Below are 72,089 nucleotides of genomic sequence, written 5' to 3'. Positions count from 1 at the left end.
AGAAAATATGCCATATAATGTAAAACTCATCTCTGTTGTGATGGGTCTTGATACATTGTACACATGTATCCCTTCCCATAGTTCCTTCAATCCATCTACCAATGGTTGTAAGTAGAGATCCATATTCTTCACTTGTTTTCTACCAAGGACTATGAGAGACAACATAATATGTTTTTTCTTCACGAAAAACCATGGGGGGATATTGTTATTGATCATTACTATATTCCAAACAAAATATTTGATGCTTAGGAGATAATATGGGTTGATGCCATCAATGGCTACGCTGAGTCATTGATATGAGTTGAATCAACTCCTAGATTTAACCAAGATCTTTTGCTTTCATTATGTGATTAAAATTTCATTTAAAAGAGCCTAAAGTAAAATATATGCATGTTGTAAAGAAGAGGGAACATGAAAAGAATCAACAACATAATACACAAGATGTTGATAACGGAGTTCGTTTAGGAGGGACTACGTCTCTGGGCCCTGGTGTCAAGATGGTGTAGGCTGCTGCATTAAGTGCTGGAAAGAGTGATGATGTACATGCATGTGTTTTCTCTATCATACAAGGAATATGCCCTCACACAGGAGTGGCTCTAAGAGATGTTCCACTGCAGGAACTCTCATTCAAAAAGGACTCCTATCAGCATGACATAATTTCATGTATGTTAATAGTGAGCATCCCACGAACAAGGCATCAAAGGGATCTCAATTCAAACATACATGGCGACACATGATTATCCCGTCAACATGATGAAAAAGTGATCTCAATCAAAACATGACAATAATTACATCTCACATCAAGAAGAAAAAATAAGATCCCACATCAAACATCAAACATGGATCTATACAACACATTGCATCTTAAGCAAAGAGATAAAGAAGTACATGATCACATTGGATATACCTCACATCTAGGAGTTATCTAAAGAAGAGGATGATAAGCTGTTGGATCTGGTTGTACCATCAATCTCGCGACATCGAATCTCATGGAAATCACTGCTCACACATTGAATGCTGACACCTGCACTCCACTTTGAAAAGTGGCCGAAAAATGAAATGATCAAATGGAAAATTTGAATGCACCATCAGATTCGTGGCGTCGAATATTGTAAAATCAACTGTCAAATTTTTGAAGTTTGACAAAGTGAAAATATGGGGCTATAGGAATCTTTTAGATCCCCCTATATTCCTCAAATATTCCCTCCTTCGAGTCATCTGAAGGTCTACTAAGATCAAAATTCTATTTGTGCCATCAGGTTCATGTCGCTGAGAGGTGTAGTATAGACATAAAATTTGTCCAATTTGGACACTGGCACAATTTTTCCCTCCTGAAAATTTGGCTCAATCATGGTTCCACTTGCTCTTTTCAAGGATCATGGTTCCACCCACAAAAACTAATTAAAAAATGTTGTCTCAATCTCTGTGCTACATTCTACCTCCATCCCCTGGGTGCACTACGAAAATGGGTTTATATAAAATTTTGGTGGATATTACAATGAAGTGTCCACGACGTGTTGGTTAAGGTGGAGGTAATAAGGTGGATAGGTCAGAGGATCAAATCCTGCCCATGCCATATATACATAACAATTTTTTTTCTTATTACAAAACGATGCATATTTTTTTGGTGACCTTTGAAGTGGTTGGTGCACATTTGGTTGTAATGTTTGGTTACGTTGTTAACTGGCGGAGTGTGAGGGTGCTCGGGAGGCAGGCTAGCCACATCAGCTGGGCGGGTTCAAGCCTCACTACCCGTAGTTAAACACATGGAAAATGGCGGTTGGGTGTGCACCGGGTCCATCGGAGGTGGCCCACCCACAACCCTTTAACGTAATGATATATATAGAGTTCAGTGGATGGTTGGAGGGTTCGGCGGGGTCATGAGTGCTGACCCATTTAATATTAATTTTGTTTATGTGGGTTGGGGCCAGTGGGGGCCATGGCCCGTTGGCCCAATTTTTAATACAAAATTTGTTATATATAATATGATATGATTTTGGGGTTCGACAGGGGTGGCGGGGATCATGGCCTACCACTCAAATTAATAACTTTTTTGGATTTTTGTGTAACAATAGATTTTTTTTATTATTTTGTCTAATATAGGGGATATTAGACAAGTTAATGACCCAAAAAATTCACCCGCTTTCAAGAGCTAGGTTTCACGCCTTGGGGTCGGTCAAATTGTAGGACACTTAAACCTGGTTAACTGCCCAACTTTAACCAAAACTTTGACTGGCTCGTTCTCGCTCATACGAGCTCAGATTTGAGTGTCGTTCACAACATTAAAATCAGGGCGATGAGCACTTCAATCTGATGCTAGTTTGGGAACAATTTGACAACTTTGAATTTTGACCCCTTCTGAGTCCTCTGGGACTTCCGCATGTGTCTGGAGCCACCTGGATCAGTAGTAGACTTCATACTTCATCCTTGAATTTTCCAGGCCATGTATCCTCTATATACTTCATGGATATTGAATCTGTTAAGATTCATGTAACTCATGACACACTTTTGTGTGAGTCATGCCATCCTTGCATCATAGCTAATTCTTTGCAACAAAAGGGTCTTTTAATCCTTGGGATTATAGGCACGTGCCTCAATATCTTATGGGAGGACCATGCGATTTACCTTTTTTTTTTAATTACGGTACCTATCATGCCCACATTTTGAACACATCTCTTTGTCTGCATATTCTCCTCTATATAGAATACAATCATTCAGACATGCATGATATGATATGTACTTAACACCCAATATTTTCAACAACTACTTTGCCTCTTTCCAACTACCCGACAAGACATTATCACTTAGAAGAAACTTATCTTTGAATATCCTAGTTGGTGGAGAATATAATTGTACAATGTCAATATTTAACATTCATAAAATCGACCATTCTTCAAATTTGATTATGTGACAAAATATAAGGAACTTGATCAGTCATGCAAATCAATTACCTCAATATTTCCGAGAAACATGCATTCGATATGCCAAAATTTTCTTTCACGTTGTACAACAACATCATTGTCCCCAATTGAGTAGACTTTGACTCACTGCCAGGTCCAATGAGAGGGGTGGTGGAAACATATTTCAGGCTTTCGAATAAGGTATTAGTGATAGGAGAATCATCCCCTAGCTTATCATTTTGGTATGCATCTAACATTGCCTCCATGTAAGTCATATTCCGTAACTAATAATCCATACCAACCTCCATTTAATTGCCTCCATTTCCAACTTGTGATGAAGAACTACTATTGCTATAGTCATTCCTAATTGGTGAATCTTGACATACTGAGAATTGACTAGGTGGTTGATTCAACCATTCTTTGTATGGTTCATCTTTGATTCTTGCTCTTAATGCAACCTTCTATTGAGTTGACATTATGGTGGGGTACTTTGGAATATGGTAGGTGGATCACTCATCATCACTAGAATCATAATTTCAAAAAATAATGAACGTCATTAGTACAATATCAATGATATTAGTAAGCACATAAATGAAATTGGTTTATTGAAATTACATTATACCAAATAATTATTACCATCGTTGATCCAATATTGTGGCTAAAAGATGTATGTTCCAATTAGCAGGGTGAAGAGGTTGTCAATTTCATCTACCAACTTCTTGCAATATGCTGCTCCTGATAAGAGCTTCCAAAATTTTTGAAAATATGGAGCAATATTTTTTGTGTCTAAACTCGATTCTGAATCAGGTTTATGCAAATTTGGACGCATTTTTATTCAAATTGACATGTATTAAAAACAAAAATTCAATTAGATAATCAAAATATAAATAAAATTTGAATTTACTGGAGATGGAAAGGGAGAAACTTGTGAAGGACTTTGATTAGCAATATGAAACGGGTTAGAATTTTAAAAATTGGCCATTTGATATTATTGAGATTTTGTCCATGCATTTGAGAAAAATCAAAAGTAAAAATTTGTGTGCATATCTAAAATTAATCTCGATAACCATATAACCAGAATCTGAATTTCAATATAATTTTCAAACTATTTTTCAAGAATAAAGAGACTTAAGTGGAAAATGTATACTATGAACTATTGTAATTCATGTGGATGCATTCTAAATAATAATTTGAGATTAATATACCATTTTATGTGAAATTAAAATTTCAGATAGGTTTTAAAACAAATCGGTGCTCTTATTAGATAAGGCACACCGATGCATTTCATTCATTAACAACACTAGGGCGTTCAAATAATACTTGCACTGGTTTCTAGCATTCTGAAACAATTACATTATCATATCGGTGCTTTTCTACAAAAACAAACCAATGCATTTAAAAGAAACAACACTGCTACACACCTTTTTCCTGATTAAAAAAAAATAAAAATGAATTCAACCAACTCGGTGCTCTTATAACAATTAGAGAATTCATGATTTTAAATAGAAATTGTACTGTTGCGTTAAAAAAATCAATTGCACCATTTCAGGATTTCAAAAAAAATTGTATCATGTTGGTGCATTGAAAAAAATTTCTACCCCAAGAATGTTGGTGTGAATTTTTTATAAACACACCAATGCGCTTGACTATTGAGCACACCAATTTGTGGAGAAATTGAAAAAAAAAAAGCATGATTTTTTTCCTTTTTAAAATTAAAAAAATAGCGGCAATTGATTTTTCGAAATCTATTTTCATAAAGTCTTTTAAATAGTAAAACGTTACTCACCATTTCATTGTTTTACCAAAATTTTTTGGCAAGAGAGACTTACTAGCAGCATTGTGCAATGACATAATACTTTGGAGCTACAAAACTATTTAGAATATTAGAAGCTGAAAGTTATGGTGATTTAATAAAAAAATGCATAGTAAATTTTAAATTTTATTGTTTATTATATTAATAATTTTTTTTACAATTTCGGTTAGAGTTTAAATAAAAGAGTGATCATTTGCAAGAGATACATACTTAGAGCATTGTGGAGATGAAAATTATTTTGGATCTTCCTAAAGAACATAAGTTGTAAGGTATGGTGATTCACTCAAAACCCTCGATGGCAAAAATATTCAATTTTACTATTAAAATATTTTACAATTTCTGTTAGATTTATTCAAAAACCCTTTATAATAAAAATTTTACTATAGACTTTACTAATAATTTTTTTTTACGATCTGCTTTCTTATTTAAATTTAATTAAAATTCAGACATAAAATAAATAAATCAATACTTACCTTAAACCTTTACTTATGTGCAAAATTTCACCTTAGGGTTTAACTTCCTCTACCACTTCACAATTAGGGTTTTTCAATTTAGGGATTTTAGATTTAATGGGTTTGCGTAGTTACTAAATATAGTGCATTTGGCATGTAAAGTAGGGGAATCAATTATTGAATTACATCCAAACTCTATCGATTGTCTCCATTTTTTTAAAAAGTGACTATATGTTCTGTGGTATAATATAACACACCGATGATCCCTTTGTAATACAACACAACAACATATTAGAACAATCTCTATTATGTCTGGTATGTTAATCATTGCTCCTCGTGTAATATAACACATTGACACCCCTCTTCCAAACAACACTTTTAAATCATACTAGTCTGTTTATCCTTATAAATCATATCGTAATAAGTTAAAATTAGTTTTAAAAATTAATTTTCCATGGAGGTGCTGAACAATTAAATGCCTAGTGCGTTTAATGTTCTAAACAACCAGTTAATAAAGTTTTTTTGGCTGAAAATATTATTTGATTTATTTATAAAATATATTTAATGACTTATATATTGAATTCTATAGGTTTTATATTAATAAAAAATGTCTCAGAATGTCTCAAGTTATAAAAATACCAATCGACACAATGATATTACATCAAAAAAATCAGAGAAGACAAGTTCTTTGTAAATTCTTTACAAAATTAATATGTTTAAGCTATATGTAACTTTAACTAATATGTATTGGTTGGTGTGTGTCATGCAGAGCCACAAAATGAATCAGGTCGACAAGATTATTTTTAATCTAAGTGCATAAGAGCATGAAAACATGATAGAAAAATTGCAGAATGATGAATCACGTGAATGAAAAAATACTATTCAAAATGAGTTTTTTTGTTTGTTTGATTTTTCATTAATTATATACTTAAGAATATTATATAACATGTTTCAAATAATATATTAATTCATATATGTTTAATGTTCTACAGGGAGCAACATTGAAGGAAAATATCAATGTCCTTCTAATAAAAGAAAATTTATAGAACATGTAAATGGCAATGAATTGGTCCTTAGCTCATCTTGAGTGGTGGTGGAGGTTAATGAAAGGGGGGAATTTTTTTACAAAACTATGAGGGATCTAATGGAACAAACGTATAGACATACTTTTCACTTAAAATACAAAAAACAATCCATTGATTCTAAGATCAAAATTATATCTAAACTACAGGAAGCATTTCTAGAGCAATGGTTAATGAGACATGCCAGACTTGCAATAGAAAAAACATACAATAAAAAAAAGGATCATTCAAAAGGTAATATTCTTAATTGTATAAAATGATTTTCTAGAATTATATGTATATATTACTATAAACCATTAGTTTCCTAATATTTATTTTATTATATTTAGTTTTCATATATCATTAAAAAAATCGTTTATTAATTTTTCAGGAAGATTACGAAAATCCCAAATGATCATCACACTGATATGCGAAACATGCCAGTAGGACTGTACAAAAACATGTATGAGGAGATGGTCAAAGAAATGGACATAATTTCATCACAAGAGGAGCCATCTCAACAATACTGTGCTTCAAATTTATGTAATCATGATTGGATTTGTACATATAAAATAATAATTTAACATTAAATATTAATTTTCAAGTATTTTTCTTGCAGAAAATAAAACAAGATGGAACTCATTCAACACGTAAAACAGGATGACAAGGAAGAAAATGGTTGATTTCAAAGTTTGTGAGTAATTGTTAATATTTGCTTATAATAACTCGAGTTTTAATTTTTGTATATTTTATGTTGTTTTACAACAACCATGCTTGAATGTCTTCAAATAGGTGCTAACATATAAATAAGAGCCATTGGAAGAATTGATTGACATTGGGTTAAATAAGGGCCATGAGTATATGTTGACATATCAAAAATTAATTGTGGAATTTGTAAGTATCTATGTTGCTTTACTTCTTTGAGTTTATAATTAATAAAACAAAAAAATCATTTATATTAAATCTATGATTTATAATGGGGTTTAAAACATGTAGGAAACAAAGTATGGAACTATGTCAGTAGAAGACTTATTGCAACAAGGCATGGGACTTGGTTTTGAAACCATGTGCATCGTTTATGAGTCACTTCTTGCTATGGTACATTGCTATTTGATTTACATTGATGTATATTATTTGTTTCAATTTTCATTATTTTCACCAATGTAAATACACTCATTAAGCCTCCTTTTTTTATGTTTGCAGATGGAAGTACAATATCAAGAAGATGAAAACAATTGATGCAATAAACAAAACATTCCTCCAAATAACCTATGTCATGGAAGTAGCTCGAGCAGTGACAACATTGCCAGTGAAGAATGATGATAAATTTGGATATCAATGCAACTTGTTGTATTTTTTGAAATAACTGTCTATCAAAATGAGACATTTTTTTTTAATGTAATGGACATAGTGTCCCTATTGAAATACACAGGTTTATCAATAACAATCCCATTATGTATGATAAAGTGCCTAAAATTGATATATAACAAAATGCATTTTAATTTATTCTATTTTGTTATCCAATGTCATTGTGAAATGTTATACCACTGATTAAATAAATGGAGGATTAAATATTATAATGAAGGGATGAGAAATATGATAATATAACAAATTAATCCAAAAACCATATACAAATTCACTAATCAAATTTTAATTTATTTGAATACTGTTATAAGATATATGTCGATTTTCCGATGAATAACAGATTTAAAAATTACAATAATTGCAATGTCACAGGTTGATATTTCCAAAAAAAAGATCTCATTCAAAAAACCGGTGCTTCTATAACATAAAAAAGCACCAATGTGTTGTGTTATATAAAAGCACTGTGATGAAATCAATTTTCATGCCTGGTGCCTTTTAATAAAATGGGAGCATCGATGTGTTTATTACTTCAAGCATCGATCCTGTTTGAGATTAATGCCCCAGTGCTTTGTAATTCTTACTACACTAGTTATTTCATATTACTAACTCCCTTGTCCTACAAAATATTATTTCCATCCTGGTGCTTTCTGAAAACTAACAACATTGATCTTTTTCTTTAACTAATGCACTAGGGTCTTTGTACTAACAATACATATCAGCACTGCAAGTTTAAAAAAGCACCGATGCAATAATTATTTTTTGAGTGCCCTAGTGTCAATCCTTAGAAACATGCCCAAGGGATTTTTTATCTCTTAGCATTGGTGCGGTATAAATTATGCATCAATATTATTTGCATTCAATGCCTCAATGATTTTAGTTATGTATGCTTCCCGATTGTTTTATGTATATAGTGCACTAGTGCTACCTGTTCCATTAAGCACATTGAAAAAAAATTCACTAGAACCTCTAACTACCAATTTTTTTTAGTTGTGAAGAATTTCTGTTAAAACCTCCACTATCCCAAATGGATGTTTTAGCAGATGTTTTTTTGACAATTTTTTCCAATTTTATAATCCTAAAAAGCCCTGTTATAAACTCTGTTGTAATGTATTTTCCTTGTAGTGTCTTTGACATAAGACATCCAAGATGGAGTACGTCCATTCAAATGAATGTACAAAAATTCCTTATCCTCCACATTCATGCGAATGGAAATTAGTTGATCCTTCAACTTTATGACCTTGGTAAGGTAGCTTAATACCATATATGTGGTACTCATGTGAATGAATGAAAAATTCTTCCTTAGGATAATTTATTGAAAAATACTAGTGCTTTGAAATACACATACCAAATTACCAAACATATCGTTACTAGTTTTCTTCTTTTCAATGTAGGGGATGAAGTGACCCTTCATTAAATGAAGAGTGATTCACCTCACCTTAGCCTTATTCTTGTAGGATGGGGGGAAACTATCATATTCTCACCATGTTTCCAAATCTTGGCTTTCTCCACAATGAATTTCCAACCTTAGCTGCCAAGGTTTGAAATTGAAAGGACCATCCATTTTGTCACACTCTCTAATATTGAGAGTTAACACCATACATATATTAATCACCCTCAAAGTAAAAATCAATAACACATAAGTAGTACAATCCTTCAAGGGTTCAAGCACTTCTCCCAAGTGATCTATGGTTCCTCACCCAAAACTTTATAAATATATCAAGTACCACTCTTAGGTACAATCCAAATAGCTATCCAACTCCCTCTTTTGCAAGAAAGAAATTTTATTGAACACATCTATAATACCATATAGGAACTTAAAGAAATTGTTTTTTATTGAAAATTTAAAAAATTAACCTCACAAGGATGTTTTCCAAATCTATTCCTTGTAAAATTTAGCCTTAAGACTAATATGAAATATTAATTTAAACCAGGAAACAAGAAATAAAATACTCTCACTTCAACCTTGAGACACTAGGCAACCCAAGCGAAATATACCAAAAATATGCCACCAATTTCCAGCCCTTAGGGAACATTACACGAACCATAAATTATATTTGGAATCATTTTAATTACTAAATATTTACAATAGTAAATCTTATCTACTATCTTCAAAATATATGTTATATCAATTAACCATTGTAGCCCTTTTTTTATGTCAAATTAACATGGACAATAAGAAATGGAGATTACCAAGCGAGATGGAATGGAAGATAAACTCAAATATTCATTCACACAATTTTGGATAGCTTAAATCTTCAGGCAGAAATGAAGTTAATGCACATATTACCAACATATCACAAGCTAGTACAATTTTTCAAGCTCTCCAAAATGTAGCTAGGTAAAACAACATAAACCTTAGTCATTACTAGAGATATCCAAAAAGAAAGCATCAACACAAGTAAGTCCTCCTTGGCTTGAATAATTCTCTTCTATGACTGCAAAGAGTTTCCTTATCTTCTCATCCTTAGCAAGCATACATGTAGCAATATTCCTTGATTTTACCAAATCCTATTCTTCTTTTCCCCCTTAGGATGAAATAGTAACCCTATATTTTTCTTTGAATTATCCAATAACCTTAGGAATCCAAGAAAAATAGAAAGAATACAAAATACAATAAATGAACGTACAAGGAGAGAGAGGTGAAATCCACTCCTCATAGAGCTCTTACAAGTTAATGATGAAGAATGAATGGAAATTAGTCTCCTTCCTCTCTTTATATGAGATGTAAATGGGGCCAATAATTACAAGTGGACCTAATAAATTATAAGAAACCCACTCTACATAACTATGTCCACACATTTGAAGCACTACATCAAAAATGATAGTTTTTAAGCTCCATGGTGACATTTTGACAAGTAAGGATCTAAGGCATGAGCTCCCAATAAAATGTGTATGGTGTTCCTCTCCCATATGCCTCCAATTCTCTATCACTCCTCTCATGTCATGTGAAAAATCTAAGTCCACTTTAACTACATTATCACATACTCAACCTATGCTATCATTAGTAAAGTACAAGCCTCCATGCAAGTAATCCATGTTTTCCCATGCCATCTAGGGCTCAACACCCTCCTCCAAAATACCTTACATTCCTCTTTGAAAGTAATATATCCTCCATGCAAGAAAGAAATGTTTATGTGGCTCATATGAAGAATATTTCTATTCTATCTAAAGTTCTCATTAAAAGGTCTAATAATTCATGAGAAATCCACCTCCACATCTACATGCACATCACATAACAATCAGGGTAATCAATACACCATGCACCCCTCATCACTTGAAACACCCCCAAGCATGGCGTAAATTTTTTTAGAGTAACCCAAAAAGGAAAGAGTTAGTAGGGGAATGTTTGACATCTTCTCATCAAATATAACATATTGTCAACATCTCATTTCCTATTTGATTGGCTCAAAAAAATATAGAGGATTTTTATTTTTCAAAAGAACCTACCTTGATGCATGAATAATTATTGGGATCCAAAATTTTCCACTTCTCATTTGGAATATGATCCCAAGGCACTCATCCAAAAATTATAATATGTTTAGTGAACAACTTTTGTTCACCCCATCTCTTAACAGGAGGATTGTAACAACCCTTCATGCAAGACCTTGTGTATGCAAATATCATTGTGTAATTTTTTTTTTACTTGTGTAAATTTATGTAAAGTTGAATTGATGGATTGATGAAAGGGGACATGGAGCTATAGCTTTGGGGGAAAGTGATCTAGGTAGCTTTGGAGAATCTAATAAATTCAAGTCTTCACATTTCATCAAAACTAGGACTAGATTGAAGAGGTCGTCGTCCTAATTCCAATGACATAGATAACACATCAATCCAACTTCGTATGTGAATTTTATTGCTAGTAAAAGTTTCAAGTCAAAGTAGGATTTTTGTTGCCATAAAAATTTGGAGGCTCACTAAATTTGGTAGCTCAGAAAAAATTAGTATCAAAAAACCACAAAACAATTTAGCATTAAACATTCGATGGAAATGACTAAATTATTGACTAGTTAATTTTGATGGTGACCCCTAATGAAATCTAGAGGCTGTTGAATATTATTTTAAATGAAAACAAAAAAAAATTAAAACAAGTCGGGGCCAGCAAGTTTGACTTGGGACCCCACCCAATGACCAAACCACATGTCATGTATTAACAAGGGTCAATGAGAGTTGGATCTGCATCGGTTGTCGGTTGACCCTCCCAACAGACAACCCTAACTTAAATAAAGCACCAATTTTTTTTTATGGGGGAGACCCATGGGTTTGACCCAAGGACCTTCGCCCTCCCACTTTAATGAGTCTCCAATGAGCCATCATGGAAGGATTTATTAACTCTACCTACCATAAGCACATAAATCCATACTAATTACATTTCGAGGACAAAGGGTTGAGTGGTGAGTTGAGAACCAATCGAAGAAGGTGAAGTGAAACTATGCAGGTGCAACAAAACTGTTGGACACCTAATCCTCTAAGGGTTGGTGTGGAATCTTAACAATAAAAGGGAGTCCAAGATACGACTTGGAATATGAAACCAAAGGTCATTATAATTTTATAAATATGTATTGTTTTGAATAATATATGCATTCAAATATGATCTTTCATATCTCTTGTATTCACCATTATTGTGTTTAACATGGTATCAAAGCAGGCGAATTCTGACCTTGCTCCAATTTTAGTTGCTTGTTTTGTGGCCTCTATGCATGTGAGTTATTCCTTCCTTATTTGTCAGGCTGAATACCCGCACTAGAGCATTTCTAAATTTGTGATATTCTACACCTTTACCACTCTGACAAGCCACATCGATTCTGAAATACTCATTTGGAACGTTTTAGTTTTGAACACAAAATGTTATTCTAGGCAAGCACTTCTGCAAACCAAAAATTGGAACCTTGCATTTTTTAGTGTACACAAATGCTTTCTCCTCTGCCTAACGCTCCCGTTCCAAATATTCTCGCCATTGTTTTTTCTATCGCTTTCATTTAGCCTCAAACATTAAATTGAGTAGCCCCATTCTCTGGCTATAGTGGATTAGGAATTTTCCACATTAGAAGGAAGGATATAAATTATGCATTGAATTTCATCGCTCACTCCAACAAATTTGTAACTTAACTCAACCCATTGATAATGGAAACTCCTACCAATTTTTCTTAGCATCCTTTCATCCTTGCCATATTGGCAAGTGCTATAGTTGAGCCTGTCACAGTTGATCTCCATTTCTTAGCATTCTACCACTCTTCCCTGGCTTGGTAAACAAAGGAAAAATGCCTAGAAGGGGTGTTGTCCCTATATTTGTCATTTCAATTTCCTTAGGAAGTGGTAACACATTGGTAAAATAACATTTCCTCTCATCTCTTTATGTGTGTGTGAATTCCAAACATTGAAAATTCCACTCCTAGTCATCTCTCTCCACTTCAAATTAGAACATGGCCTCCTCTTTAAGATGGAATATCCATATTCAGGAGAGAGTTTTTCAGTTAAAGAAATCGAGCTGATTCCAACTATAGGCGGACGTGAGTTCCATTGCTCTGATGAGTTTTAGGTGGAGTGTATGGAGAGATTTCTGATGACTAGGTGAGGAGATGGTGAGTCAAACGACCTTATTTTTATCAGGCTCACTCTTTTATCTTAGTTCTCATGCACCTTGCCTGAACTGTGAGAGTCCATGATTTGAAGGTTTCAAAGGTATGCAACACAAATCCTTCTGTGTCATTCTACTTTGGTGATTTTCATGCACTTGTTGGTATTATTCCATGAATTCAGGCTCTACTGATATGTCCAGATAATCCATGTCACCTTCAACATAGGTGTTATAGACATTTTTGGGCACTGCAACCCCAATCAATTATGTCCATAAACTGAGGGTTCCTAAGTCCCTAAAAGTGTTGTTCCAACCCCTAAACAAACAAGGTCAACTGATTACATCATCTCCCAGAAGTTCTCCATGAAAAACTATTTAGAACTGGTCAAAACTGGACCATCTCACCTGCTCCATGGTCAAAGTGCACTGCATCCCACATAAATGCACACAGGAGGTGTGATGCATACTGAAAAGCCCTTCTATGGGGTGCGATGGGTGAGAGTCGACAAATGGCAGAGTCAATTTGCAAGGTGGAGGATCATGGAATCTTCTAGAAACTTCTCCTGTGACACTTGCCTCTCTGCATTCGCCCAGGGATGAGTAAGAGATCATCAATCTCCAAGTAGAATCAAGAACTATCAGAGAGAGGACACTAATCAAATCTCAGAAGCTGACTCACCCCCCTTGCAAACATCTATATATGGATCCCTCATCCCAGAGATCCGGAGGCTGGAATTTTGTATCTTGTAAGGAAGTGTTGCTGGTTACTTGGTGTAACATCATAGTGTTGGGTGATCTAAGATTTTCATGAAGTGAAGAAGGGCTTTCTTGCTGAGAGGATGATGCTGGGTCAGAACAATTGGTTGTAATCCTCTTTGCTATTCTTGATATTAATAAAGATATTCAATTTTTCCTCCACATTCTTGTATGATTGATGATATATGCATTTGTGTGGTCAATATATATCTGGTCCTATATTGTTTATGATAGTAGATCTCTCTTCTTGGATAGTGTTATGCTGCTTTGATTCCACAGGTGCTCTTTGAAGCTGGGTAGATGAGGAAGCGAGTGGCAAAGATCTATCAGAAGGGAGAGGAATCAAGCTAGGAACCAAGCGCAAGATAGAGGTTGGTCTCCTTTGTTCCCCTCTTATCTACTTCTCATAAAGGAAAACGAAAGTAGTTTTAGTTTGTTTGTTTCTAAGATAGCTACCAGTCTTAGTGGGACTAGCAGCTCTGCATAGACACTAGATTTCCTGATAAAAAAAATGGCGACTCCACTGGGGAGTGAATAGATTGTTTGTTTGTCTATATTTGTTTGCTTTATAAACTTACAGACGGAGCTTGAAGTTAGGCCAGCAAGCCTTTGAACTACATTTGCTATGCAAGTGCAAAGTAGATCAATGCTGCTTCAGTCTATCTGTGGGTTTTTTTTATGAACTGAACAATCGATTTACAAACTCTCTAATTGCCCTTGTGGTGGCTCTAGTAACCTCCTTAAATCTACCCCTGTGATTTATTTACTGATTAGCACTTGCTCGGCCTAAATCTCTGAACTGTGCTACAAAATGTGATCAAGAATTGGATCAAAAGTATCGCACTGTACCATCGCACCCTCTCTTCAAGGATATCAGTATGCATCACACTTCCCATGTGTTGTAGGTGGGATGCATGCTGGAATCCCTGTGTAACAGGTGCGCTGATCAGAAAAGGCTAATTTTTCTTCCAGACTTTGGTTTTTCTTCACTTTCTTCAGCTCTATTTAGGAGTTTTGCTGTCTGTAGTCAGTATACCTCTATTGAAAACCCCCTTCCTTGCCATTATTCCGCCTCCATTGTGCAAAGAACTGTAAATGTTTTTATGTATTATGAGCCATTTTCAATTCTCTTTTACAAAGAAGTAGCATAATTGAACTGTCGTTTCTTGATTTGGAAGTGTTGCAAGTGTCGTTTTCAGTCATAGAAGAGAATCCGATTGTTCTTGATAGTCAATTACACTGTTACTCTTGTATTTGATTTGAATTAGTAGTTTTTCAAGTGTCGAAAGCAAGTTTTAAATTCCAAATCACAAAGTGTCGTCATTGTCTTCATTTTGTCTTGAAAACAAGCTTGTTAGTAATGTCACTTTGAAAAATAATTCAGATTTGCACTTAGATTTCTTTTTATCATTCACACATTAAGAAGGATGAAAACAAATACATGCATGTGCATTTGCATTTAAACTATTTGTTGGTTTGATTTAGGACAGTGCATATAGTGTGTGCTCTTTGCTCTATGTTGAAAGAATATCATCTCTCTTTCTTTAGTAGCTAGGATTTTCATTGCAAAAAGAAGATTAAATGATTGTTTATCATCTTAGATTGCATTTTAGGAATTGTATATCTACATCACGCGGTGAACCTGAAAGGAAAATTTCTTAAGCAAGATCAACTGTAAAATAAATTTAATGAATCTAAAAACGCTTTGGAACCTAATGCACAACATTTAGAAGTCTAGGCTAGAGACGTATTCTGGCGTCGTAAAGCATGGTAACTGTTGTTTTCATTACTGGTTGGGTGATTCCTCCACTTTGAGACGATAAGTGCTAGTACGGACTTGTGCTCCCACATATCATCGAGTATTTATTGGGAGACCACAATAGGCTATATCCTTTATCCATAGGAAGACGTGTCTGCTGCCCTATCGATCGCAATGTACTAAACACAACATTCGGTAAGATTGACTGCCGTACCGTAAAAAGTATTCTGCAGTTTTGCGATTGGTTTGGTAATCCCTCTGTCTAGATTTCCAGAGTAGTCTCTTTCATTCCTTTTCAGACTCCTTAAAGGAAAAGGTCCATCTGAGAACTTGTCACTTCAAGCTCATTAAAAATCGAAGGTGACTAGAGTCATCTTTTGTTTTTCTCGACTCTTAAAAATTGAAAAAACAAGTTGTGTCAATGCGTCTAAAATTTATTTTAATCGGAATAAACATCACCTTTCCTACGTTGGTCTTAGGTTGAGAAAAATGGAGTCCGCCAACCAAGGATTTCCCCTTGGAGGAAATCCTAGTCCTTTCTCCTCTTGGGGAGATGTTGGTGCACCCCATATGGTCACATTGTTTCTTCCAGGATTGACAATCGGCCTACCCGTATGGATTTTCTTGACCTCTGTCATTCAGGACACCGTCATTCCTAAGCAATCAAGCAAGAAACTAGACGATACCAAAGCTACCCCCCAACCTTCTACTTCGTTTGGTTCTCCCTCTCCTCCTTCCTCTTCGCTCGATGGAGCTGGTAAAGCCAAAAGTCAAGTAACTAAGAAAAAGAAGGAGAAGAAGAAGAAAGAGAAGAAGAAGGAGCCAAAGATGGTAGGGGGCAACCAAGCATCATCTAGTGAAAATCCACACACTGCACTGTCAAAGCCTAAATATCCATGTGTCATTAGCAAAGGAGATCACTATCATCGAGATTGTCCCTGCATTCCTTGGATCTTAAGGGACTGGCCTCCTCGTTTGCACAATCTGGTGTCAACAACCTCTGATGATCATGTTGAAAGCACACCGTCAACTAGTGAAAGCGAAATGTCGGGACAGAAAAGGAAAAGTAAATTCCCCTGTAAACTGTGTGAAGGCAATCACGCCATCCACCATTGTCCCTTCCTAGATGAGGCTAAAATAGTTTTGGACAACCGTCCGGTTTCACTGTTACGACTTCTTCCTGGATATAAGAAACTCTTGCCAAGTCCATCACTAGTTGAAAATCCAACCGACACACCATTGTGGTTGGTAGAAGCATCTATCATTAAAGATAAACCATCTGAATCCACACCAGACGAAAGTCAAAAGGTTGAGGCGGTAGTTGACCTGGTCTTGCCTTCAGAAGGTCCATCTTCAGATGATACAGTCACCAGAGAGAACAAGAACAACACCGTTCAAATTCTCTTGGTAAACACAAACTTCAACAAACATGGGGGCAATCTACCTGTTCCTTTACCGCAGGAAGGAAGTTCGTCAGAGTCATATCCGGCCGTCTATTCGGTCCCACCTCCAAGCAACCTAATTGTTTCCTGTGATTGGAATCTACTAGGTAGACCCCATTTACCGGCTAGTGTACCATTTCGAATCATTGCTCAAATGTATATAATGGTTATGGTTGATACCATCATAGATGAAGGGGCATCTGTGAGTATCATTTACTCAACTGCTTGGAAAGCACTTAGTTTGCCATCACTTTTGCCTGAAATGAGAAATATAACAGGCTTTGACAAAGGAACCAGTCGACCGTTAGGGATCCTTCCCAATGTGCCGATAACATTGAGAAGGAAAACCATTAACATGAATGTAATGGTAGTCAAAGACCCCTGGATTATAATCTACTCCTTGGACGCAACTATATTTATTGCATGGGAGCCATTGTCTCCTCACTCTTTAGAGTAATGTGTTTTCCACATGAAGGAAGAGTGGTCAAGCTTGTAGACCAGCTTTCATTCCCCGATTTACACATAGAAAATAGTCAAATACCATCCATGAATGGTATTTTCACACAAGGAATGTCTCATCAATCCCCAGTCTGTCCACCTGATGAGCGCGAGTGATTCGAAGGACATGACTGAAACCCAGGGGGCATGCACCCTGGTCTGTTTCGACAGGAAAACCTTGGGTATAGGGTAGGTTTCTGCGAAGGATATATGAATGGTTTATGAGATTAGTCTAGAATAAGATTCCTTCGTCAAAGTTATGTGAGTGGAGCCAGTTGCGCCACTCACCTTTGTTTATTTCGGTAGACATCACCGATGAAGTGTTTTGTTTGCAATGCGGATAGAACAATCTTTGGTAACCTGGAAATTTTTCGTTATACCTGGGGGCATGCAAACCTTTTGGCATGCAAGCGAAGAGCGACCATTTATTTTTTTTAAATTTGTAGGTCCTCTAACCCTTTAAACTTGTAGGATTGGTCATTTCCTAACTTGCATAAAGAAAGGATGCAGGGAAAAGCTTTGAAAAAATGGCATCTTAGATGAGACATCCTTATTATACGACTGGATCAAGTGGTTTTTATGTGGAGTTCAAGCTCATTAAAAATTAAACATAAGCAGTGAGCAAATGTTTCCCCCAGAGTTTAAGCTCATTCATTAAAAAATGAACCAATTTCCGGTAAATAACCATCGTGAATGCATTATCATCAGCCTTTGAACCCATGGTCGTGTTCTCATCATGACCTCCACTCTGTATTGGCGGATCATTCAACTCCATTCGATTGTTTACCCTTTTCGAGGAACATCTACGAAGAGTGATCATGTTAGCCATCCTTTTGATGCTGCCGTGATTGGAAAATTCCAAACCTTACGTGGAATTAGCTGCTACCCGAATTTATCACTCGTTCCTCGAAAAATAAGTCTCCTTTAAGCTCTTTTCATCTGACTCGTAAAATATGAAAAAATTTCTGAGCAATTGGCCTCTCCAGCTCGTTAAAGTGACCGGAAGTGATATCCCTCCTTTAGATTTTAATCTTTTTGGACCTGAGGGATTATTACACAAAAAGATCGAGCGCTTGTTTTGTTCAGCTCGTTAAAATTACCGAAAATTCATCCCTTTTGTATTATTTTATACTTTTCAGACTTAAGGGATTATATGATGAAAAAGGATTGTTGGACTTTTCTTTACGTCTCTTTCAGACTCTCTAAAATTGAAAAGGACCGAGTTATCTTTGTCGTTAAACTCGTTAAAACCGAATAGCAACAAACTTTTCCATACAGACAAGAACAAGTTTCACTATCGCTAGGCTCGTTAAAACATAGCGATGGGTTTGCCCGAAGGGAAAATTATAGAACAAGCATATGTTATCCTCCTCAAGCTTGACAAAGATAAAGAGATATTGGTTAGCAATGACTGGGGAAAAATTGGGAAGAAAACTCGAAGAAACTTTATTGGTAGCAAGTTGCTCTAGAACATGACACTTTCACTTCGCATCCGAGTCGGGTTGGGTTGTTCTGTTCACTGGTCATATCACCATTGGTCCATCACGCCATCCATATTTGAGGTTAACGCTACCAATCCATCATGTCAGTGTCATTAATATGTTCAAGAGAAGTCACTCAGAGAATTCACCTATGTCTCATCCACTGCAATACATTCACACTCCATTCTTTCATGACCGCCACCCTGAACCTTATATCATCAGATCATTTTCACCTCCATTAAAATAATTTTCTCCATTCTGAGTCATAGATGTGGGATTCACTAAGGCCCTCCTATGACGGTTCGCTTCTTGTTGACACCAGCTCATTATCCAGGAAGTCGATCTAGGAACAACCCTTTCAGTACTTTCAAGCTTGCATGCCTCAATGGCAAGTTTCTCACTTCCGGCGACAGGTTTACATCAATGGCCTTCAACCGAAAGATTTTGCGTGGTGTTCGACGCCAAGTCCCTTATTCACACCACGTGAATTGTACTGTAGTACCTTGAGGGTCATCATCATTATCGGTGATTCCTCTCGCACCTGTTAACAACTTACATCATTGGCTGGTAATCAAGCAATGACTTTCCATGTTCGACTCCAGAACATCTCTCACATGGATCGACTTGTACTTTGAGTGAAGATCGAATGATATTGAAGACCCTGGATCTAGTTTCATCCATCTGGGCTATGATATATGTTTAGAAAATAAAGACATCAAATGTACATCATTGCTACACAGGTAATCATCCAATATAAGGGATGATGGCTCTACCAGAATCATCAGTCTGCACAGAGATGATTATCTGTCTTATGTACATGAAAATGAATTTATAAAGCTGAGCATGGGAATGCTCGCCTCAGCTAGATCATGAAAATATTATGAAGATAATGTATTGTATTGTATCTTATTACAGGTCGCCTTCCAGCTCGAAAAAAAACTTCGGATCCTCATGATAAAGCATTTCACTCGACATCAAAAGATTAATGACCTCATGCTTTAGGGGGAAACTGTTATAGACATTTTTGGGCATTGCAACCCCAATCAATTATGTCCATAAACCGAGGGCTCCTAAGTCCCTAAAAGTGTTGTTCCAACCCCTAAAAGAACAAGGTCAACTGATTACATCATCTCCTAGAAGTTCTCCATGAAAAACTACTCAAAATTGGTCAAAACTGGACCATCTCACCTGCTCCATGGTCAAAGTGCGCTGCATCCCACCTAAATGCACATGGGAGGTGTGATGGATATTGAAAATCCCTTCTATGGGGTGCAATGGGTGAGAGTGGACAAATGGTAGAGTCAATTTGCGAGGTGGAGGATCATGGAATCTTCTAGAAACTTCTCCTGTGACACTTGCCTCTCTGCATTCGCCCAGGGATGAGTAAGAGATCATCAATCTCCAAGTGGAATCAAGAACTATCAGAGAGATGAGACTAATCAAATCTCAGAAGATGACTCACCCCCCTTGCAAACATGTATATATGGATCCCTCATCCCAGAGATCCGGAGGCTGGAATTTTGTATCTTGTAAGGAAGTGTTGCTGGTTTCTTGGTGTAACATCATAGTGTTGGGTGATCTAAGCTTTTCATGAGGTGAAGAAGGGCTTTCTTGCTAAGAGGATGATGCTATGTCAGAACAATTGGTTGTAATCCTCTTTGCTATTCTTGATATTAATAAAGATATTCAAGTTTTCCTCCACATTCTTGTATGATTGATGATATATGCATTTGTGTGGTCAATATATATCTGGTCCTATATTGTTTATGATAGTAGATCTCTCTTCTTGGATAGTGTTATGTTGCTTTGATTCCATAGGTGCTCTTTGAAGCTGGGTAGACGAGGAAGCGAGTGGCAAAGATCTATCAGAAGGGATAGGAATCAAGCTAGGAACCAAGCGCAAGATAGAGGTTGGTCTCCTTTGTTCCCCTCTTATCTACTTATCATAAAGGAAAATGAAAGTAGTTTTAGTTAGTTTGTTTCTAAGATAGCTACCAGTCTTAGTGGGACTAGTAGCTATGCATAGACACTAGATTTCCCGATAACAATAGGCGGAGACACCCGACTCACCATAGAGGTGGTAGGGACCCACGCAATTGAGGACAAGTTTTTTTCTCTTGCAGAGGGACAACAACAATGGTAGTATTGTAATGTCCACCAAGAAACACAAAAGGGGCAAGTGTAGAATTTTAAATATAACCAAGCGAAAGGAAAGAGGATTGGACTATGTTTACTATTTGCAAGTCAAAATTGAAGATGAAGGGGTTCGCCTTTTTGTGAGGATTGGACTATGCTTTTTCTATTTCCAGGTCAAAGTTGAAGATTAAGGGGTTTTCCATTTTGTAAGATCATTTACTGTTTATGTTCATAAATAAATGTTTCTTTTGCTCAACTTGAATTGTTTGGAAGATGGAATATATAACCTTAAAAGAAATATTGATATCTCCTGATGGCTTGTCAAATTCAAACGTGAATTAGGATCTGTAGCCCTTTGTACACCCCATTGATGAAAACATTATTCATCTTTAGGAACGAGTCATTCGGTCAAGCAAGATTTTGGTGGGGGAATCGAAACAATTCATTGTGATTTTCTTTTATTAGCTAACTGTTATACATTTCTTTCAACAACATGAAGCGGTGTAGTGAATTCAAAACCATGATTATTCATGAAGTTTAGCCTTTGAATAGTTGGAAACCATATGGTGTTGACTTGAGGTTCAATAAAATACTAATTTGGTGGTCCTCATATTAAGAGAGATTGGTGTGGATGCATTGAGTCACAATATTGTTGAATATTGTTGAACAATGCATTGAAATAGTGTGAGTTGTAGTGCGTTAAAAACATGCATTGATTATGCATTTTGTGTGGCTATGTTTGGTGTGTACACTAACTACTCCGAGTTTATTTGTCTGTCCCAAAATCCTATCTCCCAACACCTTGCTACGATTCCACCAAACTGTGTTGTTTGTTCTTCAATGTGGTGCATTGAAGCAACTATATGTGGACTATGTATGCGCGTTAGTGTTAGCTGTGTATGGTTAGTGCCTCCGGTGAATTAGCGCTCTTTGATTATTTGCGTTAACTTGAAAATGACCAAATTTGATGATATATTAGAGCTACTAAACAACCTAATATTTTCATTGTTGATGGGAAGGTAAACATCAACAAAGACACTCTCAGTGACATTCAGAACTGCCTACATAATGCACAGGGAAAGATTGATTTTTTGCAACTAGAATCTCAGTTCGAGTGAGATGAGATTCAACAGATTTGTCATTCTAAAATTTTTTCTATTCAAAACAATTATTTTGTCAAGGTTAAAACAAACACCCATCAATAGTCGGCAAATGATGCAATCAATAAGGTTGAAGTTGACTCACATTCAGTGCCTAGTGCAAGAGAATATTTGCATGTAAATGTAGAAGTTCAATGTGCACTTCCCAGACCCATCATCAGACCTTTGGAAGAGCTTGTCAACAAAAAGCACACTACTGGTATTGGATATGACAAGGATGTGTCCTTTAATATTCCATATTACTCAGAGTCCATCTAGTTTTAGAGTGTTGGATTTCTTTATGACAGTTCATCTTCATCTGTTCTAGATTTTGGTCCTCTTCCACAAAAACCACAATATATTGTTAAATGCTAACATTGTGACCGAGTTGGCCACATGAAAGATCATTGTTTTGATCTTCATCCATGTGAGAACTATCATAAAACCACTCACTTTCAAACATAGGCTTCAAAAACAAGCCTCCTGTAAGAACAAAGATTCATCTTGGATGGATTGATTCTTGGAAACGGGCTTCAACAACCAAGATGATATTTCAGTCATATGTTAGAAATTGTCCTAGAGTATCGAAAAATCTTCCAATTGAGTTTTATCCATCTTCTCACCTTGTATCTGATGGGTGGGGGGGGGAATAATGGTCATCTATATGTTTCAAAGCCACATCAAGTGAGCCTGAGCCACAACCTTCCATTCCAGATTCAAAGTTGTAGCCATAGATAGAGATGCCCCTGAGCATGCCTTTAGTTGGTGGTTAGCCTTAAACCATCTATGCAGGGTTGAGACCTCATTTTTCATGTTGAACTTCTCCCTCTTCAAAGGATTGTGGACACTTCCTCTAGCAGAAGACTTGAACTTCTTGCTAGATTTGGAAGAGTTCCAAGAAATGCACTAAGCATTCTAGAGTTGGTGGTCATCCTTAAACCACCAAAGGTTGTCGACCTCCCTTTTTCTAGGTTGATGGTATCCTTCTCCAAATCATTAGGGACACTTATTATAACAAAATATTTTAGCTTCTTGTCATATTTGGAAGAGTTCTGGGAACTGCACTAAGTATTCCAGTGTTGGTGGTCATCCTTAAACCACCCCCTTATGCCAACATTTAAGAGAGCACATTCAACCTAGTGTTGCCATGCATTTTTGCCCATTTTGTCTTACAACTCTCTTCTTGGACTCATACATACCCCTTTAGATTAGGGGGGGGGCGAATGTTGGACATCTAATCCTCTAAGGGTTGGTGTGGAAGCTGAACAGTCAAAGGGAGTCCAAGAGACCACTTGTAATATGAAACCAAGGGTCACTAGACTTGTGTAAATATGTATCATTGTTAATAATATATGAATTCAAGGCTGATATTTCATATCTCCTGTCTTCACCATTGTTGTGTTTAACAGGAACCATGACGCATCGATCAAAACCATGAACTGGTGGGATTGTGTCCAATGGAAACTTGGGCTAGAGAACCTTTTTTGACATTGGGAGGAATATTTTAGATTCCTTGGAGGCACATATTTGACAATGTCAAAATGGGGTCAAGTTTATACTCATATAAACTAATTTTTCGTAAGGATCATGATGGCGTATTCCATTTTGGCATTTAAGTAGCCAATTTTTAGGCCTTTTCCAAATTGAGAGGTATAATGATGCCTTTTGTCCACTTGGTTATTTTTATTTTGGTGAAAGAATAGATGTATGGTGTAGGTTTTGGTGATATTTTTATGCTGCAATAGGACAACAAGATATGAATCTTTGTAGGAAACTCATCATTTTAGTCGTTGCATGAAAATTAAGATGGTGCAGTGCTGAAAGAAGGCCATGTTGACACTTCATCAAAAAGTAGTCATGTTTATAGCCATTGGTCTCTGATTTTTGAGACCATTATGATGACAATAAGGAGTATGATTTGAATACGACCAAAAAATTTAGGAGGACCTATTTCCACTTATGTGAGAGTGTCCATTTTATGCCACTTTTGTGAGAAATCATTTCTTTGTCTTGTTAAAGGATAAGTATTTGTGAGTGATACTTGTTTGTATGAGAACATCTATTTTCCAATTGATATGAGAGATCCATCCTTGTGTTGATGAATATCTTCCATGTAATCATTATCTTTTTTTGAGACATGTGAAGCAACCTCCCCACTATTGACCTAGGGCCTAGAGATGTAGTCCACACTGGATGGACTCTGTTATCACGTGTTGTGTTATTATTTATTCTTGGTTATTTGTTTATTTTTTATGTTGATGGACTGGTGAAGTATTTTTTAAAGAATGTATTGCTCACATTTCACATGAAAATATAAGTGTTAGTAAAAGGTCTTGTGAATGAATATTTTTTTTAAGAAAGTAATCACAAAAAGTTTTGGATCAAGTGGTATTAGAGTAGTCTAACCATTTTTCCATGGATTGTGAATGTCATCATGGGAAAAGGATTGAAGCAATAAATACTTCAAGAGTTGGAATAAATTAACCATTTCATTCAAGTAGAGAATGCAAATACTGAGAAGGATTCTACAAGATGCAAAGGAATAGAAGAAGAAATTGAGGTTGATGTTATAACAGGTTGTGGAGGAACAAATGGGAGAATATTCCACTGCAAAAGGAGAGTTGGAAAAATAATATGACCAAGAATCACCGACATGATAGAAGTTAAAATAAACTCCTTCTCATGATTCTATTTATATTGGAAGCATTGATATACCTATTTTAGGAAATGACATGAAACTCCTCACCATGAAGCACAAAATAAAGATAACATGACAAGAAACATAGAAAACACAACACACAATAGAAATAACATGTAACAAACAACATATGAAAATAATTCACATACAAAAAACCAATAGAACGTAACAAAAAATATACCAAGAAACACAAAATACAAAGAGAAAACTCATGGGGAGAGAATTTTGGAATGCATGTGGAAAGGATGGTGAGCGAAATTAGAGAAACCTAGAACACGACTCTACAAAAAATGAGTTGTTGGAAGACTAGTAAAAAATATTGAATTAGACTAGACTTCCCTTGAGTTAGTGCTCTGAGATTTGGGGTGTCACTCCTTTTGTTGTAATGAGAAGGCTTCGATTGTGTGCCTAATATTGAATGGCCAGTGGTAGGATTAATGGAGGATTGAACCACTTATTTATTGGTAAATAAGTTGATAAACCAATCGGGTGCTTGTTGTATGGCCAATAAATCAATTGATACGGTAAGCTTAATCACTGTGGTGCTTGTTGGAAGATATGATAAACCACTCAGGCAGTCGACCCCAACTGGGCCTTGAGTGAAGCCCTGTCATCGATATTAGAGTGTAAGAGAGTCATTGTAGTGCGTACTCCTAGAGAGTAGTTGATAAACCAACTAGACAATGGAATCCATCTCCCGAGTGTTTGAAAACGCCTTGGTGTGAATTTTCCATTGAGTAAATATCCCCTCTTACTCTGGATACAAATCGAGGGTGGTCAATTACACGAAATATTGCAATGTAGCTAGCCTATGGTTAGGTGGAGAGTTGAAGTCCATCCTTCAATTTATAATCATTCAATATATTTATATAAGTTGTCCATATTTAATTACAAGATGTGATAACCTTTTTCTGGTAATGGATGTTACTATGTGTTGAGATATGTTGTCATTGATGGAAACAAGGTGATGGAAACAAAGTGTTCAGCGATGGCAGGTGGTAGCAGGAGGAACAAGTGTTAAGGAAATACTTCAAGGAGTAGTTTCCATGAACACAAGTGTTATAGACATTTTTGGGCACTGCAACCCCAATCATAAATTTCCATAAACCAAGGGCTCCTAAGTCCCTAAAGGTGTTGTTACAACCCCTAAAAGAACAAGGTCAACAGATTACAACATCTCCCAGAAGTTCTCCATGAAAAACTAGTCAGAACCGGTCAAAACTGGACCATTTCACCTGCTCCATGGTCAAAGTGCGTTGCATCCCACCTGCCTACACACAGTAGGTGCGATGCATGTTGAATAGCCCTTCTATGGGGTGCAATGGGCGAGAGTGGACAAATGGCAGGGTCAATCCGCAAGGTGGAGGATCATGGAATCTTCCAGAAACTTCTCCTGTGACACTTGCCTCTCTGCATTCGCCCAGGGATGAGTAAGAGATCATCATTCTCCAAGTGGAATCAAGAACTATCAGAGAGAGGACACTAATCAAATCTTAAAAGCTGACTCACCATCATGTAAGGAAGTGCTGTTGGTTTCTTGGTGCAATATCATAGTGTTGGGTGATCTAAGCTTTTCATGAGGTGAAGAAGGGATTTCTTGCTGAGAGGATGATGCTAGGTCAGAACAATTGGTTGTAATCCTCTTTGCTCTTTCATGATTATCAATAAAGCTATTCAAGTTTTCCTCCACATTCTTGTATGATTGATGTTATATGCATTTGTGTGGTCAATGTATATCTGGTCCTATATTGTTTATGATAACAGATCTATGTTCTTGGATAGTGTTATGCTGCTTTGATTCTACATGTGCTCTTTGAAGCTAGGTAGACGAGGAAGCGAGTGGAGAAGACCTATCAGAAGGGAGAGGAATTGAGCAAGGAACAAAGCGCAAGACAGAGGTTGGTCTCCTTATTCCCCTCTTATCTATTTATCATAAAGGAAAATGAAAGTAGTTTTAGTCTGTTTGTTTCTAAGGTAGCTACCAGCCTTAGTGGGACTATCAGCTCTGCATAGACACTAGTTTTCCCGATAACAAAATGGCGACTCCGCTGGGGAGAGAATAGGTTGTTTGTTTATCTACATTTGTTTACTTTATAAACTTACAGACAGAGCCTGAAGTCAAGCCAACTAGCCTTCAAACTACATTTGCTATGCAAGTGCAAAGTAGATCAATGCTGCTTCAGTCTATCTCCGGGTTTTTTTTATGAATTAAAAAATTGATTTACAAGCTCTCTAATTGCCCTTGAGGTGGCTCTAGTAACCTCCTTAGATCTACCCCTGTGATTCATTTACTGATTACCACTTGCTCGGCCTAAATCCCTGAACTGAGCTGCAAAATTTGACCCGGAACCCAATTAAAGTCTCATCCCTAGTCCATCGCACTATCACTTCTTTGAAACCTGAATGCATCACACTTCCCGAGTGTAGTAGGTGCGTTGAATTTCAGTTTCCCTGTGCTACAGGTGTGCTGATTAGACCTCTTCTAATCTTAGATTTTGGTTTCTGTGTTCACTCTTTTCAGCTCTATTCAAGAGTTTTGCTGCCTGTAGTCAGTACACATCTATTGAAACCCCCTTCCTTGCCATTATTCTGCCTCCATTATGCAAAAAAATGTAAATGTTTTTATGTATTTTGAGCCATTTTTAGTTCTCTTTTACAAAGAAGTAGCGTAATTGAACTGTCGTTTCTTGATTTGAAAGTGTCACAAATGTCGTTTTCACTCATACAAGAGAATCTGATTATTCTTGATAGTCAATTACACTGTTACTCTTGTATTTGATTTGAATTAGTAGTTTTTTCAAGTGTCGAAAGCAAGTTCTCAATTCCAAATAACAAAGTGTTGTCATTGTCTTCATTTTGTTTTGAAAAGAAGCTTGTTAGTAATTGTCGCTTTGAAAAAATAATTGAGATTTGCACTTAGCTTTCTTTTTATCATTCACACATTAAGAAGGTTGAAAAAAATACATGCACATGCATTTGAATTTAGACTGTTTGTTGGTTTGATTTAGGACAGTGCATATAGTGTGTGTTCTCTGCTCTATGTTGAAAGAAAATCATCTCTCTTTCCTTAGTAGCTAAGATTTTCATTGCAAAAAGAAGATTAAACGATTGTTTATCATCTTAGATTGCATTTTAGGAATTGTACATCTACATCACGCGGTGAACCTGAAAGGCAAATTTCTTAAGCAAGATCAACTATAAAATAAATTTAACGAATCTAAAAACGCTTTGGAACCTATCGCACAACATCTAGAAGTCTAGGCTAGAGACATGTTCCGGCGTCATAAAGCCTGGTAACTGTTGTTTTCACTATTGGTTGGGTGATTCCTCCACTTTGAGACGACAAGTGCCAGTACAGACTTGTGCTCCCACGTACCGTCGAGTATATTTTGGGAGACCACAATAGGCTATATCCTTTATCCATAGGAAGCCGTGTTTGCCACCCTATCGATCGCAATGCACTGAACACAGCATTCGGGAAGATTGACTGCCATACCGTAAAAATTATTCTACAGTTTTGCGATTGGTTTGGCAATCCCTCTGTCTAGATTTCCAGAGTAGTATCTTTCATTCCTTTTTAGACTCCTTAAAGGAAAAGATCCATCTGAGCACTTGTCACTTCAAACTCATTAAAAATCGAAGGCGACTAGAGTCATCTTTTGTTTTTCCTCGACTCTTAAAAATTGAAAAAACAAGTTGTGTCAAAGCATCTAAATTTTATTTTAATTGAAATAAACATCACCTTTCCTACATTTGTCTTAGGTTGAGAAAGATGGAGTCCACCAACCAAGGAGTTCCCCTTGGAGGAAATCCTAGTCCCTTCTCCTCTTGGGGAGATGTTGGTGCACCCCATATGGCCACATTGTCTCTTCCAGGATTGACAATTGGCTTGACCATATGGCTCTTCTCAACTTCTGTCATTCAGAACACCATGATTCTTGAACAATCAAGTCAGCAACTAAACGATATCAGAGTTACCCCCCAACCCTCTACTTTGTCCAATTCTTCCTCTCCTCCTTCCTCTTCGCTTGATGAAGCTAGTAAAGCCAAAAATCAAGTAACCAAGAAGAAAAAGGAGAAGAAGAAGAAAGAGAAAAAGAAGAAGGAGCCAAAGGCGAAAAGGCAACCAAGAATCGTCCAGTAAAAATCCACACACTGCACCATCCAGACCTAAATCGCCATGTGTCATTTGCAAAGGAGACCACTATCATCGAGATTGTCCTTGCATCCCTCGGATCTTAAGGGACTGGTCTCCTCGTTTGCACAATCCAGTGTCATCAACCTCTGACGATCATGTTGAGCATACACCGTCAACTAGTGAAAGTGAAGCCCCTGGACAAAAAGGAAAATATAAATTTTCTTATAAATTGTGTGAAGGCGATCACGCCGTCCACCGTTGTCCCTTCTTAGATGAAGCTAAAATAGTTTTGGATGTCCGTCTGGTTTCACCGTTATGGCTTCCTCTTGGATATAAGAAACTCTTGCCGAGTCCATCACTAGTTGAAAATCTGGCTGACACGCCCTTGTGTTCGACCGAAGCATATATCATTGAAGACAAACCATATGAATCCACACCAGATGAAAGTCAAAAGGTCGAGGCGGCATTTGACCCGGTCTTGCCTTCAGAGGATCCATCTTCAGATGATACATTCACCGAAGAAAACAAGAACGACACCATTCAAATTCTCTTCGTAAGCACAGACTCCGCTGAACATGGGGGAAGTCTACCCATTCCTTTACCGCAGGAAGGAAGTTCGTCAGAGTCATATCTGGCCGTTTATTCAGTCCCACCTCCAAGCAACCTGGTTGTTTCCTTTGATTGGAATCTACTAGGCAGACCCCGTTTACCGGCTAGTGTACCATTTAGAATCATTGCTCAAATATATAGAATGGTCATTTCCGGTACCATCATAGATGAAGGGGCTTCTGTGAGTATCCTTTCCTCAACTGCTTGGAAAGTGCTTGGTTCACCCTCGCTTTTGCCAAAGATGAGAAATCTAACAGGCTTTGACAAAGGAACCAGTCGACCGTTAGGGATCCTTCCCAATGTGCCGATAACATTGAGAGGGAAAATCGTTCACATGAACGTAATGGTAGTCCAAGGACCCCCGGATTATAATCTACTCCTTGGACGAGACTATATTTATTGCATGGGAGCCATTGTCTCCTCAATCTTTAGAGTAATGTGTTTTTTGCATCAAGGAAGATTGGTCAAGCTCGTAGACTAGCTTTCATTCCCCGGTTCACACATAGCAAATAGTCATATACCAACCCTGAATGGTCTTTTCACACAAGGAATGTCTCATCAATCCCCAGTCCATCCTCCTGATGAGCGCGAGTGATTCAGAGGATATGACTGAAACCCAGGGGGCATGCACCCTGGCCTTTTTCGACAAGAAAACCTTGGGTATAGGGTAGGTTTCCGCTGAGGATATATGACCGGCTAACACACCCGTCCGTTTTGGAAAATGGGATTAGACCGGAATAAGATACCTCCGTTAAGGTAGGCCTTTCTCGATAAAACAAATGTTTTGTCTGCAAATTGAGGGGTAACCTGGTAAAGGTAGGCCTTTATTGATAAAACAAATGTTTTGTTTGCAAATTGAGGGGTAACCTGGAAACTCTACTTCGCTATACCAGGGGCCATGCAAACCTTTTGGTGTGCAAGTGAAGAGCGACCATTTATTTTATAAATTTATAGGTCCTCTAACCCTTTAAACTCATAGGATTGGTTGTTTCCTAACTTGCATAAAGAAAGGATGCGGGGCAAAGCTTTGAAAAGATGCCTTTTATATATGAGACATCCTTATTATACGACTGGATTATTTACCAGTTTTAATGCAGAATTCAAGCTTGTTAAAAAATAAACATAAGCAATGAGAAAATGTTCCTCCAGAGTTTAAGCTCATTAAAAAATGAACCAATTTCCGGTAAATAACCATCCTGAATGTATTATCATCAGCCTTTGAAGCCTTGGTCGTGTTCTCATCATCACCTCCACTATGTATTGGCCGATCATTCACCTACACTTGATTGTTTGCCCTTTTTGAGGAACAGCTGCGAAGAGTGATCCTGTTAGCCATCCTTGTGACACTGCCGTGGTTGGAAAATTCCAAACCTTACCTGGAATCAGCTGCTACCCAAATTTATCACTCATTCCTCAAAAAATGAGTCTCCTTTAAGCTCTTTTCAATTGACTCGTAAAATATGAAAAGATTGTTGAGCAATTGGCCTCTCCAGCTCGTTAAAGTGACCAGAAGTGCTATCCCTCCTTTAAATTTTAATCTTTTTGGACCTGAGGGATTATTACAAAAAAAGATCGAGTGCTTGTTTTGTTCGGCTCGTTAAAATTACCGAAAATTCATCCCTTTTGTATTATTTTATGCTTTTTTGGACTCAAGGGATTATATGACGAAAAAGGATTATTGGAGTTTTCTTTACATCCCTTTTCAGACTCTCTAAAATTGAAAAGGACCGAGTTATCTTTGTCGTTAAACTCATTAAAACCAAATAGCGACGAACTTGTCCATAATAGGCAAGAACGAGTTTCAATATCACTAGGCTCGTTAAAACATAGCGATGGGTTTGCCCGAAGGGAAAATATAGAACAAGCGTATGTTATCCTCCTCAAGCTTGACAAAAATAAAGAGGTATTGGTCAGCAATGACTGGGGGAAAAATTGGGAAGAAAACTTGAAGAAACTTTGTTGGTAGCAAGTCGCTCTTGAACATGACACTTTCGCTCCGCATCTGAGTCGGGTTGGGTTGTTCCATTCACTGGTCACATCGCCATGGTTCCATCACACCATCCATATTTGGGGTTAATGCTACCAATCCATCATGTCAGTGTCACCGATATGTTCAAGAGAATTCGCTTAGAGAATTCACCTGTGTCTCATCCGCTGCAATACATTCATGCTCCATTCATTCATGACCACCACCCTGAACTTTATATCACCAGATCATTTTCACCTCCATTAAAATCATTTGCTCCATTCCATGTCATTGATGTGGGATTCACTAAGGCCCTCCTATGACAGATCGCTTCTTTTCGACATTAGCTCATTATCCAAGAATTCGATCTAGGAACAACCCTTTCAGTACTTTGAAGCTTGCATGCCTCAATGGCAAGTTTCTCACTTCCAGCGACAGGTTTACATCAATGGCCTTCGACCGAAAGATTTTGCATGGTGTTTGACACCAAGTCCCTTATTCACACCACATGCATTGTACTGTAGTACCTTGAGGGTCATCGTCATTATCGGTGATTCCTCTCGCGCCTGTTAACAACTTACATCACTGGCTGGTAATCAGGCGATGTCTTTCCATGTTCGACTCCAAAACATCTCTCACATGGATTGACTTGTACTTTGATGTGAAGATCGAATGAGATTGAAGACCCCAGATCTAGTTTCATCCATCCGGGCTGCGATATATATTCAGGAAAATAAAGACATCAAATGTATATCATTGCTGCACAGATAATCATCCAATCTAAGGGATGATGGCTCTACCAGAATCATCAGTCTACACTCATACGATTGTCTGTCTCATATACATGAAAATGAATTCATAAAGCTGAGCATGGGAATGCCCGCCTTAGCTAGATCATGGAAATATTATGAAGATAATGTATTGTATTGTATCTTATTACAGGTCACCTTCCAGCTCGAAAAAACATCAGATCCTCATGATAAAGCATTTCACCCGACATCAAAAGATTAACAACCTCATGCTTTAGGGGGAAACTGTTATAGACATTTTTGGGCACTGCAACCCCAATCATAAATGTCCATAAACCAAGGGCTCCTAAGTCCCTAAATGTGTTTTTCCAAACCCTAAAAGAACAAGGTCAACTGATTACAGCATCTCCCAGAAGTTCTCCATGAAAAACTACTCAGAACCGGTCAAAACTGGACCATTTCACCTGCTCCATGGTCAAAGTGCGTTGCATCCCACCTGCCTACACACAGTAGGTGCGATGCATGTTGAAAATCCCTTCTATGGGGTGCGATGGGTGAGAGTGGACAAATGGAAGGGTCAATCCGCAAGGTGGAGGATCATGGAATCTTCCAGAAACTTCTCCTATGACACTTGCCTCTCTGCATTCACCCAGGGATGAGTAAGAGATCATCAATGTCCAAGTGGAATCAAGAACTATCAGAGAGAGGACACTAATCAAATCTCAAAAGCTGACTCACCCCCCTTGCAAACATCTATATATGGATCCCTCATCCCAAAGATCCAGAGGCTGGAATTTTGTATCTTGTAAGGAAGTGTTGTTGGTTTCTTGGTGCAATATCATAGTGTTGGGTGATCTAAGCTTTTCATGAGGTGAAGAAGGGATTTCTTGCTGAGAGGATGATGCTGGGTGAGAATAATTGGTTGTAATCCTCTTTGCTCTTTCTTGATTATCAATAAAGTTATTCAAGTTTTCCTCCATATTCTTGTATGTTTGATGTTATATGCATTTGTGTGGTCAATATATATCTGGTCCTATATTGTTTATGATAATAGATCTATGTTCTTGGATAGTGTTATGCTGCTTTGATTCTATAGGTGCTCTTTGAATCTGGGTAGACGAGGAAGCAAGTGGCGAAGACCTATCAGAAGGGAGAGGAATCGAGCAAGGAACCAAGCGTAAGACAGAGGTTGGTCTCCTTATTCCCCTCTTATCTATTTCTCATAAAGGAAAACGAAAGTAGTTTTAGTTTGTTTGTTTCTAAGGTAGCTACTAGCCTTAGTGGGACTAGCAGCTCTGCATAGACACTAGTTTTCTTGATAACAACAAGAAGGGAAAATATTAGAATCAATGTAGGATATTTAGAAACGGGTTTGGAGCACAAAATCATCTCAAGTGTATATGTAAGCCACCCATATGGATAGAGCTCTAAAATATATTTCTAACGATATTTGGAAGTCCTATAAAGGCCTCCTGGATCAAAAGTTAGAGCTAGTTAAAGTTATATGGCCCCAAGGCATTCATAACAGAGTTAAAGAGTGTGAAGGAGCCTTTGGTGCATAGCCAAAGTTGGCTTAAATTCCAAAATCAGTGCTAATACTGGTGAAGCCTCTAAGAAAGAGCTCTAAGAAGATGTGGTAGAAGCAAGTTGGACCATAGGAAGAGCTCACCCGACAAGATTACCCATACGGATACACCCTGATAGAATGTTTTGGTGCCCAATTCTAAGTGACCGGTAGGAAAGAGATGGGAAAAAAAAACTACGCATTTTTAAATGGGGACCGAGCGGGTGGATCCTATTATCCTTAGAGGAAAATGGCCCAAAAATGGATCTAAATATGCCCCAAAGTCTCCAAGTGTGCTTAAAAAATCATGCCAAAGGATCCAAGTATGCCCCAAAAGTATTCAAAATCCTCTTAAGGATCATTGGAAGTCAAAATTATCGCATGCCAAAGAGCCCTTAGAAGGGCAAAACTACACTATCAGGAGGAAAAATGCTTAAAAAACCATGAAAAAAACCAAAATCACAGGCTTAATAGTCCAAATGCATGACAGCCGTCTGATCTGGCTGATCAATGGTGTAGATCTGATCGGCAGATCGTATCGGCGGATCTGATCGGCACAAGCAGGTAGTGGTTATCAGCGCATGACACTGCCAATCAATGATTTTTGATGATCGGATCGGTAGGTCACAATCGGTGGAGACGAATCGGCGTTATTGGGGTAACACCAAGGGGGGGGGCCTATGTACAGACATATGTGCGATGCGATGAGGTGGACCCAACGACATTATAAGTGTTATTTTATAATATTTCAGGTCCATGAGTAGTATAGTTTCAATGCATTTTCAATGTATTTCATTATATAATGAACTACAAAGGGGAACTTGGTAGTGCCGATAGCGATGAAGCCAAAACTCAAAAGGGTTTGGGAATGAAAATACATATCATTTGAGATCTAGAGGGAGGCCTTCTTCATGTATTTCTTGTGTTTTTCAAGGATTTCAAGGAATAAAGGGAACAAAGGGACCAAACCACTTGCGATAGGTGATAGCGACCCGAAGGGCGGACCCGATAGATAAATATGCCATGTTTAAGGACTTTTGAAGTCCGAAACGTTGAAAGCTTGGCAGGATTTCTCACAATTGCATCATTTCTCTGTTTATAATAGAAAGCAGTCACTGTTTGCATTTAAAAGATAACAGAGGCCCGAAGACCAATTCTATCACATAAATATAGGTCGGAAAATAACTATCGGGAGACAGAGGCCGAGAAGTAATCATGGGCATTGACAACACAGTTCAACAAACCAACAGAATCAATTGTGGAGCATATTTGGCATGAGAAAGCTCCCTGGAAACACAACCAAAATATTTGAATGCAGTTATTCTTCTGTCAAAAGAAGAAACCTCTGAGCCATGTGTGCCTAGTCATGGTATCAAAGTTGTTTAAATAGATGGAGGGATAGATTAAAACACTCCGAGCCTTTGAGAGCTTAGGAGCATTGTAAAAGGCCTATAAAAAGATGAAAAGTAAATGTAACAGGGCTCAACTTTTGGAGATTATTCCTCCTCTGTTCCTTCAAGCTTCTCATCTTCATTCTAGAAATACAAGCCTCTTTTGCCATTATATGTTCAACATCCATTCTCTTTGCTGTTCTATGCTTGCACTTGAACAATTTGTTCATGTTTCCTTTGTGTCTAAGGCTAGATAACTGTCATCTTATCTCTTCTTTGATAATTTAGATTTGCAGGCTTCTTTGCTTCCTGTAGCTAACCATTCATATGTGGTCATATATGCATCTGCCAGTACAGTCAATATTCTCTTTTTTTTCCTGTAGCTAGTCATTCATTTATGTTTAAATATGAAATCTACTGATACAGTTAGTATTCTCCATCTATCCATTAAATCTATAAACTATTGAGAATTAGTGGTTTAAAGCCTTGTGTTGTTGAGAGTGATCATGCATGGCTTAAGTGGGAATAGGGCTGAAATGGTCTTCTAACTTGATCCAAACCATCATCCATTCCAATAGTTCCGAGAACAATATTGAAGATTATATTTTACCAGGCATCTCTGAGCTGCAACCTAGGAGAGTTTCCTAGAGTGATAACATAATTGGCGCCGTTGCCGGGGAGAGGAAACTGAAGCTCAACTTCCCTGGGAGATGACACAGATCAAGCTTTGATGATAGACAAATTTTGGACACTTTTTCTGGTTGTAATCATCTATATGGCAACTCTACTAGAGGTCAAACCTTTTTGGCGACTCCACATCATAGTTCTGGCTCAGTTTATGAGGCATACTTGGAGAAATCCACAAAAGTCACAAGCTGACCCAGTACCTGACCCTAAAATATCATCAAAGAAAGAAAGGTATTGCAGAAAGGAGCATTAGGTTCAGGTAAACCTAAACAATCTCCTATATCTCTTCAAGAAAATCTTGCAATAGAACAAATACATGTTGAGAGTATAGCTTCTAATACTAGCAACGAAGAAAATATCTTAAAGATTCATAAAGCTCCTTATTATTTAGGTTCTCCTTTTGTTGTAAATCCAAAGAAAACCTCACCTCCTATCCATCATACTCCTTTAGTCCTGTAAATCACTCCTCATCCTTCTGTCATTTAGACTTCCAGTACCCATAGAGCCACCACAACTATGGCAGGACCACAAGCACCCACCAAAATGGAAAGAATCATAGCTGCTAGGTATGGACCTCTAATACTGCACACTCCTTTGAATGCCATGCCTACTGAAGAATATTAGAAGTATATGCCTAAGTTCACTAGGACTGAAGGTGTTACAGTTGAATAACATCTTGAATCATTCTATAGCTATGTTGATAACCTGGACATTAGTGAAGATGATGTCTAGATGAGAATCTTTGTTCAAAGCTTAGATGGAGAGGTTAGAAAATGATTCAGAGAACTGAGCCCAAGATCTATAGCTGATATTGAGGCTTTAGATGATGCATTCCTGAAGCATTGGGGGGGATAAGAAGGATCTCCTCTACTACCACACTAAGTAACTGCCTAATTTTAATAAGAGATTTAACCGCATGTACAACAAGATACTTGCTGAAGTAAAACCCACCACTACCTCTGCTAGACTCATCTATGATAGTTCCTTTGATTCTAAATTATATTTACTGTTGAGGGAGAGGTAGTGTGCTACTTTGGCTGATATGCAAGATGCAACCTTGGAAGTAGAATTGAACATCATGGCTATAGAAAAACTCAAAGGTAATGCTGACAGAAGGAGACAGAGGGATGAGTTTTCATCATCCTCTGATCCTAAGATAGATAAAATGACAAAAATGATCGAGTCATTAGCCTCTGAAGTTTCAAAATTAAAGGTTGAGCAGCATTCTGGGAAAGGAGGGGTTAATAATACCTTTGCTCCTTCAAATCCAAATCTATATAGAAGACTTGATGAGCAGTTGCAGATTTTGCAAAGAAGCAAAGAGGCCAATGAAGAAAAAAGGTTAAGATCGCTTTTCAGAATGCAGTCATGGAAGAAGAGTAGTTTGAGGAAGATGATGAGATCCATGGTGTGGCAGACAAAGGCAGTGCCACCCTTTTAACCCAATATTCCTATGAGAATTCATTATTCAATGACCAGATATGCCAAGAGTGGGGTGGTGAAGCTGTTCTACAAACTGTAAATTAGAACCAATATAATCTGAGGTCTACATTGAATAATGTCAAAGAAACTCCTGTTCATAAAGCTACTGTCCCCGCAAAACAACAAGCTAATAAGCAGAAGAAATCAACAGTTGATCCTATCATTCTCAAAGCTCTAGCCATAGAGGTAAGAGGCCTTGACAAGTCCCCTTCTTCTCTCAGCTTTCAATCAGAAATACAGAAGCCAAGAATACCTATGCCCCTGATTGAACCAGTGAAGAATGACTCCTTCAAGAAATCTGCCCTTGAGGCTCTTGAGCCTAAAACCATCCAAGCTTCCACTGAATATGTAAATCTGCAAGATGACCAACCAACTGTTATTCTCAGCCCAATGATCAAAAATTGTGAAGACAACTTATGATGAAATCCTTCACAATTTCCCTCTGGAAACTAGAGCCAGCCATGATCCAATGCCCAAGGCTATCATGTATAAGCTCGGTCTTGACATTACCAAGCCTTATCAGTTGGACTCTACGCAACTTAAAAAATTCGTTTTCTATATCATAGAGGAAGAAGGCCCACAGATTTGGGACATGTTCTTTGATGCGGCTTGCTCTGAAGGAGCTGCAAGAATAGGTGAAGTCCTTGTGTCCCCCACACAAGAATGCATTGATTCATCTTTCATATTAAATTTTCAGGTCACAAATGGCACAACAAAGTGTGAAGTAGACCTTATCATTCAGCAGGTGTACAAAACCTCCCAATCAAAACATCCAGGGCTGAAAGAATACAGAGAGGAGGTGAAATATAGGCCATCTTTGCCTGATAATGTCAAGTGTTCCAAATTTTTTGAAGTAGAGGATCAAATCAATAGGCTTTTGCAAGTCTTTGATGAATTGTTTGATATACACATTGACCAAGAGAAAGAAACCTTTCGTGGAAAGGTAAAAAGGGTCAATTTTCAGTTTGCTGATTGTTTTCTCAAAAGGGATGCATCAAAGGAAGGATATGTTTTTGATGGCCCATTCAATGGGCTGTTCTTCAAACTTTATTCTAGTTAAGGCTTTCAAGCCTTGGTATTGTAAATATGTTGTTTCAAAGTTTTTAGTTCATGCTTAATAGACTCCATGCCCAATGCAACACTAGGAGGAAGATTTGATCTTGTTGTATATGGGAAAGGCATTGATCTATGGTTCTTGAAACCTCACAGGGAGGATTTCATCCCCAGAAGGATCCAATGTTACCCTTGGAGGAAAATGGCCCAAAAATGGATCTAAATATGCCCCAAAGTCTCCAAGTGTGCTTAAAAAATCATGCCAAAGCATCCAAGTATGCCCCAAAAGTCTTCAAAATCCTCTTAAGGATCATTCGAAGTCAAAATTATCGCATGACAAAGAGCCCTTGGAAGGGCAAAAATACACTATCGAGAGGAAAAATTCTTAAAAAACCATGAAAAAACCAAACTCGCAGGCTTAACAGTCCAAATGCACAACAGTCGTCTGATCTAGCCGATCAACGGTCTAGATAGGATCGACGGATCGCATTGGCAGATCTGATCGGCATAGGTAGGTAGTGGTTATCAAGGCATGACACCGCTGATCAGTGATCAATGATGATCAGATCGGTGGGTCGCAATCGGCGGAGATGAATCGTCATTATCGGGGCAACACTAAGGGGCGGGGCCTATGTGCAAACATATGTGCGATGCGATGAAGCAGACCCGATGGCATTATTAGTGTTATTTTATAATATTCTAGGTCTGCGGGTAGTCCAGTTTCAATGCATTTTCAATGCATTTCATTATATAATGAAATACAAAGGGGAACTTGGCAGCGTCGATAGCAATGAAGCCCGGACCCGAAAGGGTTTGGGAATGAAAATACATATCATTTGAAATCTGGAGGGAGACCTTTTTCATGTATTTCCCATGTTTTTCAAGGATTTCAAGAAAAAAAGGGAACAAAGGGACCAGGCCACTTGCGATAGGTGATAATGAGGTGAAGGGTGGACCCAATAGATAAATATGCCATGTTTAAGGACTTTTGAAGTCCGAAACATTGAAATCTTGGTGTGATTTCTCACAGTTGCATCATTTCTTTGTTTATAATAGAAAGTAGTCACAGTTTTCATTTAAAAGATAACAGAGGCCCGGAGACCCATTCTATCACATAAATAGAGGCTGGGAAATAACTACCGGGAGATAGAGGCCGAGAAGCAATCATGGGCATCGACAAAACAATTTAGCAAACCAACAAAATCGATTGTGGAGCATATCTAGCACGAGAAAGCTCCTTCCCAGCATAGCCAAAATATCTGAATGCGGTTATTATTCTATTAGAAGAAGAAACCTCTAAGCCATGCGTGCCTAATCATGGTATCAAAGTTGTTTAAACAGACAAAGGGATAGATTAAGACACTCCAAGCCTTTGAGAGCTCAGGAGCATTGTAAAAGGCCTATAAAAGGTTAAAAACTAAATGTAACAAGGGTTCAACCTTTGGAGATTATTCCTCCTTTGTTCCTTCAAGATTATCATCTTCATTCTAGAAATACAAGCCTCTTTTGCCATTATATGTTCAACATCCATTCTCTTTGTTGTTCTATGCTTGCACTTGAACAGTTTGTTCATGTTTCCTTTCTATCTAAGGCCAGATAATTGTCATCTTATCTCTACTTTGATAACTTAGATTTGAAAGATTGTTTGCTGCCTGTTGCTAACCATTCATATGTGGTCATATATGCATCTGCCAGTACAGTCAGTATTCTCTTTTTCTTCCTGTAGCTAGTCATTCATTTATGTTTATATATGTAATCTGCTGATACAATTAGTATTCTCCATCTATCCAATAATTCTATAAACTATTGAGCATTAGTGTTTTAAAGCCTTGTGTTGTTGAGAGTGTTCATGCATGCCTTGAGTGGGAATAGAGCTGAAATGGTCATCTAACTTGATCCAAACCATCATCCATTCCAATAGTTCTGAGAACAATATTGAAGATTATATGTTACCAGGAATCTCCAAGCTGCAACCTAGGAGAGTTTCCTAGAGTGCTAACAGATCCCACCCAACGGTAATGCTCTAGTGGGTGCATCCTCGAGGTTTGAATGGAAAAGCACACGGTTAAGTGCAGAGAGGTAAGTGACAAGACACAACAACTAAGGCAACAGACCACTGTAAAGTTGAGCACGAGGAGGCCCACTTCACTAGCTCAGCCCATGGAGGGAAAGCCCAAAGGTTTATCCCAACAAGTTAAAAAAGAAGGCATAGAAAAGGAGCTCCATATCAATGAAAAATAAAGAAAAACAAAGAAAATGGCTGGTAAGTCAAAAAATGAAATAACAAAGAAAATGGTCGCAAAACAAAGGTATGGAGGACATTTTCTCTTTGTTACAGGAGGACAGGTGCTAGTATGTGATTGTCTTGGATGATGTTAGAGGATGATGTAAACATGGACACGTGGTAGGCATCATGTCACCAGTCTGAAGGCATTAGGTGTCCCTAGTGATGTCAACATGACATTATCCCAGAGGAATGACCCAAAAGGTTAGTAAAAAGGTGCAAAGGGAAAGCGTCGGGAGAGGATTTTGGGACACGTTGGCAAGTTGAGAGATTGGCAACCAATCAAAAAGTTGTCGAGAGGATCGCACACGACAAATCAACCTACCTGACATGAGCCTTAAAGATTCATTATTCTGAATTTTGCGAAGGTGCTAGGGTGAAAGGCACTAGGCCATAGAGATAGAGATGTAGCCAATACAGAGAGCATCATGCGATCCCCACAAAAATCTCAACCTAGGGGTTTGACCTCGGTGGGTTCACAATGGTACACAAACTCAATGCGCTAGGAGATAGGGAGCACCCACACTAGGCATTATGCCACAAGGAGTGAACATGAGTGTGGTAGTTGAAAATATCCACAGAGGCTCTTGGAAGTAGCTAAGCATTGTTCCTTGGTCACTTCAGGTAGAAGTGGACCAACGAAACGATGGTGTTAACAAAAGAAATTGGCCCACGTAGGGCTTGATAGGGTGTTGTAGTGGCTACAACCACCCTCAAATGTTTTCCTATGCTTCGATTTTGGAGCCTCCCTTCTTATCCATAGGAGTTCATCTTGCACTGATATAGGTATTTGTGCTTCTATTGAGAATTATATTTTCATTTTTTTCTTGTGTTTTCTCACTTAGTTGATTCTTCTAAGTCACAAGCTGATCTCCCAACTTGGTCTCACAACAAATTTGGGCTTTCTTCAGAATTTATGCAATCCTTGTGGGAAAGTAGCCTTGATGATGAGAATTTCATAGTCTTGACTAACATCAGGCCTTTTGTAGGAACTATGCAATCATGGGAGGCAACCCAACATTGAATAAAGCATCTATGAGGATTTCTTGGGTTGACAAGGTATTGTCACAATTTTGTTAAGAATTATGGGAGAATAGCAGCACCTTTAGTGACATTATTGAAGAAAGATGCATTTTCTTGCACTATAGAAGAAACAAAGGCCTTTGAACATCTTAAAGAGGCAATGTGCCAAGCACCGGTCTTAACTATGCTAGACTTCACAAAAACCTTCATTCTGGAATGTGATGCCTCAGGAAATGGAATTGGTGTTGTTTTAATGCAAGAATAAAGACCCATTTCTTTTGAAAGTTGTCCAATCAAAGGAAATTATTTACATAAAGCTATTTATGAGAAGGAAGTGTTGGCAATACTACATACACTTAAGAAATTGTGACCATACCTAGTGGGAAGACACTTCAAGCTAAAAATGGATCATGATAGTCTTAAATAATTTTTAGAAAAAATATTATCTTCATAAGAGTAGCAAAAATGGGTCACAAAGATGTTGGGTTATGACATTTAAATCATCTACAAAAAGGGAAGAAAAATGTTGTTGCAGATGCACTCTCAAGAATGGATGAGGATGTGGAAGAATTACTTTGCGCCATTTCTATTATCCAACCAGATTGGATAAACAAAGCAAGGGATGAATGGAAGAATGATGAAGAAGTGTGGGCACTCATTCAAAAATTACAACAAAATCCCAATACATCTGATACATTTAGCTGGAAAAAAGATTCGTTATGGTACAAAGATCTCTTATACCTCTGTAAGAATTCTCAACTCAAACAAAAGATTCTTATGGAATTGCACATCTCTCCCTTAGGAGGGCACTCAAAATTTTAAAAAACTTACCATAGAGTTAAGAAGGATTTTTTTTGGGATGGCCTTAAATTTGATATTCAAAAGTTTGTGGTGGAATGTTTGGTTTTCCAACAAACTAAAGTTGAAACAATTAAGACCCCAGGTCTATTACAACCTTTATCCATTCCAAGTCAACGTTGGGAGGAGGTTTCAATTAATTTTATCACAGTTTTACCCAAGTGCAAAGGAAAGAGTGTCATCATGATGGTAGTTGATAGACTTACCAAGTATGCACACTTTTGTGCATTATCTCATCCCTTTGAAGCTAGTACAGTTGCTACTGTATTTATGGAAACAATTCGAAAGCTACATGGAAACCCAAAGATTATTGTAAGCAAAAAAGATCCCATTTTCACTAGAAATTTTTGGACAAAATTATTTTCTTGTCTGGGTACTTAGCTCATAGCTCATGTTATCATACTCAATCTGATGGGCAAATCGAGATAGTGAAAAAATGTTTGGAAGGATATCTTCGTTGCTTTGTATATGATAAACAAACACAATGGGTCAAATGGCTACCTTTGGCTGAATGGTGGTATAACACTTCCTTCCATACTACAGAAAAAATGATCCCATTTATGGCACTTTATGGATATCATCCACCATCCATCACATCATATTTAAGAGAAAATTCTAAGGTTCAAGCAGTGGAAGATCACACTGAGCATCAAGAACAAGTTCTCCAACTCTTAAAGGATAACCTCACTTTGTCACAAAATAGAATGAAACAACAGGCAGATCAACATCGTAGTGAAAGAAGTTTTGATGTAGGTGATTGGGTAATTCTACGGCTACAACCATACAAACAAATGTCCCTCAAGTAAGCTAAGAAGGATAATAAATTATCACCAAAGTATTATGGTCCGTACAAGGTGTTCCAAAATATTGGTACCATGGCATACAAATTGAAGCTTCTTGTAGCTTCCCGAGTGTACCTAGTTTTCCATGTTTCATGCTTAAAGAAGGTTATAGGTGATAAGCTCCTGATTCAAACAATATTTCCAGAACTTGACGAGGAAGGAGAAAACATATTGGAACCTGAAGTAGTCATAGAAACAAGAACCCAACAACTACGAAATCGATCCATTTCATAGTATCTCATGAAGTGGAAGAACTTACCCGTTGAAGATTCCACATGGGAGGATGAGAATTTTATACATAAGCATCCATAACTACTCAAGCCTTGAGGAAAACACTTTTATGAAGGAGAGGGGAATGTTAGGCCCCTATAATACTAGTGTATTCCATTATTATTATTGTCATTCTAGCCCCGTATTATTATTGTTTTGCCCATGTTGTCCCCATATTGTTATTATTGTGCCCCATAGAAGCCACTATTATTATTGTTGTGCCCTTACATTATTATTGTTATGTTAACTATGAAGACTCCTATGTATAGAAAGGAGGTCTTTTCATTTGTATAATCTAGGAATTTTTCATTTGTGTAATGTAAAGGTTCCCCCCCCCCTCGAAGAGGTTGATTTTGAAGTTGTTGATCTATATTTTCTTCTATTTTGTGAGTTGGTTGCATACCAAGTATTCTCCAAGTTTCTTCAATTTCAAAATTTACTTAGGGAATTGCTTTAGATATACCCTAACCAAGATCGAATTAAGATAAATCAAGAAAACTTCAGGGTAGATTCAAAGGATATTTTAGATGGGCCCTAAATTACTCACAAAAGAAGCCTCAAATCTGGTTCACAAGGAGTAATTCAACCAACAAAAACAAGATATAGTTATGTCTCAAAAATCAGTGCCCTATGTAGATTCGATCCAACCACAAAAGGAACCCTTAGAAAAATTTAGCCTCAGATAATTGAACTGTTCAAAAAAACTCTCACAAAATCTAGGGAAAAATAGGGCCATAAGAAATATCCCTTAAAGAGGCCACAATTATGCCTTAGAAGGTACCCTAAAACAGGGCTGAAATAAGTCCTCAAAGAAAGGGACGTAAAGGCCTCATACAAGCTAAGAATATCCTTTGAAGGAATTCTATGAATGTACTTGTGAATCTGCCTCAAAAAATACTTCAATGGAGGCCAGATATAATTCTTTAAAACCGAGAAATCAAGCACTAAAAACCACCACAAAAGAAACATAAAAACAAGATAAAAATACTTCTTGAGATTCAACCTTCTTTAGATATTCTATGAAGCTCATAACTCATATTACTTTGCCTTTTTTTCTACCTCATATGATTCACACTTTATTGCCTCAATTTCCCATGAGTTGGATATATTTTTAGTGATTGAGGCAACCTATAAAGGAGTTGAACTGACCCATGAACAAGCACCACCTTTTTTGGAGTTGACCTATGATTTTTTCCATAAATATATAAAATATTTTCCAAGAAAAATAATTTTGTGAAGCTGACCTGAAGAGGATGAAATGATCTAATTAGATGAGAGTTTAGGACCCTTAAATTATAAATTTTGACCTTCCTTTAGATAGGGTTAGGAAAATGTGTTGGTGATAAACCCATGCTTGGGACATCAATATTAAAATATTAATATCTCTCCAACTAGGAGGACCCACAAAATGTGCCACCTATCAAACAAACTGACGTGCCCGAGGCTATCAATATAGGGGATTCTTGAAATCAAATTCATTTTATTTTTACACAAAAACAATAAAACTAATGCTAGACCATTCACCCTTTTACATCAATGGCAGTTTTTAAAAAAATCTCCCCCTTTTTCATTGATGTCAACACACTTTCACCCCCTGTCATCATGCTCCCCCTATCTTCATATCACCCTTCCTTTTCTCTCCTCCTTTGAAATAAATGGAAAAGGGTGACTCATGTATTTTCTATAGGGATTAATGCACAAGTGATTGTGGTGGAGATACCCTCAAGGATCTTCCTGAGATCCTTGGCAGACAGTCAGATTAGCTATAGTTGGCCCAGAGATACATGCACATATCCGTATTAGTGAAATGATAATCAAAGTAAGAAGGAAGATTGTTAGCTCAGATCTTGGTGTGGTGTTGCTAGAGAATGCAAAGTAATGGAGTGGAATACCCCTCAGCTAGCTCCTAGATCAATACCTACACATAAACAAGACAAGACGTAATATCAAAGCACATAACTTTGACCATCAATACAAGGATACATAGGGATATATAACTACATATATCTAAGCTACTAATAATCATTAGCATTGCATGAACATGTAAATAAATCACAATACCAATGCCATGGAGTGGAAAACACAACTGTAGGTCTATATTAATGATAAGAAAGAGTGATTACAACCATCAGTTTCATCAAGCTTCCCTTACTCCTCCATCTCCTCTCTCTCTCTTTCTCTCTTCTTAACTTATCAAAGAGCCAATGCCTAATACAAGCTTCGATAGTCAATAGACAATCCTTTCAATACTTTCGACCCCTTTCAAAATTACCCTAGCCTCAAATATATAGCATGAGAGGATAAGCCTTGCCAATTCTTTCATGAGTTCGTTTGGGAAAAATCTGAGATTTTTCCATGTTTTATCACTCTTTACATGTTTGTAGACTCTTTTAGGAATACAAATTCCTCAAACCGGTTGAATCTAGATGTTTCTGTGCTTTATGGGCTGACATATGAGTGAATATAGGAATATTATTTGGTCAAACCACTCCTTTGACCTCTAGAAACTCACTAAAGTTGACTAACACCCCCTAAGGCAACACAGAGAGTTACCCTAGGGACTAACACACCTATTTCATGGCTAGGAAGCTTTATAAAGCACCTTGGTAGTTCATGGAGAGTGTTAGATTGGAAAATATGCCTGCGAACTTGGTAAATATTTTAGTAATCCTGCCCTTCTACTCTGAGCTAATGAGGAGGTCATTTTCCTGTATAACAGATGCCCCCTAAAGTGTGAGATCAGAGGTAGAGACGATGGCCGAAATACTTTATAACTATCAGGTTTTGGAAAAAAGAGAGAGAGGATCAGAGCTTGGGGACTATGAGAAACCTGATACAACACATATATAAAAAATCTAAAATCATGTCCTGAGTCGGGCATTCCCACGCTCAATAGCTATGTCAGAGGATTTCTCAATAAATAGATATGACGATCATGTCCACCGATAAGCATAATTCAGAACTTGTGTCATAATAAGATCATCCTGATGAGTTGTCTCCAACAAATAATATATGTAGCTTGGGAGAGGAAAGAAGGCTGAGTGATGTAAGCCTCTACCTAAGGTCTTGATCACCGCTTCATATTAATATCATATTTCGATACATGTGAATATAGGTGTTGAGGTCGAACATGTATGAAATATTTTTATTGCCAGTCAAAAATGGAGACTGTTAATAGATGCGAGGATGGCCACCAATAATGATGATGGTCTCCAAGATGCACAATACAATATAGTGAGTGTGAATAATGTATTTTTCGTCAAACACTCACATAATCGTTTAACCAGGAGATAATAACTAAAACCCCTGAACAAACACAAGATAAGATGCCACTAATGTCTGCAAGTTCCAAGGCACTAAAGTGTTTCTGGGTCTACTTCCTAGATAGAGTGCTGAAGTCGATAGGAAGAGACCTGTCGAAAGGTAGGCAATAATGTGTCCTACATTAGTCGACATGAAATGAGACAAGAATGATTTTTTTTTGAAGAATAGTTTGAGCATTGGGTCAAATCAACAGAGGGCATGATGGAAGAATATGTTTGATGGTTTGATGGAGGAAATAGAAGATAAAGGGATCCCTTGAACAATAGAAGGCATGACACAAAGGTTTTAACCATGCAACACTAGACTCATGAACACCAAAGAGTGTTAGGATACAGAGATGCAAGAACATCAGGGTATATAGGCTAAACTCATAGGATGGTAAGGTTCGTTTTGAGAGGCCGTCACAAAGAAGGTTTTGCTAAGGGAGTGCCATGTTCAAGGGAACGAATACTGCCAAAAAACTCTTTCCAAAATATTGAAATAAAGAAATTTTATAGTCCAATTTTCCCCATCTGATTAATTTAATGAGTCTAGACAGGTAATCTTGGTGGTCTTTCGATATTTTGAGAGCTTGAAAAGATCTTAAAGAGTGAATCCACGGGGGTCCCTTTGTCATAGTTGTTAACTGGGTGCAACAAAGGTTTAATAATATACCCGACATGGTTCCTTTTCCATAACTTAGTCTGAGTCTGAATAAAGCAATAAACCTATGCTCAGTAACCATTTGTCTCATTTTGTTATGAGTACAAGGGGACGGGGTAAACTCAATATTCATTGTGAAAGTTTAATGAGTCACGTGATGACAAACTCAATAGATCTTCATCAAATTTTAATGAGTCAAAGGAAATAAACTCAATGTATCTTTTTCAGTTTAATGAGTGAGGAAAAAGAGAGAAAATAACTGCTCATGCCTTCTTCATAGATTTAACGAGGATGAAGAAGGGAAAAACTCAGGGACTTTTCAATTTAAAAGTAAGAAAGAGTCCCAAAAAATAAAGCGCTCATATCATCGGCGTAGGAATTTTACGAGTCTGATGACGAAAAATCAGGGTTTTTTCAATTTTACGAGTGAGAAAAAGTTCCTAAAAGAATTCTCAGAGCTTCCTCATAAGATTTTAATGAGCTTGAAGAAGTAACTCAGGGTTTTTTCGACTGTACGAGCGATAAAAAATTCCTAAAAAGAATGCGTAGACTATCTTTTTTCAGTTTAATGAGCTAGAAAAAGAGAGAAAAATAGTTTCTCAGATCTTCTTCATAAGATTTTAATGATCCTAAAGAAGCAACTCGGGGATTTTTCAGTTCAAGAGCAAGAAGAAGTCCTAAAAAATAACACGCTCATATATTATTTGTAGTAGTTTAACAAGCCCAAAGAAGTAGACGCGAGGTTTTTTGGATTAACGAGAAAGAAAAATACCATAAAAAGAATGCATGATCTTCTTCATGGTAGTTTAATGAGCCTGAAGAAGGAGACTTAAGGCTTTTTCAGATTAATGAGCAAGAAAATTACCATAAAAAGAATGCTCTATACTTCTTGATCTCATGCTTGACAATAGAAGGGTCTATGACATGCATTTCCTCATAATACAGAGGGAAAACATAGCGGGAATACTTAAAAGGGTAAGTGAAGCTCGAAATTTCCTCAGGATTGTAGTCGGCTCCAATCTAAATATTTTCCATGATGCCTGTCTTGACTGAGATATCAATCAGAATTATCTTACAAGGATTTCCCATGTTCCCTTCCGAATCAAAAGTTTGGACCATTGTATAACACGAGGGAATGATCTCAGGTGTTTCAAAGGACATGATTTGTATGGGTATCGTATCCGAATCAGATATCGAAATGTGATGGTGAAATTTTCCCAAGGTCGGTCCTCGAAACACATGATCTATCAAATAGATTTGTCTGAAATTAGGAATTGATTGAGGAGATCGTTAGAGGGAGTAGTTATGGGAGAGGAGGTGGTACTGCTGGTCGTGACCAAAGTGACGGGAGAATTAGATGCAGATTGAATGGCTTTATAGGCCAATTCAGCTCGTGACAATGGCATTTGTTCTCCATAAGAGTCAATGCCTGAAGGGGATGAGAGGATCCAAGGATCGATTGTTTCATGAGGAATAGATGAGACCATAGAAACCATTTGTGGAACCACGAGCAGCGAGAGAGGAAAACAACCCATGAGGGAAGAACCCTTCAAAAGACCGGTGTCGATAATGACATAAGAGTCAGGTATACCACCCTCTAAAGGTACAAAGATGCTAGGTAACAGGGAGTGAAAAAGGACATCTAACCCACTATTACTATCCTTCCATCTAATGGAAATAGAATGACAAAAAAGACAGTAGACAAAATGACATTTATGACATAAGTCCAACTGCGACCCAACAACAAATTATAGTCAAGTTTTCGATCCACGACTTCAATGTCCACTGTTACCATTTTCCCACTCAAAGTCATGGGGTAGATGGAAAGGTAACCTTTTGGGATGAAAGTGTGTCTGTCGAAATATTTAAGGGATTTCAACGGTGGTGAGAGGGTTGGGGAACCCAAGGCGAGCCAACATGAAGCTGACATGATGCAGGTTAAAGCACCTTCGTCAGTGATAATTCTATGTACCCCTCTTCCTTTCCGAAAAAAAATTGCACATGAAATTCAAGCTGGTGTGAAAGTGGAGGTTTACATTTGTACATGTCGAATATTTATAGCATGGAATACTGAGGCTCGACCCCACCAATTGCTGAAAGCAAAGCTTTCCTTTGTGCTGGACAAGTTTGCAATACTTCGAGAACCGACATAGCTGATGGTGCTTGCGCCAAATCTTCTATAATACTATAGTTTTGGGCAACATGTGCAGATGTATTATGTGTTGTGCGACGAAGTGTCCCTTTTGTGGGTTGAATCACAAGATTAAAAATTGGTCGTTCGATATGAGGATCATTGGGTGATAGTGGGTTTGGACTTGAGGAAGCTTCCTCAATATTAGTGACTGAAGCTCCATAAGTTTTGGCTCTCATTTGAAGATGGACCATTTCAAAGGTGTAAACGTTGGATGGTCCTTCACTAGCTAAAGGATGACGTGAACCACCATTTACCCTTTGCATAGGTTGAGGTTGGTTCGCAATAAGATGTTGCTGCTGCTGAGTAGGGAAAGGGTTGTTTAGGACTGAGGGGTTCGACTAGTGTCCTTCTGAGCAAGGAGATATATGCATTCTTGGAGGCATGGACAATGATGTGTTATATGATCTTCCACATAGATATTTCAAGGGAACTTGAAAACTTTGTCCTTTCCACTGTCATGTTACACAACAACTTTCTGTTTTGGGTTGGACTGCTTAGCTGACTAATCTTCAAAAGGAGCGGTCTTTTTCTTGTTCTTCTTATTCTTGCTGCCGGGTTTTTGTGTAGATTGCACAAATTTTATCATGGATGTGGGACAAGTAGTCGATTAGGTAGCAGGGTCAACTAACAACTGGGAAATGTGTCCGCTAAGTTGTTTTACAACAACCCTAGAGGTAGCACCAATAATACCATCAGCGTGCACCCCAGGTTGCTGAGTAGCGGGAGCACTGGAAGTTCTAGGGGCTTTGGGAATGGTGTCGTATAATGTGCTAGAATGTGAATAAATCAAATATAACTACTGGGCATGATGAATGGATTGGTATTCCGTGACCACACCACCTAAGGAAACATCCTTAGCATTTTGAGGGAGAAGAGATTTGCAGAACCAATCCGATAATAGATAATTTGGGAGGGGCCCTTTAACTAGCCTCCACCTACATCTCCATTCATGGATGTGATCGGAGATGTGGGTGGTAGTGTCTTGGCATAAAGAAGTAAGGAGTTCCATCCTAGTTTCATAATGGATGGGTAGCTGAAAGTGCTTTAAAAATTCCATCACTAAAGTGCCAAAGGTATTGACTCACGTGCGTGGTAACTCAATGTACCAATTGCCTGCATTACCAATAAGGGTGCGGGGGAAGAGCTGAAGCCGGATACTATCATCCACCATGGAGTTAAAGATGCACCATAAATGATAGGTGGTGATGTGTGTACCTGAATCCTCCCCTTGTTTCCCTTCGAACTTCGGGATGTCAGTGGGAATTTTGTGTGGGATTGGAGGCCAAAGTAAGTTGTGAAAGATGGGTTCATTGGTGAGTTTGTTCAAATCAGGGATGTCAAGCATTGCCAAGAAAGGAAAATTATTTGATGCCCCCGATTCAGACCAAGGTGATGACAAATGACTTGAGGGTCCTTGTGGTCCTCCCATCATATTGTTCCCAACATTATACACAGGATTTGTGGAATAATAATTTCCTTGGGAAACAATCATATATTGTGGCTTTCCATAGGGCTTGTTAGGTTGGGGAATATAAGTGCCCCTAGGATAAGGAGTGCCCCTTTGACTCATTGGAGGTTGAGAGTGGGGTGACCTAATGGATTGAGTGAGACCTTGTTGAGGGATCCTGCTAGCCATGTAATTAACGATCAGGCCTTGACTGACATATGGAGGATTCATGTCAATAAATGATTGTCTTGTTTGTCTTGTAAACGGAGGAGGAACTGTAATGTTCCCTGCCAGTATGTGCATATTGGGAACAATGCCCCAAAAAATTTGAACATGGGGGTTTGGAATAAACAAAGGATTCCAACCAAAAGGGTTTCTAAAGGGACCTGTGCTAACTGGTGAGCACTAGTATTGCAGTGATAATGTTGCAACTCCTAGGTTGCCTACTTTACTCTTATCAACCTGGTAGTTCGTAACAAACTTGGAGCGATGGTGCTGTATGCACAAGTACTAGTTCTTACTGCAGGTTTTCACTTGGTCAGCCGGAACAAGATCACTAGGAGCTCAAGCCAACTTCTATGGATTTTAGAAGAAGCTCTATATATTATGAAAAGAGATAAAGACTACTCTACAGATACTACTCTAACTGTAGAAAGGAGAAAGGCTGAAATGTAAAGCAAACCAAGTAAATCCTAATCAACCAACTAATCCTACTTTTGTAGAAAGCACTATGAAAACCATGAAAAGAATGCCATTATCTATTCAAAGAAGTAAACAACACCAAACTAAGCTATTTCTAGAAGTAAATGAGCATAAAACATCTTTTTGGATTTTTATGTATTTTTATGCGAATTTGACATGTATGTAATTTATTGTTTGTGAATGTGGAAGCGAATAGGTGGTGTTGAAGGGAGGTTTTGGGACTTGAGAGGATGTAGGATGGTGTGGTTGGGTCCTAGGAGGTCTTAGGTGACCTTCTAGAGGCTTTTCCCACACTTGGCCTTCAAAATAAAACCTACAGGAAAATCTATAGGAGGACACAGGAAATCTACAGGAGGAAAAACAACGTTCTACAGAAGGCCTATAGGAGGCGACCGAGAGTAGTTTTGGCTGTTTTGAGGTTGTGGGAGTGGGTGGAAAAGGTGGATGAGGGTTGGAACGAAGTGTTAGCGCACGTAGGGTCTACCAAGAATCATTAGGAGAGAGAAAGATGATTGGATTTTCTCAAGGAGAGAGGAAGAAATTCTATGGAAAATGTAGGAAACTAAGGCAGAATTGAGGGGAGACATGGGTGACCTATAGGGCATGGATCAGATGGAAGATGGGATGGCTGATAGGTTGTCATGATTCTAGAAGATATATGCTACATAAACAACTGACAGTCAATCGATAAGATCAAGCAAGCAATGAAATAAGTGCTTCTAGGAAAACATAGTTTTGCATCAAACTAGTATAAGCTATGATCTATGAAAGGAAATGTTGAGAAATGCTGCAAGAAAAGAAAGCATGAAAGAAGACTATTGTAAATAAATAAGTGAGCATGATGAAGAAGTTCTGAAGCAAAGAAAAACTAGACTATTAACCACTAAAAATATGCAAACACTAGAAGTCCTATGAATGAGGAAAATTTGTGTTTTTGGGGCAGCAAGATGGTCTTTGCCTCAAATCATGGTCCCAAAGGGAGGAAGAGAGGCCAAGGCACTATTTCTAACCTTTTGAATCTTTTCTTTATCACTGCTTAACCTACTATAGAAAGCACAAATGGAAGCAAACTATTGAATCATCAAAAGCAACCTATTCTTGACCATAAAATAAATTCATCTAACAACAACCTAATCTACAAACTAAAATAAAACATAAAAATTCAAGTGAAGAGGAGATTGTCTGCTTGTATTGGGCCCTAACCCAAGAGCTTCAGCCCTCTGAGGTAACTCAGTGCTAGCTCAAAAAGGATTCCATCTTTATTTCTAGAACAATAACAAGATTACATGAAACTGTCACAAAATAATAAGCTCGAAGTTGAGCAGAGTTTACATAAGCAAAAATCCAACAAAAATCCCACCCTAGTGAGGCCCTAGGCCTCTATACTTATACAAATGAAGCTGCCAACATCTTCTTGTTGAAGCCCGAAAAATCGGGTCTACAACAAGGGGGATACCCACCTGGTCCGGACCTTGGTTAGCAGCTCCTTTTCCATTTGGTGTAGTGGGTCCGACTGGGGATATGGGACCGGTTTCCCAATTTATGTGTGTGTGTGTGTGTGTGTGTTGAGAATTGATATTTCCTTTCTAATAAATTCTAAGTAAAATGATTTTATTTTAAGTCTAATTTAATGACATGCAATTGTATTCTAATAAACAGAAATATCTAATTCTCAAACTACCCTGGGATTTGATCTTTCAATTATGCGATCTAAAATAGTTTCTACAGCAATTGGTAATAAAGATCATTCAATCACTATAAGAAAAGAATTCAATAAATATGAACTGTTTTGTATAAAAATTTAGCCGAACAATTGTGAAAAACATATCACATAATAAGTCACTCATATATTAAGAATAAATAAATGGCTATCACCGTACATAAGTTCCAAATGATAACTCAAGCATTTAAGCATTCATACATAAATAACTGAACATGAATATCACCATAACACATAAGTAGAATTTGTTAAGAAATAAAAGTACCATTTATAATGAGTTCTACTCATGAACTCCAACAATAATGATTTGTCTCTTCTTAATCCAACATCTACTAAGAGTACAAAAGTGGAACATCAGTAGTAGATATTAAACATAGATATCAATAAATCTTGTTCCATTCACTCATCAAAACCTCCTCGGATGGTGCAGAAGTGTATGTTCTGAGGATAAGTTTTTGATAAATTTTAGGACCCTTCTCTAAATGCATGAGAAGGGTTTAAATACTACTAGCTAAACCTAAAAATAATTTATTACAAAATTGTAGGATACAGTTTAAATGACCATCCTCATTTTAGGCAAAAATAAAGAAAAAATAAAGCTAAAACCGAATCTAAAACTAAAACTGACAACGAACTATCTATGTATCTATTCCTTGTAGTCACAAGCGTTCAGCATTTTCTTGAGGAGAGTTGGCTGGCCGACTTCCTATTTTAGTTGTCCTATGAAAACAGAATCAGTAAGAGCTGGTGCCATATTCTCAGCAGAATTAATGATACATTTGAGAGTCATGCACTGGCTGTGTGGTTTTACCAACTACGTCCAATAAGAATCCCAATTCAACTTGGTTAACCTTTTGATGGACTCTGCTTTTTCTTGAGCCTTCTGTCTCTAGCTTGTATGTAGATGTTGTACATTTGGTAGATATTTACATACCACTTGAAGATATCCCTGATAAATACCACTGGCTTCTGAGTTCAAGTTTTTCCTTTCACCTTTAGTACTTTTTCCTACAAATTTCCGAGCTTACAAACGACTGAGAAATTGGAGGCTTTCCATTTCTAATCACACATCAGAAACTGCCTCGGTTTCTTGATTTGGGCTTCCCTGATGCTATTTTTCACCTCTCTCACTCCTTTTGATATAAAACTTAAATTTTGTGGAAAGAACGACTTCGTACGTTCTTGGCTCTGAGTCTTCAACTATTGGTCTGTTATCTTAGCCTTATGCAGTACCCATTTGATCGTGTCCATGTATGGAATAATTTTAGGCCTTGCCACTATTTGGTGCAAGAACGAACATGCTAGTTCTATAATAGACGCCTCAGATGACCCGTGTGAGCCAGCAGTAGCTATAACCTCCATTATTTTGGGGTTTTCTTCCTCGAGTAGACTGTACATGCCTTCCCAAGTAGTAATATCGACATCTTTGTTACAGGTGGTGTCTGTGTATAAGGGCGTCATTTCTTTATGTTCAGAACTCGAAGCTTTACCCTTCTTTCCCATAATATTCTGAACACTACTATGTACACTTCTTTGCTCTTCGCTCCTACAATTTACAAATGAGGCAAAAATAATGATAAGGAAAAGGTGACCAGGAAAGCTTTAAATGCCGAAAACATATAAAATATATCACCCTACATGAAATGTCTCTTCGATCAGATCAAAACCATATTTGATTAATTATTGCCAACTAACTCATTAAATTAACATTAATGTGCATAATTGGGCATTAGTTTATGGAATTTTTTTTTCGAACAACAAGCCTTGTAGATCTATGATAAGGAGATTTTGCATTTTTCTTTGCAATATCGCAAATTCGTTGCGTGTGGCAATCATCTGTTACAATGTGTTTTTTGTGAAATGTGATTTCCGAGATGCGCCATCGCATATTGGCAGTTTGAGGCATTTCAGCTTAAGTGATATTTGAGGCATGCGATGCGATGAGGGTATTTTAATGCGTGATTCGCATCACGATTTTGCAATCTTAGGATTCCGCTGGTAGGAAGGCATCCATTACGTTTTTGCGATGTGACGTTTTCTTATTAAGGGAATGATTTTGTTCGAACTTATCATAAAACTCAAGTCTTTTTAGATTTTTCGGGTATTCTCCTAAGTTTATGATAGTAGGTTTTATTCAAAAAAGGAATACAAGCACTAATTTATTTTTTAAAATTTTTGAATAAGGGTCCCCACTTATTTAGTATTAGTAATAAAACTAAATAAGAAGGGGGGTTGTTGCTGGCCACAACAATTGGCGATTCACTTGGAAGAACTAGTTATCTCTACTTTTCTTTTGAATTTTCTAAACTTCCAAAATAGAAAATTTTCCAGAAAATAAAACTTTAGTATAGAAAGATAAAGTACACCATGCTTTCAACTCTTAGTGATAGTTTGTTTCTTCTATGTTAACTTTGTTTATTTACTTCCTAGAGCTAGTCATTGTATTTACATCAGCCACTACTTGGTTTATAAAGATAAAAACAAAGCATTCTCTATAAATTAGTTTTAAATATGCTCATTTGTCGTAGGTAGAGCCTATGCTACCAGCAGGCATTTATATCCTCGAAGGGTTACCTGTTACCCAAAAATGATCCTATATCCTACTTAGAGAAATATACAATTTTCGAAGGGAAATCCATATTCACACTTATTGCTTTTATTTTCTTTTAATCCTTAAAGGACAATGCCTTAGTTTGGTAGCCAAATTATGACAGTGCCACTCACTTGATTTATAACTTTGTTGAACAAGCTGGCTCATGATGAGACCCCTTGTCTTTTGATTACAATAATCTTGAGTCATTGCCCTGTTGTGGTGTGTAGTTTTGGCAAAGTCAGCAAGCTATAATATCTATGATCATGATAAGTTGGCTTGTGATGAGACCTCTTATTCTTTAAGTTAAAGTGTATCACTGGATTATTCCTTGAAGCTCGCAATTCCCTACGTGGGGAGGAAGTCATTGTTTCCTTAAGAAAGCTCTGGATGACAATGGTAGAGTTTTTGGAAAGAGATTTTCTACAGAGAATCTTCGTTTTGTTATTGACACCTTTCATTTGACTAATATAAAACAAATTCCAACTAAAGGTCATTCTTTATCAAAATTTACAAAGTTGAAACTAATATCATTTTCAATCTTATAGCCCTTCGACTGTATCTCAATAATAATGTTCAATTTTCTAAATCAGTCCTATTTATACAAGCGAAAAAACAAAATTTAAAAGAAATACTTGTATTTTTTTGTGAATTCCAAATGTAACCATTTACAACTGATTTTATTATCAAAATAAAGGAAAAACTAATTTACAAAAAATAAAAGAATGACCTCCTATGGAAAGTATTTTTTGAGGATTTGTCCGTGAATAGGTAAATATTCTCTTTTTCCTATTAAATCCTATAAGATAAAGGTAGATGGAACTACGATTTCTGCGATTTGGAAAGGGTAAAGCCACATTCATTGAAAATTCGTATGTTTGCCCTTTTCCTCATGAGCCTTATCCCATTTTAAAACTAGATCCCCTATCTGAAAGTCTTTTCTGGATATCATGTTTGAGTCAAAAGAAGATTTTACTAATGCTTGGTGATGCACATGAGTTATTTTAGCCTATTCTCTTTGCTCTTCTAGTTTAAGGATTTACAACTACCTTAGTTGTAAGGAAGAGGTTGGTGTTTTGTCGATAAATTGAACTAAGGCCAATGAGGGAATTGCTAGATGAGTTGGAAGGACCACTTCTTTCCCATAAACCAAATTAAAGGGAGAAGTTCCAGTGGAGGATTTTTGCGTTATTTTGTCTGCCCATAGAGCATATGTTAAAGATTTGTGCCAATTCTTATGAGTTTGATCAATGGTTCGCTTAATGATTCTGATTAAGTTTTTATTTGTTGATTCAGCTGACCCATTCCCTTGCAAATAATAATTGGCAGAGTATTTAAGCTTAAAACCTCTTTTGAGCGCAAATTCAGTCATAACATTGCCAGAAAAATACGATGCATTATCAAACATTAATAAGGAGGGTAAACCAAACCTAGTGATTATGAACTGATCTATGAAATCAATGATGTGTTTGGCATTAACTGTCTTGAGAGGCACTGCTTCTACCCATTTAGTAAAATAATCTGTAGTTGTAAGGATATATCTATGATGTTTAGAAGAGTGAGGAACGATCTCACCTATTATATCCAATCCCCATTGATCAAAAGGTTGATCAATATTGACTGGTTGCAAAGGCAATGATGGTTTCTTTTGTTTTCCAGCAACAGTTTGAAAAACTCCACATTTCCTTGCGTAGCTATGCACACCTTTAAATAGTGCAGGCCAGTAGTATCGTGCACGCAAGATTTTATGTGTTGTAGTATCTCTAGCATAATGTCCACCTGCTGGTCCATCATGGAGTTCCTGCAACACTTTTTCAGCTTCAACTCTCAAGACATTGAAGGAGAATAGAATCATAATTCATCCTAAAAAGTACATCGTTTACGAGTTGATATTGCTTAGCCTTCAATCATAGGGCTCTTTTCTTTGTATAATCTAAGTTTGAAGGAGCATATCTATTTTTTAGATCAAATATGATATCAGTGTACAATGATTCAATATCGTTTAGGCTTACCTCATACATTTGTACTTCTAAAGATGATATTTCAAAAATAAGCGATGCCCCAGCCAACATTTTACAAAAGCCTTGACCTTTTATAATATTTGCTGGTTTAATTTTGACATCGTATTCTTGTAAAGCAGTAACCCAATTTTCTCTCTTTTCACCCACATATTTCTGTACTAAAAGATTTCTTACCGCTAGAAATGGAACAATGATTTTTGTATGGGTTTTAAGTATGAAGGGTTTGAAATGTTTGATTGCTTTGAAAACAGTGTAAGCTTGCTTCTCGATGTCAGAATAATTTAATTCAGCCCCTTGTAGATTTGAACTGAAAAAGGCAATTGGGGCTTCCGTATTATCTTGATTTGCTTGAGTGAGTATCGCAGCATATGATCTATTAGAGGCAAATGTATATAAAATGAAAGGATCAGATAAATTTGGAGTGGCTAAAGATGGGGCATTAACAATTGCTTGTTTAATAAGATTTAATGATTCATATTCTTCTTGGCCCCATTTAAAGATTGAATTCTTTTTAATCATTGCTTGTAAGGGAGATACGATCCTTGAAAAGTCGGGAACAAATCTCTTTACAAAATTAATTTGGCCAAGGAAGGATTTCATAGCTTTCTTGTTGTGAGGCAAGGGTATTTCGGAAATCTCCTGATTTTGTCGGGATCAATATGGATTCCAGATTTTGACACTATAAATCCAAGAAGTTTTTCTTCACTTAATGCGAAAAAGGACTTTTTTGGATTAAGTGAAATTTTGTACCTTTGGCAACGTTGGAAGATTTGTTTCAAATATCTGAGATGATTACCTCATTTCTTGGAATATACAGTTATATCATCCAAGTAGGTTACTACTGATTTGTTTACTAATCCCTTAAGTGCGATGTCCATGTCCCTTTGAAATGTGGCGCCAACATTAATCAGACCAAAGGGCACCTTTTGATATGCTTAAGTGCCCCATTTGGTTCTGAATGTAGTATTTAATTGATCATCAGGGTGGACCAAAACTTGGTTGTAGCCAGCGAAACCATCCAAAAAGGACATTAATTCTAATCCTGCAACTGGTTGTAATATTTGCTCCATGGGAGGCAAAGGAAAATTATCCTTTTGGTAGGCTTTGTTAAGATTTCAAAAGTCAATGCAAATTCTAATATCTCCGTTTTTCTTTCTAACGGGAACCATATTGGAAACCCATTTAGAATGTTGAACGAGAAAAATGATTTTGGCTTTCAATAATTTATTGAGCTCAGATTTGATCTGATTTTCTAGGTTAGGCTGGATCCTTCTCAGCTTTTGATGGACAGGTTTTTCATCATCTATCATTGGGATTGTATGCTGAATTATAGAAGTGTCGTAAGTCTTAAATTCATCATAGTTCCATGAAAAGACACTTTTGTATTGTTTCAACAGACGAACGTATGCTAATATTTCTTCAGGCACCAGGCCAAGACCTAGATTGATATTCTGTGGCTTGGTATCAGTTCCTAGATTTACTAATTCATAGTTTAGAGCTGAACTTTGAAGTTTTGAATTGGTAGGTCTTTTGAATCGGTCTTTCAAATTGAATAAGTCTTGCAATTTGACTGCTAATTTTGGCATAACATTATTAGTGCTATCTTGTTGCAATTGTTTGTTATGTTGGTCTTCATCTATAATCTGATTACTGTAAGATCCTTCTGATGTGAGGAAGCTTACAATATCAGGATCATCGTTAAAAATTCTCCAATTGGTAATGTTATTAGGAATCGAGGGTCTAAAAATTAATTCAATTGAGAATCTATATGGGCTAAATTCTTCTGAGGGAATGAGCTTGGAAGCTATGTTTGCCAAGATGTTAGCACTAGCGTTTTGGAGCCTGGGAATTGATGAAATATTGAATGCTATAAAATTTTCAGTAAGATATTGTACTAAAGATTGATAATGCTTTAAATGACGTGATAGACAATGTGTAATCTTTTGTACCTGTCTAATTACAATCTTAGAATCTCCAAAAACTTGTAGATACTTGATATCTAGTCTGATTGCTTTGTATAATCCTTGGATTAAAGCCTCGTATTCTGCAGTATTATTGGTACAATCGAACTTGAGTCTGCAAGTTAACATAATTTTGTTTCCCTTTGGACTAACTAATATGCATCCTGCTCCTGCTCCCTCGTTAGACTTAGAACCATCAAGAAATAACTTCCAAAAATAAATATTTATTTACAGGACTATCTATGAAATTAACACATTTAGAACTATCTGTTTGAGAAAAAATTTCTACTTGAGATAAAACAGAATGTTCTAAATAAGACAAAGTATGAGAATTGAAATTTCCTAAGAAAGAATCAAAAGAATAGTTGCCATTTATATTGTTGTTGTATGCTACAGGTTCATTTTCTCCTTCCAATTCTGTTGCTATGTATTTTTTATGCCTTTCTCGCTCAACCTTTATTTGATATGGTTTGCCATTGTAAGGGAGCCAAATATGTGACCAATCAGCTGCAAAATATCCATGAAGCTTTTCAGACCAATCCCTGCTAAGAATTAAGCCATAAAATTCTGGAATGTCTACAACTAAAATATCGATAACTTGACATACCTTTGGATTAGATGAAAACCTTATGTTAACCTGATTTAGTTCTCCGATTACTTCAACCCACGACTGGTCCAGCCGAACTATGCGCACTACAGATTTTTGGGGTTTAACGTTCAAATTTGCACATATTGATTTAGGTAAGATATTGGATGAAGCTCCTGAATCAACTAAACAATTATGCAAATTTGTATTGAAAATTTCATAAGTAAGAAGAAATGGTAGAGTATGAGATCTTGACCTTCCTCCAATTAGAGCGATGTCGTTAGGATCAACTTTACTAGTCACAATATTTGGAGGTCTTCCCATCTCATGGGAAGCTTGCGAGATTACAGCGGCAGGTAGAGGTGCAATTGGTATTGTGTGCAATTCTTTCAAAAAGAGCTTTTCTTGATGTTTTAACTTGCTCAATTCATAAAAAGTAATGTTAGCCCTAGTCTTCTTCATGTCTTCTATGTTATTATACTCCATCTCATTAGAAACAATCAATGTTTTAGATGGAGTTGGTGAATCTGTTTGGACTGGGCTTGTTTGAGTCACTTTGGGTGAAGTTTTCTTAGTTGTGACTTTATCCTTAGTCATCGAGCTTGCGCTCTTCAGCTTAGGAGTAGGTTGAGGAGGATCGAGTTGATTTCTACTTCTAGTACTGACTAGTAATGTCTCTTGATTCTCTTCGTTTGGGAGGATAAAATCCCACATTCCTTGTACTTCTACAATTTCTTCTTCATCAGTAGGCTCTTAGTTGGAAATTTCCTCTTCTTCTTCTTCAGATTAAGCATTAGTAATAGCATTGGGAGGCTTTGAATTAGTTGAAGAATTTCTTCTATAAGGCTCGTAAGGCTTTTTAGAAGAAGTCTCTGCTACTTGTTTCTTTAGTCAACCATTTCGTTGGACATGGTTTTCAAAACTTTTTGCAATCCCTCTAAATAAAATGGGTCTTTGGGCTATTTTTTTCTTTAGATCTTCTTCAAAAGTAACCTTCTTAGACTTACGTTCATCAACGACGTTTTTCTTTTCTAAGGCTCTTATACGTTTCTCTACCGCTATTGCTTCCTTCATATTTTCAGCTAAAGTTGTTTTGTTAGCTCTATCAACGAAGATTGCTATGTTTGATGGTAGAGTAGATATGTACCATTAACTTCGAACTTCTTCGCTAGGCTTGGAGGCAGTAGGAATTTTGTTCAAAAGTTCATTAAAACGTGAGTTAAAATATTTGACAGGTTCCCTTTATTCAGCCCTAAGGTTAGACAGGTCATTGATCAGTGTCGCAGTGGACCTATCATCACCAAAATTAGTCAAGAATTATTCTTGGAAAATATCCCAACTAGTGATAGATCCAGATGGTAATGAGAAATACCATGATCTGGCTGCTCCTTGCAAAGTATAAGGAAAGAGCCGAATGACAATGTCTTCATTAGTAACCCCATTGAGATTTATGGATAACATAAAGTTGTTTATGTGTTGTTCTGCTAGCATGCCCGCTTCAGGATTAAACTTAGGCAACCATTTTTTGGGATGGGTCGGTAATTGACTCAAGGGCACAAGCATTAAGACTGCCCTTGGGTTATTCCATGGAGTTTGGGCCATCGTTGAACTAATAACAGAGGAAAGCACAGAAGATGATCCCTGTGGTTGGGAAGATGAGGATATTACAGTTCCAAATGATTGAGAAGGAGATGTCGAAGTTCCAGTGGTCTAGTCGATGATAATTTGAAGTGGAGGAGTGGATGGTTGACTTCGCGGTGGAGAGGTTGAGATGAATGATGATGACGAAAGAGTCTCACTATCAGACCCTTTAGGTGATTTCCTTGCTCTCTTCCTTGTAGGTAGAGGTAATTTAGTTGGTTGATACCAAACATTTCACTCTGGAATCTGGTAAGGGGATGAGAAGGGTTGTATTGTGAAGTCACACTACCTTGATATTTTTCAAATTTTTTAGGAGATATTGAAAATCGTTGAAGTTTATGGATCAAAGATTCAACTTTAGGAGGTTCAATAGTACATTTCTCTGAAATATTCGGGTTTATGGCAGTGGTTTTTGTTCTATCGACTTCTCGCTCAAGATTTAAAGATTCTAAATGCGATGGAGAAGCCGGGGAAGATGGTGAGGGCGATTTACTCTCAGAATGGTATTTAAATTTATATTTACTTGTCATTCATCCTTCTATCGCCCAATATGTTGAAGCCTCGAAAATAAGGTCTACAACAAGGGGGATACCCACCCGGTCCGGACCCTGGTTAGTAGCTACCTTTCCATTTGGTGTAGTGGGTCCGACTGGGGATATGGGACCAGTTTCCCAATTTATGTGTGTGTGTGTTGAGAATTGATATTTTCTTTCTAATAAATTCTAAGTAAAATGCTTTTATTCTAATTCTAATTTAACGACATGCAATTGTATTCTAATAAACAGAAATATTTAATTCTAAAACTACCCCGGGATTTGATCTTTCAATTATGCGATCTAAAATAGTTTCTACAACAATTGGTAATAAATATCATTCAATCGCTATAAGAAAAGAATTCAATAAAGATGAACTGTTTCATATAAAAAGTTAGCCAAACAGTGGTGAAAAACATATCACATAATAAGTCACTCATATATTAAGCATAAATAAATGGCTATCGCCGTACAAAAGTGCCAAATGATAACTCAAGCATTTAAGCATTCATACATAAATAATTGAACATGAAAATCACCATAACACATAAACAGAATTTATTAAGAGATAAAAGTACCATTTATAATGAGTTCTACTCATGAGCTCCAACAATAATGATTTATCTCTTCTTAATCCAACATCTACTAAGAGTACACAAGTGCAACATTACTAGTAGATATTAAACACATATATCAATAAATCTTGTTCCATTCATTCATCAAAACCTCCTTGGAGGGTGCAGAAGTGCATGTTCTGAGGACAAGTTTTTGATAAATTTCAGGACCCTTCTCTAAATGCATGAGAAGGGTTTAAATACTACTAGCTAAACCTAAAAATAATTTATTACAAAAATGCAGGATATGGTTTAAATGACCATTCTCATTTTAGGAAAAAATAAAGCAAAACTAAAACTAAAACTGAAAAATAACTATCTATCTGTTCCTTGTAGTCGTAAGCGTTCAACATTTGCTTGAGGAGAGTTGGCTGGCTAAATTCTTACTTTAGCTGTCCTACGAAAATGGAATCGGTAAGAGCCGGCGCCCTCTTCTCAGCAGAATTAATGATACATTTGAGAGTCATGCACTGGCTGTGTGGTTTTACCAAGTACATCCAGTAAGAATTCTAATTCAACTTGGTTAACCTTTTGATGGGCTATGCTTTTTCTTGAGCCTTCTGTCTCCAGCTTGTCTATAGATGTTGTACATTTGGTAGATATTTATATACCACTTGAAGATATCCCTGATAAATACCACTGGTTTTTGAGTTCAAGTTTTGCCTTTTGCCTTTAGCACTTTTTCCTACAACTTCCGAGCTTACAGGCGACTGAGCGATTAGAGGCTTTCCATTTTAAGAGGTTTTGTCTGGCAATGTGCAATTAGCGCTAGGCGCTAATGCACTAATTTTGCATCGGAAACTGCCTCGGTTTCTTGATTCGGGTTTCCCTGATGCTATTTTTCACCTCTTACGTGCCTTTTGATATAAACCTTAAATTTTGTGGAAAGAACGACTTCGTACATTCTTGGCTCTGAGTCTTAAACTGTTGGTCTGTTATCTTGCCTTATCCAATACCCGTTTGACCGTGTCCATGTATGGAAGAATTTTACGCCTTGCCACTATCCGGTGCAAGAACGAACATGCTAGTTCTGTAATAGATGCCTCAGATGACCCGTGTGATCCAGCAGTAGTTGTAACCTCCATTATTCTGAGGGTTTTCTTCCTTGAGTAGACTATACATGCCTTCCCAAGTAGTAATAACGATATCTTTGTTACAGGTGGTGTCTATGTATAACGACGTCATCTCTTTATCTTTAGAACTTAGAGCTTTACCCTTCTTTCCCATAATATTTTGAACACTACTATGTACACTTCTCTGCTCTTCACTCCTGCAGTTTACAAATGAGGCAAGAATAATGATAAGAAAAAGGTGACTGGGAAAGCTTTAAATGCTGAAAACATATAAAATATATCACCCTACGTGAAATGGCTCTTCGATCAGATCAAAACCATATTTCATTAATGATTGCCAACTAACTCATTAAATTAACATTAACACACATAATTGGGAATCGACTTATGGAAATTGTTTTTTTGAACAACGAGCCCTATAGATCTGCGATCATGTGATTTTTCGATTTGCTTCGCAATATTGCAAATTCGTTGCGTGTGGCAATCATCCGTTACAATGTGTTTTCTGCGAAATGCGATTTGCGAGATGCGCCATCGCATATCGGTGGTTTGAGGCATTTCAGCTTAAGTGATATTTGAGGCATGCGATGCGATGAGGGTCTTTTGATGCGTGATTTTGCATCGCGATTTCACAATCTTAGGATTCCGCTTGTAGGAAGGCATCTATTACCTTTTGAAAAGCGACGTTTTTTATAAAGGGAATGGTTTTGTTCGAACTTATCATAAAACTCAAGTCTTTTTAGATTTTTCAGGTATTCTCCTAAGTTTATGATAGTAGGTTTTATTCAAAAAAGGAATACAAGCACTACTTTATTTTTTAAATTTTTTTAATAAGGGTCCCCACTTATTTAGTATTAGTAATAAAACTATCTACGAAGGGGGGTTGTTGCTGGCCACAACACTTCCTTAAAATCAGGGAGGCTTGGCTCCCAAAACTCGAGATGATCATCAATCATCCTCCACTTGCTCGGTTGCCTTCTAGTGCATGATTTGGCTACTTGTACTCTGAGCTGAATGAAGGGGAATTCGAAGTGAGGAGTAATAAATGAGGTGGATTCCCTCCTATAATTCCTCTCCATTGTCCACTTCGAGTTATTGCTGCCATTTTTCCAGTGGATCCTTGACTTTGACCTCAAAATTCATCAATAATCTACATTAAACACATATTAGACCACATGGCACCATAACTAACTCAACTCACTCTATAAGCATAAATATAATTAGAAAATCATATAATAAGCTAAGAGAATGGTTGATTTGACTAGGTTAGGAGGTAAAACGAGCCCATATAATTACCCATTTACAAGGCTCATCATCAACCTCCTATTGAAAGTGTTGCTCATCCTCTAAGAAACTTAGTCCATCTCCTCATATTTTATGGCCCTGGTGGCCTCCCTAGCATTCCATGCTTCTGATGTAGTCTCCTCTTCCTTGTCATAGAATCCTGCCTTCCTGTCCATCTCTTCCCATTGCTCTTGCTCTTCTTCTTCTATTTTGCCTTCCAGCATGCCTAGCAGCAATGGGGGACTTAATTTGAGACCAATCGAATTGACCTTCAGCCTCTGCATGGAGCACTTGTACATTGGCACTCTCCTTAATGCCTCTTTCATCCTCATTGGGGAATGATATTCCCTGATTTTCAGACTATGTGGTAAGGTGTTCCATCTCCTCATACATGCATGCACACAGTCATCCCCAAGTATCCTTTCCATATCCTCAAAGTGTGAAATTGTTGTGGGGAAAAATGCCTATGCAGGACGATCCTATCCACCTAAGGTGTGACAGTGCCTTAGCAATAAACAGAGACAACTATTCTAGTATTCTTCCTTTATGAATTAAGAATGAAGAGAGATGGATGGACTAACTGGTGTCTTCTGTTTGTCCCTCGATCTGGTGTCTCTTCTCTTTGAGAGTTCCCAACTACTTGCCTTCTCGCTCGCCCAGCTTCAATGTGTCTCTGCAAGATCACATGAAGAGAACACTACACAAAGACATAGATTCATATTCATAACTAGTTCAGGATTAGAAATAAACTAAACATACAAATGCGATCATACATCAAAGATACGTCAGTATATAGGAGAAACCAAGATAGATTTATTGATGAATAACAAGGTTCAGGAAGAGATACAACCAAGAAGGCTCCAATCCAGCATCTCCTTCCCAGCAAATGGAATTCCTATCTTCACCTCCCTTCAAAGAATTAAGCACCCAATGATTCCAACCTCAAACCAACAGCAATTCTTTGCAATAACAAAATTCCAGCCTCTAGATCTCATGGAGGAGAATCCATATATAGATGTCTGGAGAGAGGGTGAGTCAGCTTGAGATCTGACTAGTGTCCTCTCCCTCTATCAGTTCTTGATTCCACTTGGAGGTTCTTGCTTCCACTTGGAGATTGGGAACCTCTTACTCATCACTAGTCGAATTCATTGAGGCAAGTGTCATTGAGGAAGATTCTGGAATCTTCCTGGGTCTTGACACCTCTTGGAATGAACTTGCCATTTGTCAATTCCTGCTCAGCGCACCCTGGTAGTGCTTCTATCTGCGTTGCAGTGCAGGTAGCCAGTGTTGACTTTGCATTTTAGCGCAGACAGCTAGTGGAGCCACTGAATTGATCCTGAATTGACTTGTTTTTTAGCAGTTTCTGGTGGAGAACTTCTGTGAATTGCTGTGTTTTGTTAGCCTTGTTCCTCTAGGGGTAGGAACAACATGTTTGGGGACTTTGGATCCCTTAGATTATGGAAATTTCATGCTCAATGCTGTAAGGCACAAAAATGTCTATAACAGTTTCCCCCTAAAGTATGAGGCTGTTTATTGGGTGAAATGTTTTATTAGGAGGATCTGAAGTTCATCCAATGCTGGGAGGAGACCTGTAATACAATACAATACAATACATTATTTTTCATACTGCTTTCATGATCTAGCTGATGCGGGCATTCCCATGCTCAGCTTTATAAATTCATTTTTCTGTACATAGAACAAACAATCGTCTGATGGTAGACTGATAATTTTGATGAAATTATCATCCTTTGGGTAGGATGATTATCTGCTGCAATGATGTACATGTCAATGTCTTTATCTTTCCTGAATATATATCGCAGCCCGGATGGATGAAACTAGATCCGCGGTCTTCAAACTCATTCCATCTTCACTCTAAGTACAAGTCGATCCATGTGAGAAATGTTCTGAAGTCGAACATGGAAAGACATCGCTTGATTACCGGTCAATGAGGTAAATCATTAACAAGCGCGAGAGGAATCATTGATAATGATAATGACCCTCAAGGTACTGCAGTACAATTCACGTGGTGTGAATAAAGGACTTGGCGTCGAACACCACGCAAAATCTTTCGATCGAAGGTCATTGATGTATACCTGTCGCCGGAAGTGAGAAACTTGCCGTTGAGACATGCAAGCTTCAAAGTACTGAAGGGGTTGTTCCTGGATCAACTTCTTGGATAATGAGCTGATGTCGACAAGAAGCAATCCGTCAAAGGAGGGCCTTAATGAATCCCACATCAATGACACGAAACGGAGCAAATGATTTTGATGGAGGTGAAAACGATCTGTGACATATGATTCAGGGTGGCGGTCATGAAAGGATGAAGGATAATGTACGGCAGTGGATGGGACACGGTTGACTTTTCTGAACGACTTCTCTTGAACATATGGCGACACTGATGTGATGGATTGGTAGCATTACCCCAAATATGGATGGTATGGCGAGACCATGGTGATGTGACCGGTGAATGAAACAACCCAAACCGCTTGTGGTACGGAGGAAAAGTGTCATGTTCAAGAGCGACTTGCTACCATCAAAGTTTTCTTGAGTTTCTCCCAATTTTCCCCAGTCGTTGTTGACCAGTACCTCTTTATTTTTGTCAAGCTTGAGGAGGATAACATATGCTTGTTCTATAACTTACCCTTCGGGCAAGCCCATCGCTATGTTTTAACGAGCCTAGCGATAGTGAAACTCGTTCTCGTCTAAAGACAAGTTTGTCGCTATTTAATGATTTTAACGAGTCTAACGACAAAGATAACTTGGTCCTTTTCATTTTTAGAGAGTCTGAAAAGGTACATAAAGTTAACTCCAAAAGTCCTTTTTCGTCATCTAATCCCTTAGGTCCGAAAAAGTATACAACAATACATAAGGGATGAGTTTTCGATAGTTTTAACGAGCTGAATAAAACAAGCGCTCGATCTTTTTGTGCAATGATCCCTCAGGTCCAAAAAGATTAAAATCTAGAGGAGGGATAGCACTTCCTGTCCCTTTAACGAGCTGGAAGGCCAAGGACTCGACAATCTTTTCATATTTTACGAGTCAGATGAAAAGAGCTTAAATAAGACTCGTCTTTTGACGAACGAGTGATGAAACAGGTTAGCAGCTGATTCCAGGTATAGGTTAGAATTTTCCAATCACGGCAGTGTCACAAGGATGGCTAGTGAAATCACTCTTCGCAGCTGTTCCTCAAAATGGGTAAACAAACATATGGAGGTGAACGATCGGCCAATGGAAAAGTAGAGGTGACGGTGCAAACACGACCAAGGCTTTAATGGCTGATAATGTTACATTCACATTGGTTATTTACCAGAATAGTTCGTTTTTAACGAGCTTAAACGCGGGAAAACACTTGCTCGATCTTATGTTTATTTTTTAACGAGCATGAACTATGTGCTAAAACTGCTCGGATCTTGCGTTTATTTTTTAACGAGCATGAACTGTGTGCTAAAACTGCTCGAACAATCCAGTCATATGATAAGAATGTCTCATGTAAGATTCCATTTTTTATGGAGCTTGCGCCTTACCAAAGCTATGCCCCGCATCCTTTCATTATGCAAGTTTGGAAACGACTAATCCTACGAGTTTAAAGGGTTAGACCTACAGGTTTAAAGGGAGGACCTAAAAATTTTAAAAAATAAATAGCCGCCCCTTGCTTGCACTCCGAAAGGTTTGCATGCCCCTAGGTATAAAACAGAGTTTCAAGGTTACCCCTACTTTAGTCCGGCAAAACAATTGTTTTATCGAGAGATGCATACCTCTTTCAGGTTACCAAAGATTGCTCCATTCGCGACCACGAATAAAACACTTCTTCGACGATGTCTACCGAGATAAACAAGGGTGAGCGACGAAGCCCGCCAACTCACATAACTTTGACAAAAGAATCTTATTCTAGAACAACCCCTCTTCCAATCACGGATGGGGTACGGACTAGTCATATTCTCCCGCGGAAACCTACCCTACACCCAAAGTTTTCCTACCGAAGCAGACCAGGATGCATGCCCCCTGGGTTTCAGTCATATCCTCCTGGATTACTCGCGCTCATCAGGAGGACGGACCGTGGGTTGAGACATTTCTTGCGTGAAGAGACCATTTAGGGATGGTATATGACTATTTGCGATGCGTGATCCGGGAAATGAAAGCTGGTCCACGAGCTTGACCACTCTTCCTTCGTGCGGAAAACACATTACTCTAAAGAGTGAGGAGACGATGGCTCCCATGCAATATATATAGTCTCGTCCAAGGAGTAGGTTATAATCCAAGGGTCCTTGAACGACCATCACATTCATTTGAACGGTCTTCCCTTTCAATGTTATGGGAACATTGGGGAGGATCCCTAAAGGTCGACTGGTTCCTTTATCAAAGCCTGTCAGATTTCTCATTTCAGGAAAAAGCGTTGGCGAACCAAGCGCTTTCCAAGAAATAGAGGAAAGGATACTCACAGATGCCCCCTCACCAATGATAGTGCCAGCCATTACCATTCTGTATATTTGAATGATAATCCTGAATGGTATGCTTGTTGGAAAACAGGGTCTGCCTAGTTGGTTCCAGTCGAACGAGACAACTAGGTTGCTTGGTGGTGGGACCGAATAGATGGCCGGGTATGACTCTAACGAAGTTCCTTCCTGCGATAAAGGAATGGGCAAATTGCCCCCTTGTTCGTCGGAGTCTGTGTTGATGAAGAGAATTCGGACGGTGTCGTCTTTATTCTCCTCTGTGACGGTATCATTCGAAGATAGAGCCTCTGAAGGCAAAACCGGGTCAACTGCCACCTCAACCTTTTGACTTTCGTTAGGTATGGATTCAGACGGTTCATCCTCAATGATAGGTGCTTCGGCTGACCACCTGAGCGGGCCAGCCGGGTTCTCAACTGGTGAAGGACTTGGCAGGAGTTTTTGATATCCAGGAGGAAGTTGCACTGGTAAAACCGGGCGATCTTCCAAAACTCTTTTAGCCTCGTCTAAGAAGGGACAATAGTGGATGGCATGGTCGCCTTCACACAGTTTGCAGGGAAATCTAGCTTTCCCTCTCTGTCCTGTGACTTCACTTTCACTAGTTGACGGTGAGCTGTCAACATGGCTATCAGAGGTTGACGCCACCGAATTGTGCAAACAGGGAGACCAATCCCTTAGTATCCGAGGGATGCAGGGACAATCTCTGTGGAAGTGGTCTCCCTTGCATATGACACATGGTGATTTAGGCCTAGTCAGTGTTGTGTGTGGATTTTTGTCAGACGCCACTTGTTTGCCCCCAGTCGCTTTTGGCTCCTTCTTCTTCTTCTCTTTCTTCTTCTTTTCCTTCTTCTCCTTAGGAACTTGGTTTTTTGTTTTACCAGTTCCGTTAAGCGAAGAGGAAGGAGGAGAGGGAGGATTAGATGAAGTAGAAGGCTGGTGGGTAACTCTGGTCTGGTCTGACTGTTGATTCGACTGTTCAGGAATAGTGGTGTTATGAATGACATTGGTTGAAAAGAGTCAGACCGGCAGGCCAATTGTCAGTCCTGGAAGCGACAATGTGGCCATATGGGGTGCACCAACATCTCCCCAAGAGGAGAAGGGACTAGGATTTCCACCAAGGGGAATCCCTTGGTTGGTGTGCTCCATTTTCTCAACCTAAAGATCAACGCAGGAATAGGGGTGATTGTTCCGTTTAAAATAAATTTTAACGACGCTTTAGACACAACTTGCTTTTTCACTTTTAAAGAGTCGAGAAAAAGCTAAAGATGACTCTAGTCTCCTTCGATGTTTTAACGAGCCCGAAGTGACAAATGCT

Source organism: Pinus tabuliformis, chromosome 6 (assembly GCF_031772625.1).
Source record: "Pinus tabuliformis cultivar Carrire ecotype Pingquan chromosome 6, CPIR1, whole genome shotgun sequence".
NCBI lineage: Eukaryota > Viridiplantae > Streptophyta > Pinopsida > Pinales > Pinaceae > Pinus > Pinus tabuliformis.
The sequence above is the reverse complement of the archived record's forward strand: the minus strand, read 5'-3'. Positions refer to the sequence as shown.